Source organism: Herpailurus yagouaroundi, unplaced genomic scaffold (assembly GCF_014898765.1).
Source record: "Herpailurus yagouaroundi ecotype Mexico unplaced genomic scaffold, PumYag 28, whole genome shotgun sequence".
Taxonomy (NCBI): domain Eukaryota; kingdom Metazoa; phylum Chordata; class Mammalia; order Carnivora; family Felidae; genus Herpailurus; species Herpailurus yagouaroundi.
In genome coordinates this window covers 159,723,226-159,795,314 of record NW_024412376.1, presented here as the reverse complement: position 1 = coordinate 159,795,314, position 72,089 = coordinate 159,723,226, and the positions used below count along the sequence as shown (strand labels likewise).

The 72,089-nt window shown below is 40.6% G+C and overlaps 2 long non-coding RNA genes across 2 annotated transcripts; both read right to left on the bottom strand.

Moving 5' to 3' along the window:
* Positions 1-35,032: 35,032 nt before the first annotated feature.
* LOC121033973 (uncharacterized) lies at positions 35,033-43,409 on the bottom strand. Its single transcript, XR_005792240.1, has 2 exons — positions 43,231-43,409; positions 35,033-36,167 (listed from the first exon to the last, which is right to left on the bottom strand). It is a non-coding gene; the product is annotated as an uncharacterized LOC121033973 (long non-coding RNA).
* A 23,035-nt stretch (positions 43,410-66,444) lies between these two features.
* Positions 66,445-67,700, bottom strand: LOC121033929 (uncharacterized). The gene is made up of 2 exons (XR_005792218.1): positions 67,657-67,700; positions 66,445-66,790 (listed from the first exon to the last, which is right to left on the bottom strand). It is a non-coding gene; the product is annotated as an uncharacterized LOC121033929 (long non-coding RNA).
* Between the last annotated feature and the right edge of the window lie 4,389 nt (positions 67,701-72,089).

Genomic DNA, 72,089 nt, shown 5'->3' with positions numbered 1-72,089 from the left:
TAATTCCTCTGCATTTGGGGATTGGGTGGGATGAGGTGGGGAAAGAAGGCTTGGCATGTTCCCCGCTGGCAGCTGCGTTCACCAGAGTGATCGTGTCCTCAAATTTGCCACAGATAGAGACGGAAAATGAGAAGAAATAGAAATCGCAAAAATCCAGGCATTTCACTTTATTTTATTTTATTTTATTTTTCATTTCATTTTATTTCATTTTATTTTTGGCTAAAGAAAAAGAAAGGGGAGAGGAAGGAGATGAGGGAGAAAATCCCTGAAGTGTCAGGATTTTTCAGGAATACATGAAGATATTCTTACTTAAACGTGCTGTCTCCAAAATATCCCACCCAGCCTGGGAAGTGATGCTTTCGCTCACCATGCCGATGACTTTTACTAACCAGGAAGCAGAAGTTGCAAAGATCTCAGTGTGGCTATCAAGAGGGCAAAATAGGAAAAGCGACTTTGCTAGCTAAACTGATTTTAGGCTCAGAAAGAGGACACACACGGTTGACTCGTGATTCTATTGTAATTGCAAAACTGTCAGCACGGGCCGATGGGCCGATGGATCAATGGATTCGTTCTTCCATCCATTCGTTCACTGAAGAAGCGTGGAGCCCCAGCTTTTTGCCAGATGCCACGCTGCTTTCTTGGAGGCAATGCAGACAGGCTCTTGGTGCGGAAGTGTGGCTCACGGGACAGCACAACCAGTGTCACCTGCAAGTTTCTTAGAAGAGCACAGTTTCAAGCCTTTCTTCAGAACGAATGAATCCGAGGGTGCATTTTAGCAAAGTGCTCAGGTCTTTGTGTGCACGTTTGACTCTGCGAAACACTGACTTAGACAAGACCCTAGAATCCAGCAAGCTCACCATCTAACTGTTGTGATACCTGCCTTTTCCAGATGCTTCCATTCTGGGCCCCCAGGCCTGGCACCTGGGGGCCACTTCTCAATGCCTGAGACAAAGGTAGTACACCTCAAAGTTTCAACTTCTGGGGGCGCCTGGGTGGCGCAGTCGGTTAAGCGTCCGACTTCAGCCAGGTCACGATCTCGCGGTCCGTGAGTTCGAGCCCCGCGTCAGGCTCTGGGCTGATGGCTCGGAGCCTGGAGCCTGTTTCCGATTCTGTGTCTCCCTCTCTCTCTGCCCCTCCCCCGTTCATGCTCTGTCTCTGTCTGTCCCATAAATAAATAAAAACGTTGAAAAAAAAATTTTAAAAAAAGTTTCAACTTCTGGACCCTTGCATTTTGTTTATGCTCAAATCATGAGAAAAACGCTACTTCTCAATTTTCCTGCTGTTCGTCTGAAATGGTATTTGCCAACCTTGCATCAGCACGACCAGTTTCCATTAAGCTCTTCATCGTCGTGATGACTCCCTAAGTCTCTTTCCTGTATCCCGACACCCATCCACACCAGCACAGTTACTCTTGAGCAAACACAAACCCCCACTGCCTTTCATCTTTCTCGGCCACCTGCGACCTCACTGTTTCATCTCAGGATTTGGTGTCAAGGTCCTTACCAGCCGAGGGCAGAGCTGGGTTGATTTGCCCCAGAAGCCAGCTGGAACGTAGGTATTCGAGTTGGAAAACCTGCTGGGAGCTCACTTGAGTGAGATTTTAATCAAGGCGTTTAACCTCCTGTACCACTGTTCCCTTAATAGTACAACGGTGACAGTAAGAGTTTATTTTTCACTGTACTACACAAACTGTTAAGGTTCCTTGTAGCTATGCCAGTGTTTTGTTGTTTTTTTCTTTTTTTTTCTATTGCCTTAATCCTATACTCAATCCAAGTCTTTAATTGCTGGTGTTCTTTCCGTGTGTGAACTCCAAGTCATACATTCGTGTAATTTTACTAATCATCAACTATTGTGTGATGGGCATTGTGCTATGCTCTATAACCTTGTGAGTGAGTGCACGCACATCCTTACAGGTACTTACTTATGTATTAAGTAGTTATACTTATTGTGAAGTATTGTTCTTTGAAATAATTTGGTTACCACCAAGGGGACTAAAATGAAAGAAGGTATATACAAGGCATTTTAATGACCCAAGTGTATAAAAGCATTAAGAGCAACCAGCAGAGGGCAGAGCACCCTAACAAAAGAGTATCTCCTATAGTCCTGATACTTCCCTCTCTGGATGGCATTATCTGGGGGTCCTACTACTCAGGATCAGAGTACCCTAGAGCAGCTTCTTGGGATCTCAGGAATGCCCTTAGAGACCTCAGAAGCAGGTTCAATCTTTGGGGTCACCTAACTGATTGCCCATTCCTAGAAAGCCAGTATAATGTGTAGTAGCTCAGACTCAATAGAGACTTGAATTTGAACCCTACTGGTTCCCCTTACTGAAATGCAACCCAAGGAAGAGTTATTTAACACCTCAAGCTTCCATTGTCCCCTTTGTAAATGGGAATGGCACTCTTGGGCACTTTGTTCTGGTAATTAATCAGAGGCTAGGAAGAAGATTGAAATGCAAGGTACGTGGTAAGTACTCGATCAGATTGTTACTCTGCCCATATTGGACTATGGAAGTCGCTGTTGGGGTGGCCCCTGGCTGCCTTTGTCCTCATAAGGAAGAGTAGGGAAACAGATTCATGCTCTTCAGCAGGCATTGGGGTGAGTCAGTCTCAGAAGGAGAAGAGCTAAAGTACATGACTTTGAGAGAAGGTTCCCTGTGTTCCAGGCTCTGTATCAGTCCTTTACGGGTGTCGTATCTTTAAGCCTCCCCAAAAGCCATAAGGTGAAAGCAATTTTCATTTTATCAAAACGAGAAAAACAGGAGAAAACTGGGTCTAAGGAAAAAGGCCAGGTTTTCGGCCAAAGATACAAACCAAATAAGCAGTCTGAAATGTGATTCAAATGGAGGACCATCAGACTTGAGTATCCAGGGTCTTTCGGTTACACCACTACAATTACGGCAACGGCACGATGCTCTCCCAGAAGATTGACTCCAACCATTTACGTCTTCATGCCACCCCTTTATTGATTGATTAATTGATTGGGTCATTCGTCCATGTCATTCATCCATTCAATAATTATTTGCTGAACATCTACTTTATGTTCGGCTGGACGTTGGGATTTCAGAAATGCGTAACGATACATGGTCTTTGTACTCCGGCAGCTAAATTTAGTGGGACAAGAGATGCAAACCATTATCCTGCCAGCATGCAAAAAAGACAAAATACACGAATAATTAAAATAATTTGGCATCAAGTATCAAATATGAGTTACTGTTTTGGAAGCATGGGACAGCCAATGAGGTTGCCATTTAGATCTTTTAAGCTGCCGTGAGGAGCGAAGCTGGCTGACAGTCTCCAGCAACTGCACCTTTGGGATGGACGATGACCCGCCACGTTCAGAGCAAGGTCACACAATCCTCAGGCCGTGCTGGACCAGGCCACGCCTACCGAATTCAGGACTCCACTGGTGGGTAGTCCCCGCTCTAGACCCCCTTGGGCCTGACACATTCTTGGAGCTACGCTGGGGTCTGAAGTTCTTCCATCCCCAACACACTCTTCTCTCTCCTTGTACAGGTACTAGACCTTGCCCCATGGTCTGAAGAACCCCCTCACCTTTCTCCTGCTCACTTCCCACTTGTGCCTCATCAGCATTCCCTCCCGTAAACATCTTGCACCTTGAATTCCACCACAGTACCTGCCTCTCACAAGACCCAAACGCACACACAGGAGAATTGGCCAGCTTTCCTTGGGGAAAGGCAAAGACATAAAGACATTGTTACAGAGGGCACGTGAGCTTTGATGGTAGGACTCAGGAACTAATGCAGCTCCCCCTCTGGCTCATAGCAGTGAGAGGTATGTACATGGAAACTCTCCCTCCTGTCCTGACTAAACTGTCAGCTTCCAGAAGTCTGAAGTCTGAGTTCTGAGGTCATATATATATATATATATATATATATATATGTACACACACTCTCTTTGGGAATATAGTACTTGTTCAACATACATCTCTTGAGTGAGGAAGTGACTAATCACAATGTCTGTGACAGACTCTGAGCCTCATTCCAGCAGTCCCCTGTATCTCATTCACCATCCCTGTGGCCCCATCTCCAAAGCCCATGCCAAATGAGACCCCTTGAGATTTTCTTTGGTCTCACAGCACTGGGTCTGGACTGCCTTAGACCATGCATTTACTCCACCTCATAATATACTTTTCAAGGCACATGTGTGTATGTCATAGATCAATCACAGTATCCACTTCTAAGGGAAATAGCCATGCTCCAAGCTCCAGCTGGATGTACGGATAGGTAGGCAAGGAGAAAAGGAAGGAGGCTCACCCTGTATATCATATCATCATGACCAGCTTCGCTTGATAAGGGTGTTAGACCAAGAGGACACCCCTGACCCACCACGATACGGTGGTCAGTGGCCAACGAAGAGGCCTGGCATTTAAAGCTCTGCTCAAACAAGGTCAAATCAGGTCAATCATATTACCTCAGCCAGAAATCTGAAAGAGAAAAAAACAGGAAATGAGGAAGTTAGCAGCAGTGGCATTCCCACCAAACTATCAGAGGTTAGAAAGTAAGTCATGAGGGGCCACGATTGTACTGAAATTATGAGACAGCTGAATTTATAAGTAAGAAGAAACCATAAAAAACAAAAAGTATGTTTAATCAAAAATTTTAAGATAGCTAAGTGGTTAATAAAGTGAGTCCTGAAGTCAGGTGTGTAGGCTTAAATTCCAGGCTTCATTCTTACTAGCTTTATGACCTTGGCAAGCTATGACTCTCTCCTTCAATTTCCTCATCCATGGAAAGGAGAGAACAGCTTTCTCTCAATGGGCTCTTACTAGCCTAGCCTAATGAATATATCTCATCTCCCAGTCCACCTTAATTAGACAAGGAATCAACAAGGGGAATAACTTGGGTCACTCCTAACTAGAAGAAGACAGGTCGGTCCTTGGGGAGAGAAGTCGTCCTCCTCCCCACCAGACAGAAAGTCTCCAGGGTCAGCTACGGCATTTTAACACTATGGAGAACATCTGTCCCAGAAAGAAGCCAATAAAATGATAAAAGAACCAAGTCAAGAACGGAGAAAACCGGGTCCTGTGCCAAGAATGTCTGAAACAAGTCCTACAGACAAGCTTTTCTGTTATGTGAGCTAATGCAATTTTCCTTATATGTAAGTGGATTGGGGTTTCTATGTCTTACAAACAGCAGAGTTCTAATGGATGCCACCAGTTTGGAGAGCGTGCTGTGTCCCAAACAGCTTCCCATGATCAGTTTTAGGGAGTATCAGACTTCCTGCACTATACCTTCTATATCCCTCTCCTTTCAAGTACCTCTTAGACATTTTCTTTTTGTTTTAAGTTTATTTATTTATTTTGAGAGTGAGAGAGAGAGAGAGAGAGAGAAAGCACAAACAGGGGAGGGTCAGAGAGAGAGGGAGAGAGAGAGAGAGAGAGAGAGAGAATCCCAAGCGGGCTCAGCACCATCAGCTCAGAGCCTGACGAGGGGCTCAAACTCACGAATGTGAGACCATGACCTGAGCCAAAGTTGGACACTTAAGCAACTGGGCCACCCAGGTGCCCCGCCCCTTGAACCTTTTCAATAAAATCTTGAGTGAGTCTCTGATCTTTATATGCAAAAGTACCTGATTAACCCCTTAACTTCTTGGCCTGCTCTCCCCACTGCATTAGGATAAATACTATGGGTTATTTATTTCTTAATTCCCTACCACCGAGGTTTCCAAATCAAGTGGCCTCTCAAAATGACTTGAGGAATTTTTTAACAGCAAACTCCTGTGCACAGCTGTCTTCGTGAGCATGTAGACTGTGTAGTCATATGGGGCCCCAGGCTCAGAAGGTCCCTGCATTTGGCTCAATACTCTGCTGACCGTCTTGAAATTCTTAATAATTTTAACAAGGGATCTTCATGTCCATTTTTCATGGGGCCCCATGAATTCTAGACTTGGTTCTGCTCCTGTGCCTCAGATTGAAGATTCTGACTCAGAAGCACTGTGATGAGGCTGGGAAGTTAGCACATTTCCCACCATAACTGCCAGAGAGTCTAACACACAACACATCCCCAATCTGTACCTGTTTAAATAAGTTTGAAAGTTTCAGATAAATGGATTTCTTTACATTTGCTAAAGAGGAATCCCATTCTTGGCAGAGGAGTTAACCTTTGAAAAACTTCAGAGATTCAGAGATTCTAGGAGGTAGAAGGGACTCTGAGATTGTTCCTTCCAGGGGGTTTTCCACATGGGCTGCATGTTAGAGCCCTCTGGGCCAGGTAAAACAAAACAAAACAAAACAGAAACAAAAACAACAAAACACCAGTGCCAATACCCAAGCCCCCAGACATTTGAATTCCATTGATCTGAGATAAGGTCCAGGGGTTATCATTTTTACAAGACTCTCAGGAAATTTTAATGTGCAACCAGGATGGAAGACCTCTGATGTAGGCTAAGATTCTCATTTTACATCTCAGGAAATGAGAATCAGGGAAAGGAAGTGACTTACGCAGGGTGATATTAAGCACCATGACAGGTCAATAGCAATTGTGTACCATGGCCTGTGAGTGAAAGCTGAGTCAAAAGGAGACTTCAGCATCTTCTGTTCCTTCCCCTTCCAGATACCTGAGATGAGAACTAGCAGCTTGTCTGCTTTGATTGGCCCTGCTGTTCTCACCGAGTGAGTCTGGGAAATACTGGCAACAGCTTATGTTCTCTTGCCCACTCTCACCTACCGTGAGGTGATTGTTTGAATGGAGTCACATCCCATTCATCAGACACTAAGACATGTTTTAAAGGATGAATTCAAGCATAGGCAATAAATGCATTCATGCTTCCAAGCGCTGTAAAAATGCACAGAGAGAAGGTTGCATTGCAGGAAGACACCTCTCTGATCTGCTCTTGAAAAACACAGCTGAACTAGGGCTCTGTCCCCACCAGTGTCAGTTCCTCCGGCCGTAGATTTGGCCAGGAGGTAGGTCATGAAAGGTCAGGGCAAGTCAGTTCAGCTTCTCTAGAGGCCAATGTTAGTCATCTAGAACTCTGAGGTCACAGGTGCAGTATTGAAGAGAAATCAAAACAAATACCCAGGTCAGCTTCTTTGTCTTCTTTACGGTGTGAATGTACAGAAAGTCAGGAACAGACAGATGAAGAGAGAAGGCTCACTTTTATCATAGTCCTCATCAGGCTGTGTTACGGCTATTCATTTGTCAGTCTGCTTTTGTCACCGATATTTTGGCAGCTCTCAGACAGTATGGTCCTAGCGTGTGCAGCTGTGAATGGAACAGGATGGAATTGGTGAATGCTTGTTGAGCTAATGAAGTGTACCCGTGGATTTGTATATGTCTATCATCTCCGTGTGATAATGTCAAATATCCCTTTTGAATACTACGTAAATTCTTAATAGACTTTATTTTTTCCAACGGTTGTAGGTTCACAGCAAAATTGAGTAGAAAGCACTGAGAAATTCCCATATGCCCCCTGCTCCCCCCACATGCACAGGCTCCCCCATTATCAACATCCCGCACCAAAGTGGTACCTCTGTTACGATCCTAGAATGTATACTGACATGTTATTATCACCCAACGTCCACAGCTGACATTAGGGTTCACGCTTGATGATGTACATTCCATGGGTTTGGGCAAATGATATGTATCTGCCATTATAGCTTCACTGCTTTAAGAATCCTCTGTGCTCTGCCTATACATTCCTCTTTCCCCATGAAGTCCTGCCAAACACCTTATCTTTTTTTATTGTCTCTATAATTTTGCCTTTTCCAGAATGTCATACAGTTGAAATCATAGAGTATACGCTCTTCCTCAGATTAGCTTCTTTCACTTAGAAACCTGTGTTTAAGATTCCTCCACATTCTGATCACTTGACATTTCATTTAATATTCAAATAATATTCCATTAGGTGGACGTACCAGTTTTGTTTGTTTGTTTGTTTGTTCGTTTGTTTACCCATTCACCTACTGAAGGACATCATCTTGGTGCTCCCACGTTTTGGCGATTATGAATGAAGCTGCTAAAAACATCCTTGTGCAGATTTTTCTCTGGACGTAAACTCGCAATTCCTTCAGGTAAATGCACAGGTATATTATTACTAGGTCATAAAATAAGAGTACATTTTACTTCGTAAGAAACTGACAAAACAGATGGACCTAGAGAGTGCCATGCTAAGTGAAATAAGTCAGAGAAAGACAAATGCCGTACGATTTCATACGTGTGTGGAATCTAAAAGCCAAAACAGATATATAAGCAAACAAACAAAAAGCAGGAACAGATCCACGAATATAGAGAACACACTGATGCCAGAGGGAAGGAGATGGGGTGATATGGACAAGATGGGTGAAGGGGAGAGGGAGGTAGAGGCTTCCAGTTAGAGAACGAGTAAGTTACAGGGATGAAAGGCACAGCACGGGTAACATAGTCAGTGGTGTTGTAGTGGTGTTGTAGTGGTGACAGAGAGCTGCTACACTTGCGGTGAGCACAGCATAACGTACCAAGTTGTGGAATCACCATGTTGTACAGCTGAAACTAATGTAACATTATAGGTCAACCATGCATCAATTAAAAAAAAAAAAAGAAATGGTCAAACCATATTCCCGGGTGGCTGTACCATTTTGCATCCCGCCAACAACGAACAAAAGTTCCTGGGGCGCCTGGGGGGCTCAGTCGGTTGGGCGTCTGACTTTGGCTTGGGTCATGATCTCGCGGTCTGTGAGTTTGAGCCCCACGTCGGGCTCTGTGCGGACAGCTAGGAGCCTGGAGCCTGCCTCAGATTCTGTGTCTCCCTCTCTCTCTGCCCCTCCCCTGCTCACGTTCTGTCTCTCTCTCTCTCTCTCAAAAAGTAAATAAACATTTAAAAAAAAAAAAGTTCCTGCTCCTCCCCTTTTCTCTCCAGCATTTGACGTTGTCAGTGTCTTTTATTTTATCCATTCTGATGAGCTTATAGTGGCCTCTCTTGTCTTTCCATCTAACTTTTGAGTTAAACTAAAAGTCCTTTGTCTGAAAACTTTAAGGAAGCATAATTGACAATAAGAGAGTTGCCGATTTCGCCCCATTTATCTCAATGCAAGATTTTACAGATGAAGGCTTACATTTCCTTGGGAAAAATAAAGGAAATATTTCAAAGGTCCTATTGCTATAAATATCATCATGTCAAATTCACTTTTTAGAGGTGTCTTAGTCCATTTTGGCTGCTATACCAGAATTTCTACGGACTGGGTGACTTACAAACAACAGAAATCTATTCCTCACGGTTCTGAAGGCTGGAAGTCTGAGACCAAGAAGCCAACAGATTCACTGTCTGGTGAGGGCACACTTCCTGGTTCAGGGACCCTGGGGTTCTTCTGTGTCACATGCTGGAAAGGGCAAGGGAGCTGGTCTGGGCCACTTTTAAAAGGGCATTAATCCCATTCGCGAGAGTTCTGTCCCCCATGACCTAAACATTTCTCAAAGGTTATGCCTGCTGATACCATGGGGGTTAGGACTCAACGTATGAATTCTGGGGCAACATAAACATTCAGATCATAGTAGAGTAAATTAGTAAATATTGGTAGCTGGAAACAAAATTAATGTATACAATAGCAACCTTCCTATATAAAAATAACCACCAGTTAAAAATCTAATGAAGAAAATAATACATTACAGCAACAAGAAAAAAAGACATAATACCTACAGAGAAATCTGTCTTGAAAATTAGCAAGATCTATAGAAGGCAATCCTAAAAAGCTACTGAGAGAAACTCAGGAGGCTGGAATAAGTGGAAAAGCATATCTTGTGGCTGGAGAGGAAGATCCAGTATCATAAAGGTGTAGTTGTTTCCAAATTAGCCTAGGGGTACCTGGGTGGCTCTGTCAGGCGTCTGACTATGATCTCATGGTTCATGAGTTTGAGACCTGCCTTGGGCTCTGGGCTGCTGGCTCAGAGCCTGGAGCCTGCTTTGGATTCCATACCTCCCTCTCTCTTTGCCTCTACCCCAGCCGTGCTCTGTCTCTCTCTCAAAAATAAACAAACATTGAAAAACTATGTTAAACAAAAAAATTCTCTATAAACTTAGTAACACTACAAAAAATATCAATTTTTAAATATCTAGACAATATCACTTCTATGTGGAAAACCAAATAGGAATCATGATAGATGAACCAGGTGCTTTTTTTAAGCACTGTACCTATATTAGACGATATGTTTTCCTCAACATTCAGAGCAGAAAAGCGTTATTTTATTCCCACTTTTACAGATGGCAATTTTGAGAAACAGAGAAGTTAAGTAACTTGCCTAAAGCCACTCAGCGAGTACCTGGCGAAGACTGTGTTTGAACCCAGTCTGATTTCAGAGTCCACATGTTTATCCAGCAAACTCACTTGAAAAGAATGAGGGACAGTGCGTGCGGGGAGTGGTGATGAAGTGGATAATTCCCACAGGATATCAACTCATGTAACAAAAACTCATAGAGAAGAGTAAGGGCACATGTGTCTGTAGAGATGAGTCAAGAGAACAGACAGTCAAAGAGAAACCCACACATTTACGAGAATTTGGAATATGACAAATGTAACATTGTACATTAGCGGATTCCATAGATGACACTGGCACAACCCATTAGCTGTCTGGAACGAACATCAGTTGTACCCCGACCCCAACATCTGCCTCAACAAACTCCACATGGTTGATGATGTGACACCCACCCCCCCCCAAATCAAAATAACACTGGTAGAAAAATAAATACCTTTAAAAATGAGGGTGGGGAATGTCTTAGTATAACTAAAAGCCCAGCGCTTATAAAAGATCAGCAAATATGACACGTTTGAAGCTAAAAAATAAAATGCCGATAATACTGTGGACATGAAAACAGAGGTCAGTTAAAGAAGTCTCCAAATGTTTTGGTCTGAGCAACTGGGAGAAGATTGGTGACATTTTCTCAGACTGGAAGCCTCGGAAGGAGGAGTCTGGGGTTTTGTAGAATGTAATGCTCTGTTTTATAAATTTTGGGTGCCATCAAATAACCGCATGGAGAAGACTGGACAGAGGTGGAGACTGATTTTTGAGCTTCCTGGGTATATAGTGCAGTTATTAACGAATTTCATTGTATATCAAGTATTTTAAAATATAGTCTCAGAAATATTGTCCTTCACACAACATCTTGCCCACGGATGCCCTTTTTGGATGGTCACAGCAGCCCCCTGGGGCCGGCATTTTCACCTCTACAATGACGAAGAAAACTGAGTGTTGAAGACACAGGAGACTTCTCTCTTCCCCCCATCACTGACTACACCCGGCTCAACACTCACTGAGCCTGTGCCCAAAACTCTAGGGAAACACAACTGAATAAGACAAAACCCATGTCCTCCGGTGGCTTCAAGCCTGGAGAATGTGTTACATGATAAAAACCAATAATTGCATCCAATGCATTCTGACCAGTTGGACTTTAACTTCAACCTGTAGCATGCACGCAGCATTAAAAACAACAACAAAACAAATAAAAGACAAAGGAATGTCTTCTCTTGGTCTTCCTGACATTAGAGCTCTGTCTTCATAGCCCATTGTCCTTAGAGAAAGGCTGTCCCTTTGCCACATCTCAGTTAAGCAGTTCACGCCTCTCTTTGCCCTATGGAGCATTCAGTGTGCCCATTAGACGCTAAGGTTCTTCACCAGCCCGAAGCCTCTTCCTTTCCTTGGTGATGTGAACTCAACCCACTCCCTGACACCTTTTGTCTTTACCACTCTCAGGACATCATATGACAGCAAATGCATATGTGACTAACAGCTACAAGCAAGATAACATAGGCAGATCAAAAGGGTACAACTCTGGGGTGCCTGGGTGGCTCGGCTGGTTAAACATCCACTCTTGATTTCGGCTCAGGTCACAATCTTACGGTTCGTGAGTTCAAGCCCCGTGTCCGGTTCTGCACTGACAGTGCGGATTCTCTCTCTGCTTGGGATTCTCTCTCTGCAACTCCTCCACCCGTGCTCATTCTTGCTAAAGAGAGAAAGAAAGAAAGAAAGAAAGAAAGAAAGAAAGAAAGAAAGAAAGAAAGAAAGAAAGGGAGAGAGAAAGAAAGAAACTTTTTAATAAAAGGGTACAGTTCTTAAGCCATGCTTTACATGAATTGACCAGGACAATGCCTTGCTCCTGCGTCTTTTCTCTCCACTGAATGTGCAAGGCAGTGACCCCAATTTTTCTCCAGCACTTCCTGGTGACGTGAGTGTTAACATAGCAAAACGAAGGGAGGGGCGCCCGGATGGCTCAGTCAGTTAAGCCTGTGACATCTGTTCAGGTCATGATCTCGCAACTTGTGAGTTCGAGCCCCGCGTCGGGCTCTGTGCTGACGGCTCGGAGCCTGGAGCCTGCTTCGGATTCTGGGTCTCCTTCTCTTCCCCTCCCCCACTCACGCTCTGTCTCTCTGTGTCTCTCAGAAGTAAATAAGACGTTAAAAAAATTAGGGAAAAAAAAAAAAAACAAACCTAAGAGAAAGGCAGGCAAAGAGGCTTCAGAGGACAACAGCTCTTGGTTCAAATCCCGGCAGCTAAAAACTCTCAGGAGGAACCCTTTAGTATCGCGTCAGCTAGGTAAGGTAAATGAGTTAAATGAGAATAATTTAAGTGAGATTATGTATATAGAGCTCATGTAACCTGTCCCTTCCCCCCAATTTATCCAATAAAATAGCAGTGGAAGTCGTCTCTCCTGACAAGAAATCCAGCTCCCCAGGCCCTTCCGAACAGAACTCTTAGGTTTCATTTCAGAAACACAGACTGACCACTGAGCTGACCATGGGCAACCCCACTTCAGACCTGGCTGACAGAGAAAATAAACAGGGTGAGGAGCTGCCTCAAAGGCAGTTTTATAAAGCAGATCCTTGCTAACAGCCAGAGGAAAATATCAGATCTTTCCCCCCCCCCCCCCCCCGCCACCGCCCTCGACTTCCCAAACTATGCGGAATAGGGTCTATTTTCTGCAGGCCAAGGGCTCAGAGCTCTCTATTGCCTTAAGAAGCAGGAGGCTGGGAGGAAGGGGGCCTCGGACGATGCAGAAAGGGCAGATCTGTGACACATTGCTCTGCTAAGAAAGTGGAAGAGGGACAGAGGTGTGTGGTCCCTCAAAGTAGAGGCCGGGCCGGTGCCTCCCTCCCCCAGAAACTCATTTATCACCTTGATGGTTTCAGCTCATTTGCAGCCAAGTTATTGTCACCCTTAAACTAATGTGGCTTGACAGGGGAAAAAATGAAATCCTTGTGAAAAGTTACATAGTCATCACACTCTGCAATCAAAATATAGACTGCAGTATCCAAACACGGGCCCTGGGTACGGCGGGGGTGGTATTTCCTCTCACCCGCAGGCTTTGGTTTTAGAACAGGACGTTAACATTTATGTCATGTTAACGTGCACCTAGGCATGGCGTGCGGCCCCCTGCCATGGACACAAAGAAACACACGCTCTGGCATGACAGCCGAGACTCGCCGTATAAATGGAGACGCGTGTTTCCTTGCCCAGAGACTTAATCGCGGGCGAGGCCTTAAATGTTTAGTCGTCCCCTGGTGCACAGACTCCATTTCAGACGTCGGGAAAGTACTAAATCTTGTTGCGCCACCCACAGCAACGGGTTGTCACCCCCCAGAACCAATTAAGCCAAAGCATCCTCGGCGCGGAGCCCCCGAGGTTCCTGGCCACCCTGGGGAACCAGGTTTGTGACCTTGATCAACTCTTGTTAGCCTCGTGCCCTCCTCTGTGAAACGGACGCAGTTGCGGCCCTTCCTTCGTTGCTTGTCTGTTGCAAAGAAGAAATGAGACAACGTATGCAGAAGACTTTGTCCTGGTTTGTAGCCCGCAGCAGACATGCGGCACAGGGCATTTTCTTCCCTTCCAGCTTCTAGTTTTGTATTTCTTGACTTGCACACCCTTCCAGCTGGGTTCTCAGTAGAGGTGACCCTTGAACAGCTCAGGTTTCAACTGTGTGCGTCCATTTAAACGTGGATTCTTTTTTAAGATTTTATTTTTAAGTAATCTCTATGCCCCAAGGTGGGGCTTAAACTCACCACCCTGAGATCAAGAGTGCGTGCTCTACTGACTGAGCCAACAAGGTACCACTGAAGGTGGTTTTTTTTGTTTTGTTTTTTGTTTTTTTGTTTTTGTTTTTTGATAAAGAGAATACGTTATTGTTGGGGTGCCCGGGTGGTTCAGTCGGTTATGCGTCCGACTCTTGGTTTCGGCTCAGGTCAGGATCTCGTGGGTTCATGGGTTCGAGCACCACACTGGGCTCTGTGCTGGCAGCGTGCTGGGATTCTCTCTTTCCCTTTTTCTCTTCCCCTCCCCCGCTCATGCTGCCTCTGTCTCTCTCAGAAATAAATACATAAACTTTGGGGGAAAAAGGCAATACAATATTGTAAATGTACTTTCTCTTCCTTAGGATTTGTTAGTAACATTTTCTTTCCTCTAGCTTACTTTATTATAAGAATACAGTATATGATACAGATAACACACAAAATAGGTGTTAGTCGACTATACAGTTAAGCCTTGGATTGTGAGTAACTTGTTCTGTGAGTGTTCCACAAGACGAGCAAACATTTCCAATAAATTGTAACTTGAGAAACGAGCGATTGTCTCCCAATATGAGTAGTAAAACAGCACTTGATCATAATTGAGCCAATGGGTCTTCTCTCTCTCTCTCTCTCTATCCTTCTCTCTCTCTGCGGGATTGTGGGTGATCGTCTCCCATGTTCGGATACTCAGTCTCAGGCCACGGCGTTTGGCAGAAATCAGTGATTTTTCAGAACGTTGGAAGGTGCCCACAACTGGCACTGGTGGATTTTTTGGTCACTTCGAAGCACCTGTGGACAGTCCTTTGCTTTTCCAGACAAGAGGAAGCTTAAGAACCCTTTGTTTCATTCTAGGTCATTGGATAGACTCCTTGTTAAAGTTGCACCCAAGGAAAAGGATTGATTCCATTGAGTCAATAGAAACAGTGATTCCATTGGCAGGAGTGAAAGTCGTCCAGCACGATAACCCTCCTCTCTGTTGTCTCACTCACACCAGCCACGAAGGTTTGCAAAGGTAAGTGCAGGTGAATTTATTTTTCTTTATATTTTGTATCCTTTATTATTTTGTATTATATTACCGTATTGTAATCATTTTTATATGTATATTTGGGGGTTGTGGAGTGAATCATCTGAATTTCCATTATTTCTTATGGGGAAATGCCCTTCGATGTACAAGTGCTTTGGATTACAAGCATGTTTTGGGAACGAATTATGCTCGCAAACCAAGGTTTTACTGTAGGTTATCACTAAAGCTTCTGGTCCCCAGTAGGTTATTAGTAATTAAGTTTTGGGGGAGTCAAAAGTTGTATGTGGGTTTTCAGCTGTGCCCCGAACTTCACATTGTTCCAGGATCAGCGGTATTTCAATCTCACGGAGCAAGGCTAGCTTCTCGCCCTGGCATGCTCAGTGGAACCTGCCGGTACTATTCACTGCCTCGCTTCCTATTCCGCACGACCTGGAACCACACCAACCCTGCAAAGAAAGGTCAGCCTCGTTGGACAGCAAGACTGATGACAGGGACAGAGGGGAGCCCTTCTGGTGCCCGGAACTTGGCTACGGTCCCTGACCTCCTTCCCCATAGCCCCCCTCCTGCTTTTTGCACACTGCTCCCCAAACAGATCCGAAAGCATCACACACCCGGATTTCTGTGTTGGCTTCATCCATCTGAAATCCCTTGTTTTTCTTCTCTTACTGAATTCTTCACCTTTCTTGGACTGGTCAGAGTTCCCTGTCCTCCTAGGAAGTCTTCCAGCTCGCACCCTACCCACCAGGAGGCTCTGCTTCTGTACTCTCAGAACCTTCTCCGAGGCTCTGTCAGCACCACCCTGTGTAGCACTGCGTTGTCCCCGATTGTCAAGTTGTCTGCTCCTCCCTCATCCTTTCAAGGGCAGGGCTTCGTCTTTATCTCTGCCATACCCTTAGTACGTCTTCAGGCACAGTGCACGGGGGTTACTCAGGAAACATTTGGGAAAATGCAGTTAAGCACGCCCGATACAGATAATCCTACAAAATCATAGTTGACACAGTTGGGTCCATGCAGTGTGTGTGTGTGGAGTGACAGTCACCCTCAAAATATGACTATGAGGTCGTATATGTTGATCTGCAACATTGATAATTCAAGATATAACAGCCTTTTTTTTCAGTTTAGTTTTTTATTTTGAGCAAGATGGAGAACCCACAAGAAAGGGTGTGAAAGAGAATCCCAAGGAGGCTCCCCACTGCCAGCGCAGAACCCGACATGGGGCTCCAACTCACAAACTGGGAGATCATGATCTGAGCCAGAATCAAAAGTCGGACACTTAGCCAACTGAACCACCTAGGTGATCCCAAGATATCACAGTCTTTTAATGGGCTATGACCAGTACACATGTTGTATTCATACATTTGTAAATCTCTCCATCTATGTTTCAATTATAAGCAACAAAGAAAAAGCAATAAACAAAGCCTGGACTTCACTCAATGACAAGTATTTATTGAGAGGCAAATATAATACTTAATATTGAAAAATGAGTAGTAGCAATAAACATTTTATTTTAAAGCCTACACGTTAATGTCAAAATCATCAGCTTACAGGGGTTCCTGGGTGACTCAGTTTGAGCATCCAACCTGGGCTCAAGTCATGATCTCAAGGTTTGTGAGTTCAAGTTGCATATCAGGCTCACTGCTCTCGGTGCAGAGCCCGCTTTGATCCTCTCTACCCATCTTCTCTGCCCCTCTCCCACTCATGCTCTGTTTCTCAAAAATAAAGAAGGCATTAAAAAAATCATCAGCTTATAGAAGTCAAGTGGCTGCAAGGATGAGGCTGTAAGTGAAAGATCATGGGTGTCGTTTTGTTAAAAAAAATTATATATATATATATATGTGTGTGTGTGTGTGTGTGTGTGTGTGTATACATACCTACATAAATAAACTTACAAAATTTACTCATTGTTTAAACCATGCATGTGTATTTTTTAATATAGTATTTTGCTTTGATGATATCAAACACACAGAAAATTACCCAAAGTTGCTGCTATGACTTGATGAATTTTCACAAAGCAAATATGCCTGAGTTGCCACCAGTCAGAGGAAGAAACGGTACTGTCGCCCAGATGCCCCTTCGTTCTTTTACCCAGTAACTAATTCTTACTTCTAAAAGATAACCCCTTCTCCGACTTTCAGAGATCAGTTCACTTGCGACTGTACTGAATATAAACCAAATCATACACTATTTGCTTTCCTTTGTTCAATATTATAAATGCGGAGATTTGTTTTGCCTCCACTGGTATATAGTATTCGATTATATGAATGTGGAGAACCCGACACGGGGCTTGAACTCGTCAACCATGAGATCATGATCTGAGCTGAAGTTGGATGCTTAACCGACTCAGCCACCCAGGCAGCCCAGGTCTGTGGGTAATTATTCTGTTATCCCTTGTGCATCTAAACAGGATTTTATATCACCTCACTCTTGAAGGAGTTTAGAATCATAGCGCAGTAATTTACCCTGATTACTGGGATCACATTAGCCCACGTCTTCGGGCATCTCTCACTGTTCAAGGGAAGTCTGTTGTCAATCCGGATCAACTCCTCTGTAGACAATTTATGAGTGCATTCTCTTAGATTGTGTTTAGACCCTCCCCTTTTTGTTGTTCTACAAATATGATGCATTCAAATATGTGTTCTTAAAAATTATTTCTTTACATACTTGGAAAAGCTTTTCAATGTGTAGACTTAAAACTTTTCTCTCTTTCTAAACCATCTAGCAGATGTCTCAGAGTCTAAGTATATTGCACTTTCTTGAAGCGTCATCAATATTTTTTGTCTTCTTAAGAATCTGTATTACGTTTGGGTCTTCAGTTCTGGTGTCAGATACATTAATTCTGCCACAGCTGTGGTTTTCTCAGGTTTTGTCCAACCAATTCTTAGTATTTCATTATGTATATTTCCCATTTTCAAGGCTGTCAGTTGCTTCTTTCTCAAATGTACGAATATATATTGGTATATAGCATTCTATATAGCATTGGTATATATTGGTATATAGCATTCATAGCATTCTAAAAAAATGCTATCCTTCATCACATTATTTTTTACATGTTTAAACACACATTAAAATGAATATAAATGGTGTCTGGGTGGCTCAGTCAGTTGTCTGACTCTTGGTTTTGGCTCAGGTCATGATCTCACGGTCATGGAATTGAGCCCCATGTGGGGCTTTGCACTAGGCATGGAGCCTGCTTAAGACTGAATCTCTCTCCCTCTCCCTCCGCCCCTCCCCCACTATTGCTGCACTCTCTCTCTCTCTCTCTCTCTCGCAAAAAAAATTAATAAAATCTAAACGCAAATTTTGGGTAGAAATAATAAACTCTCATTTCACACACACCGTTGTCTAAAAAGTAAATAATTGATGCCCTACAAGTCTGTTCACATCCCTCCCCAGTTAGATTCCCCCAGACTGCTGTCTCCAGAGTTAATGTCTCATCTAAATTTGATTCTAATAATTTCCTTATTTTTCCTTCTTATATATATATGTATATATATGTATACATATATACATATGCATATACGTATACATATGTACATATATACATATACATATATATATAAATTGTGGAATAGATATATAGGGACTATATAGAGATAGATGGATGGATGGATGGATGGATAGATAAATAGATAGATAAAGGTATATGTACATATATTTTATACATATATATATATATCCTACCTATGTAATATATCATATCCTAAATATATTTTATCTAGTTATTGAACTTTATAAACTTCTTACTGTCTTATTCTTTGTTTCTAAATATATTTTGCCTGCTATTAATATGGCTAAATCAACTTTCTTTGTTTAGTGTTTATGTGGCAAATACTTTTCCATCTTTTGAATTCAAACTCTTTTATTTCTGTATATTTTGTATGTCTCCTCTAAATAACCTAAAGCTGGATTTTGATTTTAATGCACGCTGACAATTTTGCCCTTAACTACATAGTTGAGTCCCTGCACATTTTTTATGGTCACTATTTTATCTGAGTTTATGTAGACTATTTTATTATGTTACTTTCTTTCAAACAGTTTGTTTGAACAAAAACTCAGTTTGTTTTTTCTGACGACTATTCTTTATTCCCCTTTTCTGGGTTGATTAACACTTTTTTTTCTTTTTCTCCCTTCATTGCTCCCCTCTACTTGTTTGTAAATAATGTACTCTGCGCATGCTATTTTAGTGGTTAGAGGAATTATTTGATCAGGGATCCTTGACTTAACAAGTTTAAAATTGATCAGTATTCTCATTCCCTGCCAAATAACAGTAGCAATAACAACAATAAAACTTATATTTGTTTTATCCGCTAACCATTTCCAAATTGTATATATTTTTGCTCAGTATTTTGGTTCTAGTTTGTAGGTTTTCATAAGTTAGACATTATCATTATTTTATACGGCTAATAATTGTTTAAAGTCACCCACAAAATCACCGACATACTTTCTTTCCATTTCCTTCTGTATTTGAGATTGTCTACTCAGGATCATTGTCCTCCTGCCTGAAATACCGCATCTTTCAGGATTTCCTTCAGTGGCTGGTGAATGGCCATTTTTATGTCTGTAACAAGTTCATTTCACTCCCATTCATAAAAGAGCATTTACATATGTAAACACTTGCAGCTGGACAAGCATTATTTTTCTCTGAATAGGCAAAAATTATTCTAGTGTCCTGTCTCTAATTACTGCTGTTAACAAGCCCATTCTTTATTTTCCAGTCATCCCTTCTCGGTGTTTGATCTCTTTGCCCCTGGCTGTTTTAAAGATCTTGTTTAAATGTTTCTAGGGGAGTATTTCATGCAGATTTCCCTGCTTGGTGTTTGTGATTTGGGGATCTGAAGATTGGTATTTGCCAACAATTCTGCAACGTTTTCACCTCTCCCATTTTGATTGTTCCTTCTTTCCTATTCACTTTATGATGTCCTTCTGTAACCCCCATCAGGACATGTTAAAACTTCTCATATTGTCCTCTGTGTCTCTCACCTTCTCTTCACAATTCTCAAATCTCTCCCTTTCTCTGGTTCTCTGAGCTATATTGCAGGCAATTTCTTAACTCCGTACTTCAGTTTAATATTTCTCTCTTTAGTTATTGTATTTTCTGTTGTTTGAAGACATTTTTTAGTTGTGGTATAGTACGTATAATATACGTAAAACTTACCGTTGCAACCATTTTTAAGCGTGCCGTTAGGTGCATTCACACTGTTGCACAACGAAATCTCCAGAACTGTTTCCATCCCGCAAAACTGACATGGTCCCTGTTATAGAACATCTCCCCTCTCCTCTCTCAGCCATCATCCTACTTTCTGTCTCTATGAATTTGGCTAGGCGAGGTACCTCACACGGGAGGAATCATACAGCATCTGTCTTCCTGTGCCCGGCTTACTTCACTTAGCTAGTGTTTACCAGGTTCACCATGTTACAGCACACGCCACGATTGCCTTCCTTTTAAAAGCTGAAGAATATTCCATTGTATGTATTTATGACATTTTGTTTCTCTATCCCTCTGTTGATGGACACTGGGTTGCTTCCACCTTGTAGCAATTGTGAATAACGCTGTTATGGGCACGAGTGTGCAAATATTTAATCTGTTCTTAGTCCATCCATTGAGCTTTTAGTTTCAATTACTACCTTTTGATTTAGAGATGAATTTCATTCAACTTTAAAGTTTCTTTATTATTTAGATAGTCTCTGCCTTGTTCATATTTCCAAGCTTCTCTTTTATTTCTTTAAACATATTATGCATGGTTAATTTATATCACTTTTTAATAATTCAAATATCTAAAGTGGTTGCAAGTGAAATTCTGTGGTCTGAATCCTCCCACACCTACCCCCTGGCTCTCATTGTTTTTTGTTTATGTATTTATGTATGTTTGTACGTATTTATTTATTTATTATCTTAATGTTTATTCATTTTTGAGAGAGAGAGACAGAGAGAGAGAGACAGAGAGAGAGAAACAGAGCATGAGCAGGGGAGGGGCAGAAAGAGAGGGAGACACAGAATCCGAAGCAGGCTCCAGGCTCCAAGCTGTAAGGACAGAGCTCGACGCAGGGCTCGAACCCACGAACTGTGAGATTGTGACCTGAGCTGAAGTTGACACTTAACCGACTGAGTCTCACCCACATGCCTCCAGCTTGCTTATTTGTATGTTTTGTGATTTCTTTTTCTTTTTTTGGAAGTTGCCAGTTTTCTTCGGATCTTTATCCAGGGTACGATTTGTGCCCTGAATTGAAATTATATGTCTCCAGACACAAACTGTGTTTGCTTCTCCCAGGGACTTCTGAACATTATCATTTCATCACACTTTAAGTTAAATTATCCATCTGAGGTTTGGATACATAGGTGGCATGAGTTCACTGCCCCCACCCAACATTGTTCTGTCTTGTAGTCATCAATTTACATAGTACTGAGTAAGGCAGATTTTCTCATTCACATTTTTACATGGCCTATTAGTTAGCATGTACCCTTATATTGCATGCACTGTTGTTTTGGGTCCCAGTTTTACACACGGATCTGTTACGGTCCCCACATTTGTCTCTACCCAGTACATCTGGTGCAGCCATTACCAAAGACCCCCAGGACCCACGTAGAAACTGGTAGAAATCCTCAGGGAGAAAGGCAAGTCCTTTACCTCCAGAGTTCTGGCTTTTGCTTATTTTATGGCCCTTGTAGATTTCTTCCTTTCATACTAGCTCAGCAAGGGATTTAAACCTTTAAATATGTATATAATGATATATATAAAACTATAGCTTTATATGTATATAGCTTCATTTTCAGTGGGGAGAAATGTTCAAAGGATACAGTGCGCTGCACAGCCATAAGTAGAAGGCTTTGCTCTTATCGAACTGAAAACGTTAAGGATGTTTAAAGATTATTCATGTAGTTATTTTTACAACTCTTACTTTACATGGAGTGTTGAATGTGACCATGTACTTTCTGATTTAAGTTGAAGACTCAGCTTCTATAAGTGAATTTCTAGGCTTAAGCTGCCATTGTTAACTGGAAAGCAACATTCTCAACCTTCAAACAGTACTGATCTCTCTATCCATGTGACTTCAAGTTCAAGGGCCGAACTTCTTCACTCTTACCACCCAAATGCATGAATATTATTGTTTCATATCTTTTATGAACAAACTTGTTTTGAAATTTAATTTTTCTTGATTTGATATAGATCATTAAATCCACAGCACTCATCACCTCGTATATGGTAGAACTATTTTTTCAGGAATAAAATTCGCTCTAGGAAGGTTCTCTACTGTTTTACAAATGCTGTGGGATGTATTTCACTTCAGTTATACAGAAGCATGATATTTTTTTCATGTTCATTTGTTCACATTAATAATTTATCAGAACAAATTAATAATTAATAATCACCCTTAATTATCTTACATTTTAGGGATATATTTGATTAATGGTACCTTTACATTTAGCTTAGAATAAACTTTCTGGGAAGACAGTCTCAGAATGTATATCAAGGTTTCTTAAGAAGTTTATATTGGGGCACCTGGGTGGCTCAGTTGGTTGAGCATCCGACTTCAACTCAGGTCCTGATCTCACAGTTTGTGAATTCGAGCCCCGCGTCGGGCTCTGTGCTGACAGCTCGGAGCCTGGAGCCTGCTTCGGATTCTGTGTCTCCCTCTCTCTCTGCCCCTCCCCTGCTCATGCTCTGTCTCTCTCTCAAAAATAAATAAACATTAAAAAATTTTTTAAAAAAAAGAAGTTTATATCATCCAACCTTATACATCTGCTTATATTAAATTATCTTCCAGAACATCAATTATGCATTTAATGTTTGTTTATGTAAGATATGAAAACTATTCATGATAACATTTTTATATATTTGAAAGAATCAAACAACCTTATTAGTTGAAGGACAGAATTCATTCAATATATTATGGTATACCTATACGATAAAACATTCAGCCTTTAAAGATAACGATTTCTGTACATCTGCAAATGTATGTTGACTAACTGGAATTAAAATAAAAACTTAACATACAGCTTTAAGGGCTCGTACGGTGGCCCAGTTGGTTGGGCGTCCAACTCTTGTTTCCAGCTTGGGTCATGATCTCACAGCGGTGAAAGTAATTCCCATGTCAGGCTCCACACTGAGCACAGAGCCTCCTTGGGATTCTCTTTTTTCCTCTCTCTCTCTCTCTACCCCTTCCTCCCCCAAAATAAACAAATAAATACACGTTTTGAAAATTAATTAATTACAAAAATTTTTAAAGATAATGATTTACAAGGTATATTTAACTTTGAAAAATATTCTCATGGTATGTGAAGCAATAAACACAGCAAACAAGATGTATATATAATATTATACCAGTTCTTTTTCTGTGTCTCTCTTTTGTCTGTCTATCTGTCATCTATCTGTCTATCAATTTATCTGCGTATTTGAGAAAAAAAAATTGAGAAGAAAAAGATAAGCCAAAAAGTTCATTTTAATTGTCCAGTGTGTTAGAATCCTGGTATTTTTCTTTATAGTCCCTTTATTTTTAAATTTTTCTATAATGAACAAAACATTGAAACCATGGTGAAAAGATAAATATTTTTAGGATTGTCACACAGCTCTGTTTAAAACTGAGAGATGGTAGAGCAGAGGCACAACGAAAGGGAAGGAGAAAAGGAAGAAAGAAGAAACGAAGGGAGGAAGGAAACAAGGAAGGAAGAGACACGGGATGGTCTCTCTCTTGGCATTTTTCATTTTGCAATATATAAATACAAAACTTAAAGTCACTACTCAAGAAGGACTTGGTGTTGATCACTGCAGGCACTTAAAACTCATCAGCTCAGAGTCTGCTAACATTTAGGAAAGCAAACAGCCAACCAGGGGTTCCAAATAAAAGCACAGACCAGAAGTCAGCAAAGATCATTATGGCAATCTTCAAAGGCGGGCTCAGACCACACATTTGGATGGCAGCTCACATGGTCGCCGTTCAAGGATTCAGAGAAGGAACAAGAAGGGGCCGGCACTGGCAGGGGAGGGCAGGAGAGCGGTCTCCCGGGCCAAAACCCTGTACGCTATAAAACAAGATACGTGATGTCACATTTGAAAGAGACTGAAGTAAACGTTTCTGAATCACCGTGAACACTGCCAGTAAATTTCTGGTATTTGGAATGAGTCATGTCTCTTCCCCGTTAGCCATTGAAAAATTATCTGTGCCACTCACACACGGTTCTAGGCGTGGGGTTTTCACTGCCAGCAGGAGGATGTGCTGAGGCTAGCATAGGTGAAGCGTGCTCTGCTGTGAGGACACTACTGAACCAGCTCACGGGTCCGAAGCCAATGCCAGTTTTCCAGGGGCTGCATCATTATTTCTCTTGCATTTTTCCTTCTAGTCCTCCGCTCTTCTGCTTTCTCTGCAACTGGCTCTCTCTGTTGCCTCCACGGCTTCTCTTCTCCCAAAGCCCTCTCTGAGGCTTTACCTTGACCTATTGCCAACACCGGACCCTCTACATGACTTCTGTGTGCAAGCCACCCCCATCAACTCATTCTCCGAGTGTCATTGGTCTTAATAGTCGAGGGAAAATCCCACCGATGCCATTGACCAGGTTGGGCTAGTGTCACTCATAATACAATCAGCAGCAGTATAAGTTACACGTGTATTTCTGGGTGGTCCCTCCTAAGGATCATAACCGTCCTGTAGGGTTGACAATCGACCCACCTGCAGGCAAAGAGGCAAAGAGCCATACTTGCTTGACAAAATGCTAGTGTTTAACCATAAGGTATCAAGCCATAAGAAAGGATCAGAGAGGGAAACGTTTATGGAATACCAGAAACCATATAGATGGCAGGTCACTTCATTATGTGAGGTATTAGCCTTTTAATAGCAGTTAATAATTACTGAGCATTTGCTATGGAGAAACATGTTTTCCATTACGTCGTGCCATTTCTTCCTCTTACAAATGTTGCAGAGTTGGCAATATCGCCTTAAGTTACAAATCTGAGAGTCCGTGATGGACTGGTCACCAATTCTGATTCATGGGGCTGGGGGAGGTTTTCCCCACACCACAGGGCAATTATCGGACACCAGCTGGGTGTCCTCCGATTCACCTCAATTCTGATACCCCCCCCCCCCCAGAGATAGCATCACGTCCCACAGATTAAGGGCTCGATCCCACAAGACCGCCACCACCTCCCCTGCCGGTTCAGATTCAGTCGCGGGCTCAGGTTGTCACCTGTGCTTCTAACAGACATGCTATAGATGGACCCCCTCCTTGGGTTCAGTTACTTTGTTTCAGGAGATCACAGCCCTAAGAGAAACGTGTTACCTGCTAGATCACTGGTTTATTACAAAAGGTATAGCCAAGGAACGGCCTGAGGGCAGAGTTACAAAGGGCACACCCCTCCCTCCACCCACTTCCCCTCCAGCAAAGCTCAGTTTGTTCTCTGTATTTAAGAGTCTCCTATGGGGGCCCCTGGGTGGCTCAGCCGGTTAAGCGTCCAACTTCAGCTCAGGTCATGATCTCAGGGTCTGTGAGTTCGAGCCCCACGCCGGGCTCTGTGCCGACAACTCAGAGCCTGGAGCCCGTTGCAGATTCTGTATCTCCCTCTCTCTCTGCTCCTCCCCTGTTCATGCCCTCTCTCTCTGTCTCAAAAATAAATAAACGTTAAAAAAAATTAAAAAAAAAAAAAGTCTCCTATGGTTTGCCTCCCTCTCTGTTTTTATCGTATTTTGCTTCCCTTCCCCTATGTTCATCTGTTGAGTTTCTCAACAGAATCTCCCTAAATTATCTTGTGTTTCCCAACCTGGAAGCTCTCTAAGGGGTTTTATATGGAGGCTTCATTCCATAGGCAGGATTGATTGAATCCTTGGTCATTAGCAAGCAAGTCAACCCCCGCCCCTCCCCCCTTCCTGGTTGTAGGGGCTAGGGGGAGACTGAAAGTTCCAATCTTCTAATCACAGGGTTGGCTCCCCTGGGAACCGGCCCCCATCCTTAGGGACTTTCCTAAAGTGACCTCATTAACATAACAATAGAGACTTTTATTGCTCTTACGCTGTCGGAAATTCCAAGGGATTTAGGAGCTCTCTGCCAGAAAGGAAAAGGAAGACCAAATATATATTTCTGATTATAAATCACAACATCACAGTTAATCTTTGGGATTTTGAGTAATTTGCTCAGGTTACACAATTGGAATGAAGTTTCAGGAAAATCCACACCTGTCTGAGCGCATTAGGTAATGCTTCTCTTAAAACCTGTTTAGCCTAGAGTCGATCACTGATTCACTGCGATCTGATCTGGCATAACTCAAGCAACTCAAGCCTCATGTGTCTCAACTATGACGTAAGAAGATTCTACGTGATATCTTTAGGGTCTCAGTTTTAACTTTTGTGAAACTTACGTTTTGCTTACTGTTGGGTTTTAATCTATTTCCGATCTAAGTTGCCCTCTTGATTTCTGTTGTCATTCCAAGTATGAGCCGTACAAATAAATATTGATAAGAAAAGAAAAGGTGGGGCGCCTGGGTGGCTCAGTCGGTTAAGCGTCCGACTTCAGCTCAGGTCAGGATCTCACAGTCCGTGAGTTCGAGCCCCGAGTCGGGCTCTGTGCTGGCAGCTCAGGGCCTGGAGCCTGCTTCGGATTCTGTGTCTCCCTCTCTCTCTCCCCCTCCCCTGCTCATGCTCTGTCTCTCTCTGTCTCAAAAATAAATAAAAACCATTGAAATAAATTTTTAAGGCAATTTTAATTAAAATAATAAAAAGGTAGGTATTTGATATTAATAATTCAATGATTTTAGATATCTAGTATAAAATTCTGAAGGTATCACAGCTTCTTAACATTGAGCCAGTATAAATTGATTACCTTATTTCTTCATGACTGGCCACTGAAAAGCACACTAAGAATTAGATGCAGAATGTTCTATGGCGCAAGCGCTTCTTGCCTTAGGAGCAAATGCAGATGAAGGGATGGAACTCTAGAAAGTGCAAACAATGAGATCACTTAGGAGTTGGGGGATTTGGAGAATGCTTCCTGCAAGGAGTACGTACGGTCTGAGATAAGCATTGAGCATACTAGCCAAGAATAATTATTAACCTGAATCAATAATCACCAAACTTTTTAAACAAAACTAGCTGAACCTTTTCACTTGAGTTGAAATAACTTGTACACTGTTTCCATTAGTCCAAGTTCTTTAAGACAGCAGAGTACATATAAACATCGGCACCGAGAGACAAGACGTATAGAATTCTGACTCCCAGAGCCAAAACTAAGCCAGCTCCTTGGGGGACAGCACATTCGGAATCCGAGTGCAGCTGTAAGGCTTTTCCCCTTGACTTGTGTGGCATAGAGCTCAGTGTAAAGGATGGGAAGTGATGTGGAACCGGAATTCAGAATGATGCGGGTCCCACTGCAGTAAAAGCCTGCCTGAGAAGCAGCTGAGTACATAAAAGCTCATAAAGAAAACCAAAACAGTGATAGCTCCCATTGTGACTGTTTAGTCTTTCTGTAGAGACTCATGGGGTCCTGGCTATTATCTATTTTTAATATCACTTGACCCGAAAATTTATGCTACCATCTGGAAAAAGAGAGAAGTTTTTCCCTCATGTGAAGATGGGTGAAGGAAAAAGATGAGGGAAAGAGCCACAGACTGTTTAAGTCTCTCAGTGAGATGTCATTCATTTCTTGACATTTCGCAGATAACTCAGCACATTAGACATTCCAACCAATCGATCATTCTGTATGTATCCACGGTACTCTTAATTCAGTGCCTCTAAATTCTCCAGTGGGGAAGTGTGAAATCTAAGATTTCATCGCATAGATATGATCTTCCCCCACCCCCTTTAAAATAAGAAATGCAGCTGCTCTTTGAAGAAGGTATTTGTAATCGCTTCCTTGGTTTCCTTAGAATTTATCACCATTCTCTCATCTATAGTCTGCAAGACTCAGACAATTATGTGTTTCCTCTGGGACTGAACTAAAGACCTCGTTGAATTCAACACAATCTTTACAATTCAATCCTCTAATCAAAAGTCCAATGTAGGGGTCTAATATATGCTGGCAACGTTGCAAGATGGCTGACAGACAGACATAAATAAGCTCTTATTTCTTACCGATGCCATCAGGGGTCTCAGAGCCAGAAAATCAAAGGAAGAATTCGGAATGCAGCGTTGTGTGCATATTCAGGTTACAGAGCACACACCTGGTTCAGGGGTAATTTAGAGCAGTGGGAGTTGAAGTGTAATGGGGTCCAAGAAGGACTGAGGGTGAACAGCATACAGTGATCAGGGTTCTCTTGGAGGAAACGATATTTGTGCAGGAATTTCAAGTATGGACAGTAATTTGCCGAGTGAACCAGGGAGAAAGGTCATGACACCTCAAATTACCAAAATTGGCATTTCCTTCTTATGTTTCGGTTAAATTGACCATTTAAACTCCACTATAGAAGTTAGGATGGAGGGGCTCCTGGGTGACGTAGTCGGTTAAACATCCGACTTCAGCTCAGGTCACGATCTCGCAGTTTGTGGCTCAAGCCCTGTGTCCGACTCCATACTGTCAACTCCGAGCCTGGAACCTGCTTCAGATTCTGTGTCTCCCTCTCTCTCTGCTCTTCCCCGCCTCTCTCTGTCTCTCTCCCTGTGTCTGTCTCTCAAAAATAAATAAACTTCAGAACAAAGAAGTTAGGACGTAATGTAAAAGACTTGATTATCCAATTTGCCAGACAACAATGATTAAAATACTGCAAAAGCCAACTTTCACTGAGGACTGTTTTGCTCTGTTCTTCGCCCCGTGTTGGGTTGGAAGAAGTCTATCGCTCTTCTGGTATTCCCTTCAGGTCGAAGGGGTTATCTAACACAAGCCTCTTGTTCTCTCTAAACATCGAAGAAGAGGGGGTGACTACCTAGTTGGTGATTTCAGAATAAGAAACTGGGTGTATGTGGCCCACTCCTTTCCTCCTACCCGCTGCTTTGGAGATCTCTGTCCACCATCCATCCTCAAAGCATGAGTTCCTATCAGCCCTTCTGCTGGTGGGTGATGAAACTGCCTAAAGCTGGAGTTCAGAATTGGAGCCTCCTTTGCCCCTCTCGAGAGGCCATTTTCTCTTAAAGGAGCTTTATTATTTATAGAAGTGATATTTTAGGGGGTGCATGCTGGATCAGTCGGTGAAGCGTCCCACCTTTGGCTCAGGTCATGATCTCGCGGTTTGTGAGTTCCAGCCCCATGTCGGGCTCTGTGCTGCCAGCTCAGAGCCTGGCACCTGCTTCAGATTCTGTGTTTCCCTCTCTCTCTCTCTCTGTCCCTCCCCGGCTCATGCTCTGTCTCTGTCTCTCTCTCAAAAATAAATAAACATTTTTTTAAAATGTCTCTAATTGATATTTTGGCAAATGTCTGCCTGACTCCTTTGTATTACTTTCCAACAGACTCAGAATATACATTTTCTGTCTTTAACTGGCATAGTTCTGGCCATCTCACAGTAAAGATGAATGAAGTGTAGTTACGTGCTTGAATCTTGAGTCCAACAACGCTGGCATGAGTTTCTCCCCCACCAGCTCCGGCTCAGTACATTTGGAAAGTTGCCAAATGTCTTTGACCCTCAGCCTCCTTATGTACAATATGGAGATTTATAAAATGCTAATTGGTCCCACTTTTAACCAAGAGGACTTCTAACACGATTTTTCAGCCTTCCTTAAAAATTCCTTGATTCCCTCGTGCTGACTTTCGTTGGCGTGGTTATGAGCGTGAACTTCAGAGGTTCATAACTTCAGGTTATGAGCCCAACTTCAGTTGGCTCTGCCATTTACTTAGAGCTACAACTTTGATCGGTGTTACCATTTCTCTCTGCACTTCGGTCACCTCATCTGTAACTTTGAGATAATAACAACATGTGTAAGTGAGAAGTGTTGTAAGGAAGAAGTAGGCTAATGATTTTAAAGGGCTGAGAACTATGCCTAATAAACCATGTATACCAGGTGTATTCTAAATTAGATAAAGAAGTTGTTTATGAAGCATCAAGAAAGGAAACCAACATCGGTCAAGGCTACCAAAGGCACAATGAAGAAACTTGGTATAAACTCTGCACTTACTGAATTCAGTAAGTGTGTGTCAAAATGACGACGTGTGCAATACTTGGTAAGTATTCAGACTTCTTGCCTGAGAAAGCAATTTCTTGCAGACATTCTTGCTTAGCCTTGTTCCCTCCTTTTCATTGACTACAGCTTTGAGAGCTCTGTTCCAACTCTGTTGCTTGGTCAAAGTCCTTCCTTGGGTAATTTATTCGATGGTTTGAATAGGTAGCAATCTCTGACTCTTTTAATAGAGACAAATATCCTTCCTCTACCAGTGAGGTATGGATATATGATTAACAGGTATTAGCTCTTCTTTTATCAATATTCTACCATCTTCTGTTTGTCACTCTTTCACTTAAGTTATCCATGTATCAAACGGTCTTGTTCTCCTTTGTAGCTAAATTTTATGCCTGGAGATGTATATTCATTCTTATCTTTATTCTTAAAATTTATGAGTTTTACTAGACCATATCTAGGTATGGCATCTTTTTCCATTAAATATGTCTTTCATTCTGAAGACTCAGTTATGTTTCCAGCTCAAGAAAATTTTCTCAAACAATGCATGTGATTATTCCATGGTCTCCGTATGTTTATTTGATGTCATCGAGGAATCCTGCTCTTTGCATCTTAAGTCCTTCGTATCTCTTATAATTTCCTTTATGACTTCCATATCTTTGGGATTTTTCTGTGTTCTTACAGAGAGTTCTTTCACTGGATTATCTAGGTCCCATATTCAGATTTTGATGCCGATTGTCCTCTCCTTCTATTTGCCTATTCATGATTTTTGTGCAAAACCAGTCCTTTCACCATACAAAAATCGTGAAATGCTCTTATTGGTTTGTTCAAGTTCCTGACTGTCTGCAGAAATTCCATTTCCCTCTGCTCCTGAACTGCTGGAGCAAAGGTTCCTCTCTCTGGCAGGTGGACTCCCCTAAAGGTGGAACTTTCCTTTGTAGAGCTTATTGGGGTTTGCTATTTATTCTGAGCAGTAGTAATGAAACATCCCCATGGCTGGATTGGATAGCACAAATATGCAAAAAATCTCCTATTAGGACCCCAAAAGGAAGTCTCCCTGCTCCCTGGTATTCTTGAACACCCCCAGCCTCAGGAGCAACAGTTCTCAGCCCACCTAAATGAGCCTCTTCTCCACCTCACGAAAGACAAAGTACACTAACATGAGGCAGATGTTTATTTTGTTCATAACATTTCTTGGATCTCTGTGGAGCAGGCTCTTCCCAGGTTCTTGCTCTCAGGCTTTCCACTGCTCCTTGGGCTTTATCTGCTCTAAGTGTAAAATGTTTTGCTCCAGTTCTCCCCATCATGTTGTCAGCAAACCAAAGAATTACTCATTCTTAGTTGCCCCTAGACAACCTGACTCAGGACAGGCATATGGGCAGGTTGCCAAGTGGAGAAGGTGAAAATGCATTCAGTTCATCATCTTCCAAGAGTCCTCCAGAACGTTGCATTATACGGAAAATAATGCCAGAAACGACTTCTTTCACACTCTTCCTTTCATCAACCCAGGGTCTAGAAATAGGCACACATTTATGATTATCACCTGATTTCCAACTCAAAAATGTAAATCCCATGAAGGCAGAAGCTTGATTGGGTTTTCTGCTGTACTCCATTCCCAAACTTGTTCTGCCTATAGCTTTCCACATCTCAATTGATAGCAACACCTTATTTTCAGTTGCTCAGGTAAAACAACAAACAAAAACAGAAACGAAACAAAACAAAACAGAAAAGCACACAACCGTGGAGTCATTCTCAACCATTCTTTCTCTTTTATCTTTCAACCAAATTTCTATCAGGAAATCTATAATGTCTATCAAAAACAAACAAACAAACAAATATATATATATATATATATATATATATATATATATATTTAATCTTGCCAGTCACGTCCTCCTATATTTATTACTACCCTCAAGTGCTAGACATTATCATCACTCTTCTAAATTATTAAATGTATCTTCTTAATGGTCCCTGAGCTTCAATTCTTGCCCCTGTACACTCTATTTTCAGAACAGCAGCTAGATCTGTCCTTGTATAATGTAAGATTTCAAAAGAAAGAAAGAAAGAAAGAAAGAAAGAAAGAAAGAAAGAAGAAAGTAAAAGAAAGAAAGAAAGCAAGAAAGAAAGAAAAAAGAAAGAAAGAAAAAGGAAAGAAAGAAAAAGAAAGAAAGAAGAAAAGAAAAAAGAAAGAAAGATAGAAATAAAGAAGGAAAGAAAGAAGATAGAAAGAAATAAAGAAGGAAAGAAAGAAAAAAGAAACAAAGAAGGAAGAAAGAAAAAGAAGAAAAGAAAAAGAAAAAAGAGAAAGAAAAAGAAAGAGAAAGAAAGAAAGAGAAAGAAAGAAATAAAAAGAAAGAAAGAAAGAAAAAGAAAGAAAGAAAGAAAGAAAGAAAGAAAGAGAGAAAGAAATCTATTCACACATCTATTGTCTATCCTTGCTCACTCTGCTTAGATTCTTTTCCAGTCTTCAAGTACCCAACCTAGTGTTTTGCTTTTACTATTCTCTTTGCCTGGAATGCTCTTCCCTCCAATATTCAAGTAATGAGTTCCTTCATTCCAAGCAAGAATTTGCTCAAATGGCATCTTCTCAATGAAATCTCACATGACCAGTTTTTTTTTTCCTGAAATTTTCATAAAGATCTAATTGGCATGGAATAAACTGCATGTATTTAAGTGTACAATTAGATGTTGTGTCATACAAATAGAACTGGTAAATCACCACCAGAAACAGAATAGAGAGTATATCTACCACCTCCAATGTTTGCCCATGGTCCTTTCTAATCTCATCTTTTAGCTCCTCCACTCCTCCCTGATCTTCCTTTCCACTCACAGGCAAGCACTACTTTGCTTTAACAATAAATTAATTTGCATTTTCTGGAATTTTCTATAAATGAAACATACATTATTTACTTTTTTTGTCTAACTGCTTTTACCAAGCTTAATTATTCTGAGATTCGTCCATGTTATTGTGTATCAATTTCCTTATATTGCTGTGTAGTATTCCACTGTGTTAACATATCATACCTTGTTTATCCATGAACCTGTTGATAGACATATGAGTTCTTTCTGAAATTTGGGTATTACAAAAACAAGAACAGAAAAAAAAAAACACTGCTATAATCATTTGTGTGTGAGTCATCTTGTGGACATAGGCTTACTCTCCTTTTAGGAAAATACCTGCGAGTGGAATCGCAGAATCATATTGTATATGGATGTTTACCTTTTTAAGAAACTGCTATACTGTTCTCCGAAGTGGTTTACCATTTTACATTTCAACATTCCCAGAAGCGTATGAGTTCCAACTTCTCTACATCTTTGACAGCATTCGGTCTCCTTAGTCATTTTAATTTTAGCCCTTTTAATATGTGTATACTGTTATTGTGGGTTCAACGTACATTTCCCTAACGACTAATGACGCTGAGTATTTTTGCTTATACGGTAGCCACATGTCTTCGTTGATGAAATAGTTGGATTATTTGATTTCTTATTTTTCAGTTTTAAGAGTTATTTATATGTTCTGGTCACTAGGTACTTAATTTGCAAAATTTTCTCCCGGTCTATAGCTTGGCTTTTCATTCTTTTTGCAGTGTCTTTTGAAATATACATTTAAAAAAAATAATAAAATCTAATATATCATTTTTTTTTCTTTTGTGGATTATGATTTTGTTATCATATCTAAGAAATGTTTAGTAGCTCCGAAGTTACAATAGTTTCCTCTCGTTATATAATGTTTTTTTAGTTTTAAATTTTAGATTTAAGCATATTATACATTTTGAAGTTTATTTTCCTTAATATGGTACAAGTATGGATTTTATTTTCTTGCACACAGATAATGAAATGTTTCATCACTGTCGAAAAGACAATCTTTTCTCCATTCAGTTGCTTTTGCATCTATGTCAAGAACCAGTTGTCCATTTATGTGTGGGTTTATTTCTGGACTCCATTCCACTATGTATTTTCTGTCTTTGTGTCAATACCACATTGACCTGATTACAGTAGCCGTGTAAGTCTTAAAATCAGGCTGGATTGGTTCATCTTATTTTTCATGGCCACCATTTTCAAATTAGGATCTGCACCATTCTCCCTCTTGCTCTATTTTTCTTTTGTATGATGCACCTACTACTTTTTTTGCATACTATATGATTTATATTATGTGTATTTAATATGTAAAGTCCCCACCAGAATATCAGCTCATTGAAAAAAAGGACTTGATAAATCTTATTATAATCACTGATAGATCCCAAGTGTTTAGAACTGTGCTTAGTACATAAATTTCCAATATCTATTTGTTGAATGAGTGAATATAGAATCAGGCCATTTCATTCAATCTCCATGTAATTATAAGTGCATAGAAACAGAGGACCAGAGACTTGAAGTCAGTGCTCACCCAGCTATGTGATCCAGGGAGTCCCTAACTGATCCCTAAACCTTACTTTCCAACCCTTACCACCTCCATTCTTGACCTTGTCAATGTGACCTCCTTCTCATGCCTCTGCATTTTCTCACATGTTGGCAATTTATTTCAAATGTTCTTTCTTTTCTCCCTGTTTTGTCAACCCAAGCATCACCTCTACTGGGGACTTCCCACATCCCCAAATCTGCTCTAGATTCTCCACATCTCAGCCTCTGTGTTCCCCAGTACAGAGTGCGACCCATAAGTTTACTTATTTTCTCTACAAGGTAAGGCTCTCGGTGAAGGCAGAAAATCATGCTTTACATAACTGATTAGTCACAATGCCTGGCATAATTCTTAGCATGAAGTAATTCAGTTGAATTAATATATTTCTGCAAGTCTATCATCTGACTTCCAGAGAATGATTGAAATCTATCCCTTGATTGAAATCTATCCCTTGATTGAAATGTATCCCGTGCCATATTTAGAAGCTGGTCTGATTATTTTGTTTATTTGTGTGAATCCATATGTGCATTTGTCATTGTTATTGCATTATTTCAAGTTTTACCTGAGCCATTAGGTAGATCCAACAAATATAAGACTGATTTTTCAATATATTTTGTTCATTTTCTTTGCCTAACAAATAGACAACACAAGTAAATGATGTTAAGCATGCTCATAGGGTTCACATAGATACTCATAAAGGTCACCTTTACTTTCTAAAAAATATTTTGAAATACTTTTGTTATAGGAATTAAAACACAAAATAGCCAAATTCAATGTCTAATTTTTCAAAGTTATATTACACAGGTTGACACAGGATATTTGAAAAGATGTTAATTTTTTTTTTTACATTGAAACTGACTTTTAGAATAACATAAAAGTGCTTTGAGCCCTAACAGTGCACAGGCTGCAGGCAAAACCATCTATCAATTCAGACATCCAGCCCCAGGCAGGTAGTTCATCAGTCAACCAGAATAATAACAGGGCAAGTCCTTGACAAATTCATTAAGAAAGCTATAAAATGCCTAGTATTGTACCTAGTCAACCTGATTTTGCATATCAGAGTTCTTAGTCCAAAAATAATTTGTTATCAGTTTGTCACTGCAAAGCTTCCCAATTTTTCTATGAAGTAGAAAAGGCATGGACTGATCACTAGGAGCAGTTAAATCCCAACACCACTGCCTGCCTGTGAGAACTCAGCCAAACTACCTTCTCTGTTCTTGCCTGATTCACTGGACTGGGATGAGATAACAAATGACTTTGTAGGTGAATATCTAGTACAGGTTCCGATTCGTAGAAGACTTGGAATAAGTGTTCTCTTCTTGCCTCTTGGTTTCAACAAAGGCTGACAATACACAGCAAATATTCATTCTGACCCCCATCGGTTTCCCTTGCTTAGAATTCTTTTCCGCTGAAACCTGGGTGCGGCCCTTCTTAGAGCTTCCTTGGAGAGCACCATGACCCACTGATCAGCGTTGGCATAAGGGGTCAAGTATATCTAACGCCCAGGTCTAAATTAAGAAAGTGCAGCCCATAGATCACCACGTTGGTGGAACCTAGAGACCTTACTAAAATTGCAATCCTTCCATCCCAGAAAAATCCTGGTGAATCCAAGTTTCTGGATATAAGGCTCAGGATGATGGATCTTGACAGTGTTCCAAGGTGTTTCTTATGCACATCATAGTTGAACCACCACACAATCACTGTTACTTCGGTTCACTTTGACAAGTAGTTTTCCTGACAAGATGAATACAGATTTTCACTGAGTTATGGTGAGGTTACATCCTGATAAACCCATCAACAGTTGACAATATGCTTAGTTGAAAATGCGTTAAATACACCCAACCTACCAAAGATCATCGTTTAGCCTAGGCTACATTAAAAGTGCTCAGAACTCTTACATTAGCCAAATGTTGGGCAAAATTATCTACCACAAAGCCTATTTTGTAATAAAGTATTGCATATCTCATGCAATTTATTGAATACTGTGCCATAAGTGATAAACAGAATGGTTGTAACCATGTCAGTTGCTTATCCTTATGATCACATGGCCGGCTGATTGGGGGCTGCAGCTCTCTGAAGTTGCCCGAAATCATGAGAGAGGATCATACCGTATATTTTTGGAAAAGATCAGAATATTAAATTTCAAGTATACTTTCTAATGAATGGTTTCACACCATCATAAAGTTGAAAAATCATAAATCAAACCATCATAAGTTGGAGACTAACTGTAAGTCACAGACCCTGCTATATTGACGTTCAGAGGGTATTGAAGGGGTGTTTAAGAATCGGCATCATTAAATATGATAATAAAATTTATAAAAGATAAATTAATCAGGATCTCTCAAAAATCTACAGGAGCCCAAGTTCACATCTGTGTGAGTCTTTGGGTTCTCAGTACATTAAAAATTGAAGAAGCTCAATCAAAATCACACAAAAAAGTAAAGTCACATAATTGTACTATTTACAAAATAAATTCAGGATATATTAAGAATACAAAACATAAAGGTAATAATAAACAATTTGGACTAGAATTGAAATATGGTGAAAATCTAAATGTGTGATTAGTGTTATCTTTTCAATCTTGTTGGTGTATTTCTGTGACAAAACAAAGTAATTCATTTGGAGATCATGTCACAGTTTAAATTTAAGCCCAAGGACAAATGACCCTTTAGTCAACACTTCAACTCCCACATGTGTTAGCTTCTGGGATGAACAAATTACTATGGAGTTGGGGAACGTTGGGAAAGTCTTTGCAGAGAAAGGGCGCTATATCTGGGTATTGAAGTTTGAACAGAAGTTCATTGGGTGTCCTCATCATGTTCGACTTACTGCTACATGCTCTGATCCAGAGCTACCATACACATGGCTTACCTCTTTGTGTTGATAAATTTCTCAAGTTTAGCATATAACTTCATATAGAATGATTCAAGAAATCTTTCAGATCTATTATGCCCTCACTATAGCTCTCAAAACAATTACCCTTTGCTGTCATTGAACCTGGGGTAGTGCTTCCCAATAGATAGAGGAATATTGGCTGCGATAGGAGTGTTTTTCAAGAACAGCTACAATAAGGAAAGTTTTGGAATCACTGCTGTGCTCCCCCGCCTACTCTCTTCCTCTCTCCGACCCCTTTACCATAAGACAAAAAGAAGGTACAGGGATTCCTGTTCAAATGTGGGGGCTTTAGCTGTAGATCTCTATGCCAGTGGTCCTTGTGACATCATCTTCAATTCCCTTGACTCTTTCGCCTCAGATAGTTTGCCAGGAACAGAATAGTGTCCCTCAAAGCAACCCTCTGCTACCTATATATTTTTTTGCTTTTGAATTTTCAATCACTATATTCCATTTGCACATAGCAATTGTATTAGAGTCTTGTCTAGCTCAAATGACATTTTCGCAGCAAATAATAAATACTGATATAAATAGGCACCCATCGTAAAATTATAGTACAAGTTTCTACCCAGAATGAGGTAGTTATTAGTCATGTGATTCCATTTTACAACGATGACAGAATGATAAAGGGTTCTATGAGACAACCTAAATAATTTGAAAGGAAATTTTTCCATGAAATAGTTTTATGGGTTTCTTTTATTTGTTTTTTCTCTCAGCTGAATATAGTAATAAATCCAGTGATAGTCAAAAACATTGTTATTATATGATAATATTTTCATATAATGAATATATATCCTACCTCACTTCAAAAATGGTATTAAGTGGGTTACAAAAATATAAAGTATTTAGTAGAAGAAAAAATAGTGTAAAATAAATGAAAGTAAGGAAAAAAAAGAGTTAAATGGAAAAATGAAGCAATAGACAGCCATGACAGAAATACCTTCCCAAAGCTCTTTAAGTTCTTCCTAAAAATTAAATGCTAACTGAAATTATATCTCAGAGCTTCCTCACATCCCCAAAAAAAGGCAGCACCTGAACATTATAATATGCCCATTTTCCATAATATAGAAATAATCTGGTTTTACTTAGAAGTATCGCACTTCTAGTTACCAAAGCTGAGAGTTTTAATTTAGAAATTCTGGGTTATGTGGCAGGTAAAACTGTTGCATGACATTGTCCCAAAAAACGTAGACTTAGATATATTTCTTGTTGTCACAGGTCTCCATGCAAGCAGATGATATGATCCTGGTTTTCCAGCACACTCCCTGGAAAGTTCTCCACAGTTTCTTGCCATGTCTCTTTCCCTGTCTAACCCTTGAAAATGGAGAGTCTTCTGTATTTGTCTTCTTTCCTTGGATTTTCACCCCCCCTTCTCTGGAGGATCACAGGCTTTCCAAAGGCTTCCTTTTTACCTTTAGGGTAAAAAGGAAGCCTTTGGAAACTTCTTGCCTGAGCTCCAAAACTCTCCCACCAACAGTTTCTAGTGGCATTTCTGTATGGATTTCTCCCCATCCCAATGGAGCCATTATTTCAAAACTCAACCACTGATGTCCCTTCTAAAGGACTTTTCTATCCCATGAACCAAAGCTCAGTAAGGAATAATCCCTCCTGAAAAAAAATCACCCAATTGCTCTACATAGACTCTTGAGGGGCAGTTTTGTCTTTTTTCCCCTCTTTCTCGCTCCTATAGCTAATCATTGCCAAGTCCTACCAACTTGACCTCCTGAAAAGAATCCAAGTGCATGTCTCCAGCTTTTCAACAGCCCTCTGAGTGTCAGGCAGAGACACCCTTTGCCCAGATTATGATGACAGCCCTTGCCTGGTTTTCCCACTGATACGTTGACTTGACCTGGCCACAATCTATATTTACCCAGTAATAGCAGAGCTCACTTTAGGATGTAAATCTGATCATGTACCCTCCCACCCCATCCCCCCCTCCACCGCCCTGCTTCCTACTGTATGTGAATGTAAGATGTGTATTTTCCATTGTCATTGCTTAGGAGACTTTGGAGGCCTTGGACTCCACCTCTTTCCCCCAGCACCATCACAAAATCCTACTACTTCTCTGGCCTCCAGTCTTGCTTCTTAGTTCTCTATAGGGTCAAGTGCTCTCTTCACAGAGATGCCTTCTGTGACTAGGGTTTTTTTTTCCCCCAACCAGTCCTCCCCACCCTTATACCATCTGCTTATCATGCCAGTTTTGACTCTCACCCATCAAGAAGGAAGCTCCACAGGAGAAGGTTAATTCCCCCAGATTGTGCTCCCATAACACCATGCTCTCTCTCAGTGTGGATCTTTCCAAGTAGACTTTAAACTCCATGTGTGCAGAGACATAGAGAATTTCCCTCACCCCTGTAACTCCCATGCCTGCCACATTGCCTGGCATCTTTTGAGGGCTCAAATCCTTGTTTGTGAAACGATGAATGAATAAGAGATTGAATGAACAAATGTCTACATGTCTTATTTCAAGAGCCATAAACTCTGTAGTGATGAGGGTGTAAACCTTTCGTTAAAGGAGCGCTGAGGAAGGACGCTAAGACCTTCTCTTGCTGGCATTCCCTTCATGTTTCTTCCTTGGTGGTCCACCTGGACTGCAGCCATTGGAGTCCCCAGTGCCAATTTGTCTCACGTTATGAACTGATGTGCTCCATAAACTACCCATAATGTGCTAGAATGTGGTTCCCGGGCTTTCATGTTCGCTGTGAGAACCGCCTGCCCTGCTTACATAGCATCTTTTATTATTTACTTGCAGTCATGGTGCCCCACAGCAGCCAAACTTAGAGGTTTGGTCTTCAGAGCCAAATATTTGACTCTGTCTCTGCTCATACATGCCCTTTCTACTTGAGGTATCAGAGTTTGATGGCGTATTTCTAATCTGAAACCACCACGAGAGAATTTCCCATAAATCAATCCAGCAAATATTTATTGAGTGATTCATATAGATGCAGACTTCAATGGGTCTACGGGGACTGTCTAGTCAAACTTCCTTATTTTACCAAGAAAATAGCAGAACCTGGTGGACTCCTGCTCTCAAATCCATTAAACAATTATCTACTCATGAGATCTGTATCTATTACACATTAAAAATGTGTAAGAAGCTCTCCTTGTCCTCAAGAGGTTGACATTTTTAGGGGGTAACGAGATCAAACAATACATTTGACCATTTAACATAGTGCTTGATATACAGTAAGCATGCAGCAACGTCCTTTGACATAAATTAATAGTTAGATGAATAAATCAACCGATCAATCTATTAAGGAATGCAATACAATATGGTACTAATAAGAATTTTTCTTTATATTTATGTGCCTATTCATTACAACCACTTCCCTCTTCTAGATATTGTATCGTCAGTGAGGAGAAGGGACAGTTTCTGTTACTTGCTTACTACTTACCGGATTCCCTTGGAACAGAGCCCTGCTGATTCTCATTATTTGTGGATTCTGTGTTTGCAAGTTTGCCTATTCACTAAAATTAAATCAATAGCCACGCCCCTTTCATGGTCCGTAATGGACATGCGCAAAGCAGCAAAAAAAAAATTGAGCACGTGACACACATGGTCCCCCTGAAGTCAAACAAGGTGACCCGTTGCCTTCTTCCTATATTGTAGCTCTTGGACTGTTCCAGCTCTCACACTGTAAGCAAGTGTCATTTTCACCTGTAACTCATGCTGCCTGTTTCCCCATTTTGCATGTGTGATGATGAATTTTACTGTTTAAGTGGCCTCCAAATATACTGCTAAAATGTGGTCGAAAGTTTCTAAGCGCAGGAAGGCTGTGACGTGCTTTACAGAGAAAATGCATGTATTAGATCTTTTGGGGAAACTAGCCAGACCTCTCCTCACCCCCTACCACGTAAAATAGGAATTATTAGAGCGCTTATCTCACATAAGAGAGAAGTTTAAATAATGAAATAATAAACATAAACCATGCCAAGGCTGGGCAGAAAATCAGCATGTAATAAATATTAGCTTTTTTTTTTTTTAATTTTGCTTTATTTCAGTTGATAAAAAAAGATCAGTGGTTTTATATTGTAGCTAAAAAATGTTTTCACTAAGAGACATTTCCAACTTGCCCAATTAACTCTCTATACTAATCCACTTTACGTTGGCAGTGTTCCAGGAAGCTTTTTTCAAATGTCAGCACCTTCATGCAAACACACGCGTCAGCTTGCGATTTGCCATTTTAAAAATTACATCTCCCAAGGTTTCACAACCATATATAATCTGGGCCTCAAATTATTGATCCTCTCTTGATCCCTCCAATTCTTGGAAGATAAGGCCAGTTTTAATGACTCCTTGTCCTCTTGTGAAAGCAAATCGTTTTGCACAGCCGACAGGCATCCCAAAACCTCTTGCCATTTCACTCCAGGCACAGAATAACACCTCCACCCTTTTCTTATTTGCTTGACGTTACAGGAGCTGTATCCAAGGTCGTCTTGAGCTTTTCAGTTCTTTGCAGTCCTGTAGAAACTGAACCAAGCAAATAAACCAGATTCTTCTCCGGGGTCAGGAAAATGTGGTCACTGCCACTTTCCCCCCCTTAAAGCTAATTTTGATTTCCCACCTAGTCCTGTTCACAAACCATACGCCAGAGTCAGGATAACTGGACATCTGTGACAAAAAGGATCCCATGGTGGGAGGCTCTGGAAGTATCTTGGCCAGAGCAGATTTTTGTCTCTTCATATGAGTCACATCCCTTTTATGACTCTGCACATAATGTAGTTTTTGGTAATGCCTTGCTTCTGATTGAAGTGAAAATGACTGAGCTTTTTTTTGTTTGTTTGTTTCGGTTTTGCTTTGTTTTGTTTTGTGTTCAACAAACTCCAGTAAAGAGTAAGTCAGCCGCCATTGTTTGCGGGGATATGAATGTATCAAACCCTGAGAACAGAGCTGTATCGCTGAAGTTTTAGTTTGGCTGCAGGTAAGAGTATTGGAAGTCAAAGTTATTTATTTATTTTTTTTTCTGCTCAGGCAAAGCAAGTCTGGCAACAGACCAGGCGGGTGTTGATGGCCCATCAAAGGTAGCATTAAAGACCTAAGCAACTTCTATCTTTCTTCTCCACCATCCTTAGAAAGTGACCTCCCTTCTCAACGGTGCTTCATGGTCGCAGAATGACCACTGCACCTCCATCTGGTATGTCTGCATTCCAGGCACCAGAAAGGAGAAAGCATCCACTGGACGGAGGTCAGTTCTTAGCTAATTCAGTCCTCCTGAAACGGCTTTGTGAGAAGTCTTCGGTTTGCCTCATATATTATCTAAGAAGCCTGGGCATTGTACGTAAGTAAACACAATCTGCTGGCATCACTGGAGGTCAAGCTTCCCTATCACCAATTCCACCTACACTACCGTGGGGCAGCGCACGGCAGCACAGGCAGATGGGACCTTCCTCTGGAGTCCAGAAGCCTCCATTTTTAATACGTTAAAAAGGAGTGCAGCACGTACCTGCTGTGTTCCGTCTCACATCCTCTTCCCTCTTTTGCCCACCTGTTTGCACTGGACCCTGCCCCAGCAGTCAGCTGTGGACAGGTGCGGCCCACTGCACCTTGCTTCTGCTGCATTGTGTAAAAACCCAGGGCAAGGTCAGGGCCTAGAGGAACACGATCATTACATTTTCGAGAAAATAACCTGGCTGAAAATGCTGGTTTTCTGCATCCTTTCACTTTTAGTGAAAAAAATTAGATTATTGTCTCATTGTTTCTCTTAGCATCTCTTTTATAACAAACATTCATCCTGTGAAAGGCAGTGTGGCACACAGTTAAGAGCACGGACCCAACGTCGAGGCAATGTGTTCCAGTCCTGGCTCTACCTTAAGTTTATTTAACCCCTGCAAGCTTCCATTTCTCCATGTGTGAAATGATCAAACGAACAGCATATATGATATTCCGATCAGTGCTAAGACTCACCTTCTCACTGAGGCAGAGGAAATGGAAGTAAATTGCTGAGGGTCCCACATGATTTCAGATGTCCTGCCTCCCAATCCCATCATGTTTCTGCTCCAGCCTCGCAGACGTGAAAGAGAAGAGTTGAAGAGTCTTCTGTGAGCCCTTTAGGGAGACTCCCCCAAAGAATATAGTAAAGTGAAGACCCTAGGGTAACAATGGCGATATGATGCAGTTCGTTGCAAGCCAGGCATACAATTACTTACTCCGTAGTGGTGTTTACCAGGCATTTTTTAAAATATTTTTCAATGTTTGTATTTATTTTTAAGACAGAGAGAGGCAGAGCATGAGCAGGGGAGGGGCAGAGAGAGAGGGAGACACAGAATCTGAAGCAGGCTCCAGGCGCTGAGCTGTCAGCACAGAGCCTGATGCGGGGCTCGAACTCAGACTGTGAGGTCATGACCTGAGCTGAAGTCGGACATTCAACCGACTGAGCCACCCAGGAACCTGATTACCAGGCATTTTTGAACCCGATTACCCATCATCTCATGTCATCAACCCATAAACCCTTTGAGGAACATAGAATGAGGGTTTCTACTTCTGTTTAGTAGATCCATCCACTCATCCACTGATTTATTTATTCACTTACTCCTCTTTTAACTCAGCGCATGCCCACTGTGTGTCTGTCTAACTTTATGAAGGGTGATGGGAATATATGGATGGGTGGGCCATTGCTCCTGTCTTGAACATCTGCACAGTATAACGGGAAACATGGGCATGCAAACAAAGTGAAACATTTCTGGTCAGAGACAACTATGAAAGGTCCCCAAGACACAAAGAATGGGGTAGTCCTGCATGAGGCCGTGGGGTGAGAAGGAAAACCTTCATAAAAGAACGATGCTTGCTCAGTCATGAGAGGCAAGAACTTTTCACTATGTGGCTGCTGATGAGGGGCATTCTTGAACCAAGGCATAGAGAGATGGGAACCAAAAATACGAGTGTACGTCTGAATCACCATGTGCGAGGCAAGGAGGGAATGAAAGAGATGATGGAGAAAAACTCGAAGAGGCAACTAAGAGAAGGTCTTAGTGGTTGTTCCGTAATTGGTTAAGGGGAGAGTGTAATATGAATAAAGCAGGAAAATGCCATGATCTGATTTTAATTTTACAGAGTTCACTGTGACTATCTCAAGAAAGATGGGCTTCTGAGAGAGATAGGAGGTGAGCAGGACAGGGGGGAGGCTATCCTGGTTGTGTAGCACAAAGATGATGATCTCATGAATTAAGGCAGTGAAAGCAGAGCCGGGAGAACAGATGCCACAAAGAGTAAAGGGATGGAACTCTTGTCCTCAGTCGCTGATTACATGTGAAAGAGGAGCCAGAGGGTGACCCTGGGGTGACTCTATGCTTGAATCTTGAATGACTGAGTGCATGGCATTTGCTTTCTATTGGGACTTTAAGATAAGTAACAATAGAACAAAGATAATAATAAACACAGACATCTTGCGGTTGGATTATCCGTGAAAATACACATTCACTATTTGTTGAGTTGGTCTATAGTTTGGAACAGCCAAAAAGTTGGGTTAGAAATCCAGATTGGTGGTTCGTCAGATGAGACTTTGGATTTTTGACCAGGGTTGATGTTGGAACAAATTAAGACTTTAGGGTTGTTGGGATGGAATGAATGTATTTTGCATGGGAACAAGACATTCATTTTGGGAGACCAGGGAAGAATGCTATAGACTAAATATTTGTCTTCTTCTCCAAAAAAAAAATCATACGTTGAAACTGTAACTTCCAATGTGATAGTATTAGGAGGTGGGGCCTCTGGGAAGTTATCAGGTCAACAGGATATAGTTGTCATGAATGAGATTAAGAGTCTTCTGACAGAGACCCTCAGAGAGATCTCTAGCCCCATCCATCATGTGAGCAAAAGGATGCCCATGAACAAGGAAGCAGTCACCTAACCGCCAGTGCTTTGATCTTGGACTTCAACCTCCAGAACCGTGAAAATACATTACTGTTGTTTATAAGCCACTCTGTGTACAGTATTCTAAGACAAATAGTTTCTGTACAAAAATTGTATCATACTTCTTTTTTTATCATTGAGAAAGTGAGTGGTCATTCTGTATAAAACGTATCAGCATACAACTTGTTGGTACTGAGGTAGCAGTAATTTATTATACTCATATTAACAGCAGCTAATATTACTGAACATTTTGTATGTGGTAGGCTTTGGCTAAGCACTTACATCCACTTTCTCATTTATGCATTACAGCAACCCTATTTGGGAAATACTATTATTATCCCCATATTTCAATAAGAAAATCATGACATGGAAACGTAAATGGTACCACATTAATAAGCTGGTAAGTTAAGTAGCAAAGTTGAGATTTGAACTCAGGGTTAGTTCCCCTCTTAATCTAAGCTTTTAACTTCATTAGAGCAACCCAAAGGCAAGACTGACCACTCCTAAAGGGTAAAGAGTTATTGATGTACTTTGTCACTGCAAGGTTCATTATCTCAGAAACTCTTTGAATGACACTGACAAGCTGGTATTATTATTACTCCCATTGTATGGATGATGCCACTGATGATCATAGGGAAAGCAACTTATCCAAAATTTATACTGGATAAAGAAAACAGTAAAATAGATTTGCTCTATTTTGGTCTTCAGCTAACCCCTCCACCCCACCAAACTGAAATCCATGTGTGCAGATTCTGCAAAGATAATGCCGCTAAACAAGTCTTGCCATTGGTCTATTACCTACCTCCAGGACATTAGGGCAATGTAAAGAGGAGGAATTCAAGATGATGATGGTGAACAAGGAGAAGGAAAAAAAGGAGAAGGAGGAGGTGGTGGAGGAGAAGGAGAAGGAGTGTGTGTGTGTGTGTGTGTGTGATAGAGAGAGAGAGAAGACAGAGACAGAGACAGAGAGAGACAGAGAGAGAGAGACAGAGAGAGAAGAAAAGGAAGGAAGGAAGGAAGGAAGGAAGGAAGGAAGGAAGGAAGGAAGGAAGGAAGGAGAGAAGAAAGAAAGAAAGAAAGAAAGAAAGAAAGAAAGAAAGAAAGAAAAATATTCCATTAATAACAGGAAGATAAAGATTCCATTAATAACAAGAACCTCTAAGAAAGTTCTATTCCTGGAGTGTAATGCTTTTCCTTTCCTTTTTCTACAGGTAGAGTGTGTACCCCTACTCCCATGACCAGCCTAAAACTTAAATCAAGTAAGGAAAACTTCAGAAAGCCATTTGGACAACTCAACATATGTCTTGAGTGACAAAGAGACTGGTATCATAATCAAGCCTAAAGAAAAACAAAATAGCACTCTGAAATAGAAGCTGGCTAGCTATGCCTCATAAAAGCAGAACAAAGAGCGAGGGCTCCATTGAGAATGTCTGCACATCCAGATTTTGGATCCTCTTCCAGGTGTGTCATTGTTTGTTTTTTTTTTTTATTTTTTTTAAATGTTTTTATTTGTTTTGAGACAGAGAGAGACAGAGCATGAGCAGGGGAGGGGCGAGAGAGAGGGAGACACAGAATCCAAAGTAAGCTCCAGGCGCTGAGCTGTCAGCACAGAGCCCGATGTGGGGCTCGAACTCACAAACCACGAGATCATGACCTGAGCTGAAGTCGGATGCTTAACCGACAAGGCACCCCCCCCCCACCCCAGGTGTGTCATTCTTTTGGGCAGAATTGTTGGCAGAATTCATTTGCATGCAAGTAGACGACTGAGGGACCCAGCCGGTTGTGGGCTGTCAGCTGTAAAACAGCCCTATTTTCTTGTGACATAGGACTCCTGATTTTGCTATTTATTTCTTGAAAGTCACCTAGAGAGAAAGTCTCAAGAGCAGGTCTACTAACAACAAAGGTCTCGTATAGTGTAATAATCACAGAATTGACATTCCATCACCTTCACTGTGTTCTATTCATTTATAAACAAATCAGACCCTGCTCACTCTCAAGGGGAGGGGTTGATACAAAGGTGTAAAAACCTGAACAGCCAGGAGTCCAGCAGATGCTGGTGTCTTTCCCCTTCACCTCTTGTCTCTCTCTGTTCCAGGGTGATCAGGCTGTCTGAAGAATTCCTGAAGGTTCCGCTGGTGGGTAAGATGTCTTAAGTCAATGTTAATAAGGTAGAAAGAGAGAGGAAGGAAAGCGAGGGAGGGAGGAAAGAAGGAAGGAAGGAAGGAAAGAAGGAAGGAAGGAGGGAGGGAGGGAGAGAGAGGGAAAATGATTATAGGGAGACGAGAATATCTCTCAATTAATTTGTCCTGCTTGCATTTCAGGGAAGCACATTCTACTTGCTGCGGACAATGGAGAGCCCATCCTGCTGCCTTTAAACAAAAGCTTCTGGGGGAGCCCTAAAGTGTCAACCAGCAGTGAGTTGTTTATCTGAGAGCTTAGGTTGGGGCTGAGAAAATAAACACTTTGAATGTGTTTGGTATGAGGGGGGAAGGTGCCGGGTCCCTCTCTTTCGACTTGTGGAGTCCCTGCCACCACCTTGCAGCCGCTGGTATCTTAGAAGGCCTGAACTTAGACCCTGAGTGGATGGGGAAAGTGTGTGGTGTTTGTACAGCTGAAAACAAGATGAAAAACCCCAGGCCCCCTCTCACACCCCATTAGGCCCCGAAGTCCACGGAGTGTTGCACTCAACACATAAACACTCTGCTTGGGGAAGCGGTGGTCAGGGTGTGAGAGGGAGGGACACCGTCTCAGGGAAGAACAATGACATCTCTGTGAGGAGGCAGGCATCCCCACTCCTGCAGCAGCTTGGCCTAGGCTGCATTAATCACGGCTTCCACTTTGTGCATTTCATTAAGCCCCAAGGCCTTTTGGGATTGATAACGGGACACTAGGTAAGAGGATGCACAATCAGAACAGAAGCGCTGCTGGACCAAGGACACAACATCTGTCTTTCCTTTTCCAGGGTGGCAGAGTGGGAGAAAAAGGGGATTTCAAGGAAGAAACACGGAGCTGCAATGTAGAGTCCCTCTGACAGCTGGCCGTGACACTGAGGGTAATTGATAAAGTTCTCTGGCCTTTCTGCAGCCTTACATCTTTGCCCGTGTTGTTCTTTCTATCTGTCTGGAATGTTCTCCAACCACACGTGCTTGCCCTGGGGCCTTTTCCTACTCATCCTGCAGAGAGGTCCCATGCCCTGTCCTCCAAAAGCCTTTTTTATCTCCTAGCCTATGCCTATTCACCCACTCCCCCCTTGCAGTGCCCTCACAACATGCCATCGTCAGAGTAAAGTGTTTTTCAAGGGGCATTGGAATTTATAGGGCAGCATTTCTTTCTGCTTCTCAGATGACAATGTATTTCAATTTTCTGAAGTAATAGGGACGGTGAGGCATGAACCCCCGAGTATCCTGCCTTGATCTCCTCAGTTCTGACTCTACACATGCACCCACTGTGTTTGTTGCTGTGGTATAAGTTACTGTCCCCAGAGAATTACACTGCAGTCTTAACTCCCGAATGTGAGTTTGGATCAGGGGTCTTTGCAGATATGGTCAAGTTGAGATGAGGTGATCCTGGCTTAGGGCCCCCTAAATCCCATGACTGTTATCCTTTTATGGAAAGAGAGATTTGGAGACTGCTGTGGACTGAATTGTTCTCCTCCCCCCTAGGATGAAGCTCTAATTTCCAATGTGATAGTCTTTGGAGATGGGGCCTTTCAAAAACAATTAGACCATGAGAATAGGGCTCTAATGATGAGGTTAGTACCCTTATAAGAAGAGGTAGCACAGAGCTTGCTCTTTCTCTCTTCCCATCACACAAAGAACAGGACATATGAACACACAGCCCAGCCCTCTTCATGAAACCTCCCTTGTTGGCATCTTGATCTTAGACTTCCCAGACTCCGACCTGAGAGAATTTCTGTGGCTTAAGCCACTCATTCTGCAGTATTTTGTTATGGCAGCCTGAGATAACTAGGACAGAGACCCAGAGACATACACAGAGGCAAGAAGGCCAGGTGAAGACTGTGGCAGAAATTGGAGTCATGCAGCCCAAGCAATTACGAGCATTGCCAGCACCATCAGAAGCTGGAAAGAGACAAGGATGGATTATTCTCTAGAACCTTCAGAAGGAGTATGGTTTTGCCAATACCTTGATGCCAGTCTTCTAGACTCCAGAACTCTGAGACAATAACTTCCTGTTGTTTTAAACAATGCAGTTTATGGCAATTGTACGAACCTAATACAAAAATGAATTCTCTCTTCCTGTTGATTAGGCCAGCCTTTCCAACCTTCCTATCTTCCCTGGGATGTAGGACTGGAACCTGACTTCACATTTCTCTTGCTACTAGCTCCTTCCTGTGGCCAATATAAACACTAGGGTCCCCCATATTTGAAACAACAGCCGCAATATCCTTTGGGACTCTACATCCCTGTCTAGATTAAGTAATAGCTCCCTCTTTTCCTTCACAGCTCAAGTCCACAGTTTAAGAGCTTGCTCTTGCCATCCCCAGTCCTCAATGCCTATTTACTCTTCATCCTGATAAAATTGGGGTTTCTTCCCATTTCTACATTGAAGTCACTCTGCAAAAGCCTTGGATTGCCAAATTCTATAGTCTCTTTTTAGCTTTTACCTTACTTGCCTCACTAAGTAGACTCCTACTTATCTGTATCTTTGTCTTAGTCTGTTTGGGCTGCTATAATGAAATGACACAGCCTGGATGGCTTATAAAAAAACAGAAATTTATTTCTCACATTTCTGGAGGCTGGGATTCTGAGGTCAGAATACCACCATGGTCAGGCGAGGATCCTCTTCCAGGTCACAGACTTTCTCTGGGTCCTCCCATGGGGGGAAAGGAGTTAGAATATTTTGTGGGATAAGGGCGCTGATCCCATTCATGACCTAAGTACCTCCCCAAGTCCCCATCTGTTAATACCATCACCATTGGAGATTACAATTCAAAGTATGAATTGGGGGGTGGGGAGACACAAACATTCAAATAATAGCACTTTTCTTTGGCTTCTGTACCACTATTTTCACCCCACTTCCTTCTGTGCTCCTGTCTTCCTAGTCCCTTTGTGCATTCTATTTCTTCTACTCTACCCACGTTTATTCATATGGCAGAACATTCTGACATTAGTCCTCCACACTTTTTACTCTATATACTTTTCTTAACCAATTTCATCTATCCCATGTCTTCAACGACCATCTACCTGTTGACTAGTCTCCTTAAGAAATGGTCAGTTGGCCATTCCTGAACAGGCTTTCTGATTCTTTTCAATATGGAGAAGCTGAGAATATCTCAAATATTTAAGTTTTATTGCCCTATTGATTAAAAACTCCATGTTTAAATCATTTCTCTTTTCTTACACTCCTGTAAACAGGAGAAACCATGCTGTTCCTTCAATGCATCGTCTAGATATTTCCTCAGCCAAATATCCAACTTCAGATCTCTCTAGTTTTACTTCCCACCAACCACCAGGACGACAACACAATTTATCCATATTCTTTGCCACTTTATAACAAAGACTGTCTTTCCCTTGTCGTCTAACAACATTTTCCTTATTTCTCTCTGAGAGCCCATCAGAATGACTTTTTTGTCCATATTTCTACAACAGTTTGTTCAGGATGAGTTAGGGATTCTCTGAAAAGTTTGAGACTTTTGCTATAGACCTCTTCTTTTCCTGATTCACTAGAATCATCCTTAATGGTGCAGTGTCAGCAATGTAGGCTTTCCTAGCATGCATCCCAAAACTCTTACAGTCTCTACTTGTGACCCAGTTACAAAGCCACCTGCACATTTTTAGGTATTTGTGACAGCAGCAGCCCACCGCTGAATGTCAATTTTTATCTCAGTGCTTAGATACTTATCTGGTAACAGTAATGTGGATCTCAGTGTTAGCAAGACTGACACCTAGAGGTGTCAAGTGACAAGGAGAACCATTCGCCCTTGTCAAAAACAATCACCATCTGAGCTCAAGGGAACTTCCTCCTCTTTGATCATGCCCATGGGAAGATGTCTGTCCTTGTTATCTCTAAACCCAAACTCCTAGATCACAGCATTTCAAGAAGCCACTTTGGATCATACAAACGTGCAGAGGTATTATCTTCAGTTCATCGACACAGTCCATCGGCTGTGATCAGCTTACTGCCCACAGTCGCTTTCAGTCCAAAAGACAAAAGGCAAACCACTCTACACACAGACCAACCAACTGGGAGGCCACAATACCAGGACAGAACTTTTGAATGGTACATTCATCGGACATACCAAGTCCTCAAATTGTACTTGAGAATTCTTGGAGAGCTCCCTATATCTTCCTAGGTATGATGGCACTTTAATCGACTCAAATATTAACTCATAGTTTGAAGACTGAGCTTTCCAACAACCTACAAACACTATTACTGCCAACCATATTCTTGATTTCATAAATGGCCAAAATTCAGACAGGAAAAATTGATGCAGTTTGGTAAAATGGTTTTGAAACAGTGTATTTAAAAATATGTAACCTTTTTATTCCCTGAGGAACAACTGAGAACTGACAAACGACATTGTGTAGAATATGTCTCTTAATTTTGAACTCATGTGAATTCCCGAGGAAATGTAATCCCTGTGTTTCAGAATCATTTTCTTTTCAGTATTGCACATATTTTGTGAGTATTGTTTTATGTCCATAAAGTTTTCTCATTTACAAAAAAACCTATCAAAATATATTCCAATTGATCACCGTTGAAATGGAACCCAATCTGGTAAGTTCCCCAGGGGCCAATGCTCAAGTGTGTTATAACCTTGAAAAAACACATCGTCATCTCTGTTGACAAAAAACATCTAAAGTGCAAGAGTGTATTCAAAAATGATTTGAAGGTATGTGAAATAAGTCATTTAAAAATATTATGTAGGTTGCCGAAAAATAAGGCTGTCAGAAAATGCACACTTCAATTTATCTGATATAAACAAAAAGAAAGATCGTATATTATACAGCCTATGCGGCAGCCTATATTCAGTTTTTGCAATATTTGCAAGCAGTTTTTCCTTTCAAACAAAGACTCAAAGAAATACCCATTTTTAGTTTTTGTCTCTAGAACGTCAAGTTTAGCACCCGGCAGTGGTGGGTATAGATAATCCAGCAACACAAATTGCTGGGGGTCCTGAGCTAAACATTGCTGCTGTCAGGCAGAAGCCATACCTACCTGAATCGAGCAAATAGGCTTCAGGTTTTAGAAGGAAGTCTAATGTAGCAAAGTGCTGTTTCCCAAATATCAGTTCCCCTCTAGCTGATTAGTCTAAGCCCTCTTACTCATAATTCACTTAGGGATAAGCAAGCCTAAGCCATTTCCGGTAGATGAGCAGAGAAGTTTGCTTGGGGCTCCGAGAGAGATGCTTTCTGGCTTTTATCAACATAAGTCAGGTTTACTTTCTCCTCCAAGTCATGAATGAGAAAAATGTATCCTGAGCTATTGACAGGTGTTTCATAACCGTGGCTGAACTTGCCTTAGGACAGAAGAAAGGCTGACCTGACGATATTATTAACTGCTGGACTGATCAGTCTTGAAGACCACTCACCTCTGATTTCTTTCTCATGTGAACGTACATGTTTCCATAATGTTCACATCCATTTGAGTTTAAACTCCTATTACTTTCTGCCAAAACCATCCTAACAGATATTCTTTCTTTTCCTCTTTATTTTTTATATCAAACCATACAATGGGAAAAGCTGATAAGATTTCAGCCCTCTCAGGAAAATATGGACAAGAATTCTATGCTATTCTCTCCCCTCTATTGGTCCTCTGCATAAGAAGAGTGAATACTGTTTAGGTGGCTAGTGAGCACGAGGGAGGGTCAGGTCTAGAGAGCTCTAGCTCGCTCCTGCACCAAGGGAGAAAGGGAGAACTCCACCCACCATGTTGTTGTACCATACTGCTGGGCAGGTGTCTGTTCTTCCCACAGGTGGCTCCCAGGTGCCTGACTGAAGAGTAGGGAGAAGAAAGTAGAGCTTTCCTGCTCAAAGTTCTCACACTTGCTGATCAAGCTTCACCAGTAATAAGGCTAACACTATGCATTATAATGTACTCTATGTATATGAGTCCAGTCACAATTGGCTCAGAATCAAGGGAGATTAATTAACACCTTCAAAGCATGGCAGAAGTGTTTGTATCCGAGTACTGGGAGAGGGGGAGGGGGGCCTTCATTGGGTAACTTTTATACAACTGACTATTCTAAGTATTTTATGCACGTTATCTCTAACCTTCACAAAATACCAAAACATTATTCCTAATCTTAGATGAGCTAAGATTTAAAAAGGAAGCAATTTGTTGACACGTATCAAAGTTGAGATTAGAGCCAAAGTCTATCAAACTCCAAGACCACATTCTTCTCACTCTGATGCAAAAGGGGATTTGTTCGTCACAAATTTGCACCCCTTACTTTGTATAGCAAAAACAAAATGAAATCCATCTTTTGAGCGTTGGATCTTCATTTATAACAACTTATTCAAAGTCCATATTTTAAAATGTCGTAGTGTCTTTGGAACAAGGGCCGTGCAGCTGCTTCATGTACGTTAGTCATTTCCTTCCAGTAATACTTCAGTTTTCCCAGTACTAAGTAAGTGGACACAAGAGCGGGAAAATGCCCCGGCAAAGGTTCTAGAAGTTTTGTCACAAGGAGCATGATAAAGGCTGTGGGCTGCAGGCCTAAGCAAAAGGTCTTTTACTACCCAGCAGCCAAGAGTAATCCTTGTAGGCTCAGCACTATTGGAATATGCTTCTGGGGATTTCCACATTTTTCATGCAGCCAGCCCGTGAACTCATCCCTGATGTGGCTCAGGATTTGTAGTCAAAAGATTTGTGCTTGACCCTCTAATCCACCAGCCGCTACATTATGTGACTAGGCGCAGCCACGTATCTTTTTAAATTTCTTCCCCTAAAATACTGATTATGTGAGGTCACAGTCCTAGTTGAAAAGATTGTGGTGAGGATTCTTTAAAATAATATATGTATAAAATCAATCGCAATTCTTGACATATAGTAAGATGCATTAAGATTTTCCCTCTGCCTGTGAAAGGTCCATGTGGTGTCTATTTACGACAGAGCATAATGAAAAGTTTTCATTGATTGCTATCTTCCGCATCTTATGAAAAATAGATTCAAAGAGCTTCTAATCCAACTCGATTCAATTAAGAATGTATCTCATTTATTTAACAAGCTGTGAGGAAATACACAAGAATAAGCCAAGTAGACAGTCGCTTAAGTAATTCTAGTGCAATCTATCAGGTGTCAATCAAAATCATAAACAATCATAAAATGAGATAGTTACCATCTCTTTGAATTGTTCATAATCCTATAACATTTGAAATAATGGAAGCTATTAGGATGGAACAGAATGATGTGATTGCTTATGTAAAAAATAATATATTCATAGCAAGCAAATAATAAGAGTAAAACGAAAAGTCATAAAAGAGATTTAGGAAAATGTTTCTATCAAAAATACAAAAAGGTTACTATTTATAGCCTTAACATGTTTGGCGTCTTTAAAAATAAATATTAAGGTACTTGAATAGAGATTTCACAGTAAAAGACATACGAGTAGAATGTGTGCTTAGTTATAATTCTGGTATTACAGGAGGAGAGAGTGAATTTTGACAATTGGTCATCTCCACTCATAATCTTAAAGACACGACAAATGTAAAAAAAAGCATTTTTTAACATATATAACATTTTTGTATATATAAAATACTTTGTGTGTATATATATATAAAATATGTATATCTGTATATATAACGTGTGCATGTATATATAGATTAAATGTATATGATCCATTATACACAAATGTTATATATAGAAAGATATATATATATATATATACATACAATATATACACAAATATCTATATCTATAGATCTATATCTATATCTATATCTATAGATAGTATCTAAGAAGACAAAACAACCAGCAGAATCTTGTATTTTGGGACACTTTACAAGTTCACCAAAGATTTTCATATGTTGCCGTATTTGATTATCATATGAATCCCATGAGTAGAATTTAGCTGAGATGACATTTGTTGAGAAGTCTTTAATTGTTGACTTGAAAGGATCGCTAATGTGCCAGCAACCCAGGACTCCATCAATGCCCCGTGTGATTTGTTTGCGTTCCTGCTGTTGTGCTCTCCCGTGAAAATATGATCAGTACATTTTCAAGCTGTCTTTTCAGAGTTTACAAAAAAAACAAAGAAAGACCTTAAAACAGTCTCTTCCACAGAACCAGTTTTATTTTGGTTTCACAAAAAGATTCCTGTCCTATACCGCAGGAACCCTTGCTTTCTGTTTTTCATCCCTGAACTTCTTGGAGCAGCAAGAAATATGTATTCAGGAACATAACACCTCTAAGCCAACAGAATCTGGTCTAGTTTCCATCCCCAAACCCTATCACCAAGGCTTTAAGTGGTTACCAAACTTGTTCTTTAGTGTGAAAGTTTGCATCAAATCATCGTGAAGGAATTTATCTTTAATTAAGTACACATCAACACAACACATACCCACTAAGCACCTGCTCTGGGTAAGGCCTGGGACAAAGAGCAAGCTGGATCAGAACTAAGGATTACTTTGGCAATTTCTTTCTGTAACAAACATGGAAATCACAGACACAAAACTAGGTTTTACTTCTTCCATTTCTCCCCTATTATAATAGCTCTACTGAGATATAATTCACACACTATAGAATTCGCCTGTGTAAGGTGTACTATTCCGGGCCTTCTAGTATATGTGCTGAGAGGTATCACCATCGGCACAATCTGATTTTAGAATATTTTCACCAGCACCCAAACGAACCCCTTACCTGTTAGCAGGCACTCCCCGGTCTCTGTCTACTCTCCCCTACCCAGCTCAGGGCAAACCCCAGTGTATTTTGCATCTCATAGATTTGATAGATTTTCTTTTTTCTTGGATGTGTACTTAGGAGTGGAATGGGCGGGGTCGTATAGTAACATTTTAAAGAATTGACAAACCATTTAGCAAAAAAGTTACACCATTTTTACATCCCCATCAAGCATGCGTGACTTTTTTTTAACTGAATATCCTAAGTTAGATTATAAAGTTTGTTTTTCCTTATTTCACACTGAAAATAAATTTATGAACTGGTCTTCAGTTACTCTGATATTGATTTCCAAATATAATGTCCTATTTTTTTTTTTTAATTTTCAATTAGTTTTTCAGGTCTTTAGTTACCCCCATGGCCCAGCTGACTTTTTTAAGAGTAATCATTTTTCTAAGTGTTTTTTGTTTGGGAATTAAGCGTGTTAGTCAGTAGTCAAAACAACGCGTATCTTCTATACTTTGAATACACTGATGTTTTGCTGGGGTCAACTTTTGCAAATAATCCAAGCTGTGTAGTTTGGAAAAGTGAATGTGATTCCTCGTAATGAGCTACAGTTTCTTAGAAAAGTATTAGTTCCATATTATTCATAGGATGATTTCTTCTCCCATTGTTCGTGGTTAGTATTAAACTCATAGTTTATTGGGAAGACATATGCACTAAATCATAAAGGGCTGGGGGAAAAAAGACTGGCATATAGAAACAATTCAGTATCATTAGCTTTTCATATTCAGTCATGTTTAGACAGAAATGTCCTTTTACAATTTGTACCCTTATCTATTTCTTCTTGGGTTCTTCATTGTTTGCTCATGTATCCAGATGTTGTGCTATTTAACTTGTATATAATGATGTCAAAACTTCATAATTGAGTGTCTTTCATTATAATTTAATGACTCTATTTACTAATAATGTTAAATCAATTCTAACTTGTCTGACTCTCCTATTGGCACATTTACTTTCGCTTTGTTTTAAGCTGGAGTGAAAATAGAGCTTTGTTCATTAATTTTAGATTTTTCAGAATCACGTTGATCATCTGTGTTTTTCTAAACAAATATTGTTTGATGTAATTTGTTGATCCATTCTAGAAATTAAGGTCTGCTGACAGGATAATTTAGGTCAATAGTGTTTATTATTGTGACTTTTCCTTGTGCTCTACAATGTCATTCTATGGTATGTTGTTTTCTCCTCGATAATCCTTTGTACCATGTATGTTATAAATGAAAGTTAAATTTGTCATGTGACTTGGAATTTTATTTTATGTGTAAGTTGAAACAAATTCAGAAAAGGCAAACAAACAAACAAAAAAAGACTATTTCATTTTTTAAAATTTATAATCTCCTAAAAATTTACTGGCTTTGGAAGCAGCTACTGGAGACATGCATCAAATATATTTATTGCAAATTGCTAGCCAGTTGGGAATGAAGGAAAAATAACCAGAATTTCCCATGAAAATGCTGACAGACACTCTTAAAAGAGTCATTTTCATAGAACTTTCATATGATGGCTGTCTCATAATAATTTGTTGTCATATTGACTATTTTATGATAGTTTTCACAGACATCTAGGGTGGTCAACTCACTGGCTCCCAGTAACACTTCAGTTCTTCGTTCACAGAAAGAATTATCTATGAGTTTAGACTTTTAGAACTCAGCTTTCCTGTTAACGAAAATGAAAATGACAAAAATAAATTAGATGATTCAACTAGAGTTGAACAGTTGGTGTCCTCGTGTTCTTAGAACAATGGTTGTTGTCCCCTCTAGAACACAAGGGAAATAATGTCTTTCCCAAGTAGACTTACTAAAGACAATTTGGAGTCATTTAATAAATATGTACAACCTTTATAAAAAAAAAACCAATATGGAGGTTCCTCAAAAAATTAAAAATAGAACTACCCTATGACCCATCAATTGCTCTACTAGGAATATAGCCAAGGCTAAAAAAATGCTGATTCAAAGGGGCACATGCACCCTGCTGTTTATAGCAGTGCTATCAACAATAGTCAAATTATGGAAAGATTCCAAATGTCCACTGACTGATGAATGGATAAAGAAGATGTGGTATATATATATACAACGGAATACTACTCAGCAATCATAAAGAATGAAGTCTTGCCATCCGCAACAACATAAATAGAACTAGAGTGTATTATGCTGAGTGAAATAAGTCAGAGAGACATAAATACCATATGATTTCACTCATAGGTGGAATTTGAGAAACACAACAGATGAACATAGGGGAAGGGAAGGCAGAATAAGATAAAAACAGAAGGGAGGCAAACCATACGAGACTCTTAAACACAGAGAACAAACTGAGGGTTGCTGGAGGGGAGGTGGGTGGGGGATGGGCTACATGGGCAATGGGCCTTAAGGACAGCACTTGTTGGGATGAGCACTGGGTTTCATCTCATGTAAGAGATGAATCACTGGGTTCTACTCCTGAAGCCAAGACTATACTATATGTTAACTAACTTGAATTTATTTTATTTTTTTTTTTAATTTTTTTTTTTCAACGTTTATTTATTTTTGGGACAGAGAGAGACAGAGCATGAACGGGGGAGGGGCAGAGAGAGAGGGAGACACAGAATCTGAAACAGGCTCCAGGCTCTGAGCCATCAGCCCAGAGCCTGACGCGGGGCTCGAACTCACGGACCGCGAGATCGTGACCCGGCTGAAGTCGGACGCTCAACCGACTGCGCCACCCAGGCGCCCCGACTAACTTGAATTTAAATACAGAAATAGTTCTGAATAAATAAATAAAACGATAAAAAGAGACCTGTGAGTAGGAACTGTCAGTTGTCACCAATATTCCTTCTTTCCATGGACATGGGGCAGTTTTAGCCTGGACACAGGGGCCTGGAATGGAGGCCATGTTTGCAGGCTACCCTACAGTTGGATGTGGCCATGTGAAAGAGCCATGTCAGCAGACGTTACCAGGTAAATGGAAGTCATTTATAAGCCCATCACTTGTCACACCCTCTTCTTCACCTCTGGCTCTATACTGCTGTGTGGAATGTGGAGACCACACCGCACCATGAAAATAGGAACTACTCTAAAAGGAACAGGTGATGTTCTATCTTCACCCATGATGGTTTGCCTCAGGGCATTGAGTAGGGGCAAGAAGGGCTCGGGCTCTGGAGCTGGATAGCCTGTGTTCAATCGTGGGACAGTTAATTTCTCCGTCTCAGCTTCCCCATTTGTAAAATGGAGATAATAAGACCTGTAGGGTTTTGCGAGAATTAAAAGAATCAGCAAATGGGAAACACTCAGGACAGTGTCTGATACACGACAAATGCTAAAAATGATCAGCCATTCTTGCCCACTTGAGAGAATAAACCTCTATCTTATTAAACACATTGCCTTTCTATTTTCTTTGCTGCTAATCACAGCCAAACTTACTTATTTTTTTTAATTTTTACTTATTTATTTTGAGAGAGAGAGAGAGATAAAGAGAGCATGAGTGGGGGGGGGCAGAGAAATATGGAGAGAGAGAATCCCAAACAGTCTTCCCACAGTCAGCACAGAGCCCAGTGTGGGGCTCAGTCTCATGAACTGAGAGATTATGACCAGAGCTGAAGTCAAGAGTTGGACGCTTAATCGACTGAGCTACCTACCTAGGCACCCCCAAACTTAACCCTTCATTAAAACAACATGCAGACATCAATTGCAAAGATAATGTAGGTCTTCATAAACGCATTTTTAAACCAATTGAAGAGTCTATCCAGCTTCTCCAAGGATACCACAAAGGCAATACTGGGAAAGAAAAAGAGAGAGAGAGAGAGAGAGAGAGAGAGAGAGAGAGAGAGAGAAAGCATGTTTAGTATTTACATACTTGTGTTGCTATGAAGATAGATAATAACTTTTCCAAGTCAGATTTTCCTTCTCCATTCAACCTGAGAGCGAAAGCCATTGTGGGCCTTTCTCTAAGCATTCTAGCCTGGTTATTTATGCTATGCACACACACACGCATGTGTGTATACACACAAACACGCACTTATATGCGTGCAAATATACACATATATGTGTGATCCCATTGTGGCTATTGGTGAGACACTGTTCTGCCTTTTACATTCATAGTTAAAAAAAGAGGGAAAAGACCGAAATCATAGATTCTGGCAAAAGCATGATCGAAAGTGTGAAGTTCCGGTGAAAACTTTTGGTTCTACTCTCTTAGAATGTAAAAGATTGTATTTAAAAATAAATTATTGAATTGAAATTCCAATAACATATTGTTTTAAGTTTTTGGTAACTGTATTGTTTTTGTAATGACAACAGCAACAAACAATGAGCACTAAATACATTTTTCTGTGACCATTTCCCAGACTGGGAACTCATGGAGGGATTTTGTCTAGTTTCTCTGTCTACATGAATCGTGTTGTACCTGTCGCATAGCTAGTTTGCAATAACTAAGTATTGATAGAATGAGTACATGAATGGGTTTCATAGGCTCCCAGGGCTGGTAGTGACTCCATTAAACATAAAAGAAAATTAAGGCTCCAAGAAATATGTGGAGTCTTGCTTAACAACTTGTAGACACTTCAGGGTAGAAACAAGACAAGAGCTCTGGTCCCCTGTTCCTTAATCCCACAGAATCTGTTTAACCCCCTACCATATGTCTGAAATTTTAGGAGTGAGACCTTTAATTTTTTTCTCCCATTTTTTAAGTGGTGCTGAATGATGGGGGGAAAGAAGGATACAATTCAAACCAATGGTGATGAAAATAAATTAGTAGGAGGCATCTTGAAGGCCCAGGAACTAATAACCATGCATGGCAGCAGGCGTATGTTTTTCCTGGCACACTTGACTCCAAATGTAAGCAAGAACAGAAGTTGGTATTTCGTTACTTTAAGCATTTGTATTATGGCGTTTGTATATGTCAGTGGTGTGTAGGAAGAAAGATTAAAAAGAAATTTATTGTTATAACATATTTTGAAATGTTCTATAATTCTACAGTACAGTTTATTTTTCACTCCCTTTGTCAGCATGCAATTCTGACAATTTGGAGATAGAAAAATCCCTTAACAGACAAATCCTTTGACACAAATTCTTATGTACATAGAATATCTGACATGGGCTGCCCACATTTGAGTCCTGGCTTCATTCCATAGCTGTGTGACTTTGGCATGCGAAATAACATTCGGGACCCAATTTTTTTTCTCATCTGAAAATGCACTGTTGAAATTTTCAAAAACAATTGTCGTACCTACCTCATCAGGATGTTTTGAGTGTTGAACACGACAATATAGATAAAGCATCGAGCACGGTGCCTGATGCTTTTGAATAGTCTATCAGGAAATTATTTCAAACCACTTGAACACCCAGTGGCTTAAAACAATAGGCATTTATTAATACAGTTTATTGATCCATGGAATGGAAGTATTGACTGACTTGGGCTCAGCTGGGCAATTCTGCTGGATCCTAGCTGGCCTCATGCATGCATCTGAAGATTGAATGGGACCCTCTGTTCTAGCTTAGAGTTGGCTGGAGCACTTAACTGGGGCAACTTAACTGAGGAGACAGTTCTGTTCTCATGTTCCTCATCCTTCTCCTGGTACTTAGCCAGCTAACCCCAGCATGACCTTCTCAAAGAAATGGTGACAGCAGAAGAGCAAGAAGCCCAACATGCAAACACTTTTCACAATTTTGCTTGCTTAATTTCTGAAAATGTCTGCTCGGCCCAAAGCACATCTCATGCCAAGATTAGGCTTAGAAATGTATCTCTCCAAACCATGTCCCTTGGTATGAATGAACTGCAGAGTTAAAGGAATGAAGGGGAAAAACGACAAGTTGGTGCCAATAACACAATCTATTACAATCACTCAATTGTACAACACTGAATAATACGAGTTCTATAATTTACTTCCTGAATCTTCACACGTAAAATGCCTTATTTTTTCTGAATCTATTGGTTGTCACAGAGTATTTGATCAAACTCTTTCTAATATAATGAGGCTGAGGCTTAATGAGTGGTATAGATAGTCCCCACAGCTCAGAGCAGCCTATGTCCTTCCCAACCATCAGAAATGGGAAACTCAACAGTGAAGCTCTCATTCTCTCATTTTCAGGTGCCTTTCTTTAAGGTCACTCTTTTTTCAAACATAACAGTTGGCATTGTTTTCATGGGTAGAACTTTGAGTACACTCGATTTCTTAGCCTTTCTTTTTCCTGTCTGTTCTTTGGATGGAGTAATTTCTACTGATCTATCTTTAACGGAACTTTCTTCTGTTGAGTCTCTTTAGTAAAGTTTTCATTCTGTTCTTGTATTTTTTAGCTAAAGAGTTTCCATTTATTTATTTACATAGGTTCTGCTTTTCTGTTGAGATTCTTTCATTCATTCATTAAGATCATTCTTTCCTTTAATTCTTTGAGCATATTTTTAACCTTGTTTTTTGAATGTATTCATAATAAACACTTTGAAGTCCCTATCTGCCACATATAACAAATGGACACACTTAATGTCATTTCTACCGATGGTCTTTTTTTCCTGAGTATGGATCACATTTTATGATTTCTATGTATGTCTTCTAATTTTGTATTTAAAACTAGATAGCTCAGGGGTGCCTGGATGTCTCAGTCAGTTGAGCATCCAACCCTTGATTTGGGCTCAGGTCATGATCCCAGAGTTGTGGTACGGAACTCTGCATCAGGCTCTGTGCTGGGTATGAAGCCTGCTTAAAATTCTCTCTCTCTCTCCCTCTGCTCCTCTCTCCCACTTGCTCTCGCTCTCTCTTTCTGTCTCAAATAAATGTAAAATAAAATAAAATAAAATAAAATAAAATAAAATAAAAATAGTTCAGATGCAGATACAGCCACTTTGTATTCTGTTATATTGTTTTGATTATTTTAATCTTTGTTCTAATAAGTCAGCAGTTAACTAGCTTGAACCCAAACCACAATGCCACTTCCATGGTGCATATCAGCTGAAATCACTGCATACTTCATACAGCTTCAAGCTGCCACTATTTCAGTCCCGTCTCCTTGGGGTGTCCCTTTTATGTTTACAATTTTGTCGTCAGTGAAGATTTGGGCGCTGCTCCCAGTCAGATTTTCGGACTCATCTTCTCTCAGTTCTCTTGATTTTGCAAATTCTTCCCCTAATTGCTCTGCTCACCTCCGTCTCTGTCCTTTGATGTCTCAAGCTAGTAAGGCTCAGCTTTTTGCTATGTGAGTTATGTATTTGGAAAATGCTTTCAATAATAATACTTACAAAAACAGCACACTCATGGATCTCCTTTAGTGAAATTCTGTTTTTTAAGGATAGGTTCTCACAGCTCTCTGCTTGCATTTTCATTAAGTCCCTTCAGTCTAACCGCCAGCGTGCATGATCAGCCAAGGCTTTTCACATAGGAATGGTCAGATCCTGGGCCCAGTTCTCTTCCAGAACAAAATTCTGTTTTTTGACACCTTGAGCTAATAAGTTTTTGAGTTTCTGCTGCCAACTCATGGGGAGTGCCCTACAGCAACTAAGCCACAAACTTGCAGTCATTACCATTTACTGTTGGAGGTTTCTTAAGAATAAACTCTCCTCTGGCTTCTGTCTGATTTTGGATACATTCCAGTGCTTTTAAATGGTTGTTTTGTGCCTTTTTTTTTTTTAATACTATGTCTAGACTACACAAGGGATTTGCAGGAGGATTCTTACGAGCACTTTACTTCACTACCATACCGCAAATTCTCTGCCTTTTGGACAATGGTAACAGTGCTGACCCACCTCCTCCCTAGGGTGTTTTTAAAAAAGACAGCAGCAGGGCCTGAAGAGAAGAACATGGAACCATATGCCAAAGTATCAGTCAATCGAGGGAAGTTCTCAGGAGGTTCATAGATGAAAACCACCATGCTGTTAAATGGCAAAAACCTCCAAGTGGCTGACATTTTAAAAAGAAGACCAGGGAATAATGCCGAGGAACAGCTGTGGGAATCAGGAAGGACACAAAACCAAGCTCTAAATCATGAGAAAAGCTGAGCATCCGTAGGGGGCTGTAGCTGAAAAGCCGTCTTCATAATTGAATTCAGGAAAATGCAGTAAGTATAACAAACATTCTAGGAAGAGAATGGGAAAGCAGCGGAATGGCTAACCCTAAAAACTGTTGAAGACAGTGGAGAAGCTGTACTTAGCAATGGGTTCTGGCACCTGCAACCCTCCTCTATCCAGACTCTGTCACTAACTGCGTAACTGTGTACAAGGTATTAAACTTGCTGATACTCATTTACGAGCACCCAGTAGAAACTCAGTGACCAGTGGTTGCTCTTATACTGCGGGAGCAAGAACTCGGAGGCCAGAGGGCAAGATTTTTGGGAGAGAGGCAAAATGAGGGGATGTGGCAACAGGCACTCTTGCAAGGATGCAGGGATTAGGAAGAGTGGATAATCTGCATTGTAAATTTGTAATGGAGCAACCCTAAAGAAGAGAAGGGTGAGCTGGATTCAATTCTGGCACATATTTATGAAGAAATTATATAAAAGTTATGGAGGACTCCCAGGTCTCGTGGAGCAATAGACATTTAGTGAGTAAGCAATAGCCACATTCTTTCATCCCCGCTTCCGTTCCCCAAGCTCACAGAGAGTCTAAATTAGTCAAGTACACCCATCCATAGGGGACATGGAGAGGGGCACAGTGATCAACATCTACTCTTGGAGTCTCTCTTCTAATTCTTCTCACTTGAGTGAGGACCAATGCCACTCGTCTGGCATCATCAGCTTAAGGGAACTGCTATAGGTAGGACCACAGAAACAAACAAACAAAAAAACAACAACAAGGAATTACACATTAGTGAGGTCTAACTAGAGTCTTGAATGCTGGGAGAGGAATAATGGTATCCCTAGGATTTCTACGTTGTCCATCCCAGATCTTCAAAGAAAGAGGCAGGAAGGTATTTGCAGATTCAAAATCTAAGAAGTAACCAATTTGAGTTATTTTGGACGGAGCAGATTACTATATAAACTAAGAGTGTTACAGCACATTAAGGTCTCCCTGCAGCTTTAGTATTCTAGAACAGGAAGAGAGCATGAGCGGAGAGAAGAAAGAGAAGGGTATTCTTTAAAGGGAGCAAGATGTCTTTAGGCCTGAAACTGGCATTAAGATGTTAAGAAGACTGTATGTTGAAATTGCTAAGAGCACGGACCCCAGAGTCCAACACCCTGGGTTTAAATCTCAGCTGTGTCCTTTAGTAATTGCTTTAACTTGTTCATATTATTCAAACTCTTTATGCCTCAGTGTCTTCATTCATAAAAGTTAGATGATAGTAACTATAATTTTTGGTGAGAATTAAATCAATGTGTGTGTGTGTGTGTGTGTGTAGAACATTAAGTGTCATATTACTTTATATATACTAACTGCTTTTATTTAAAAACAGTGAATAAATTACAAAATCTAGTTCCATTTGGAAAGTTTACTAGAATCAGCATCATAAAGCACAGGTTTGAGGATCAGCCCTTCTGCATGCCAGCTCCATGATCCAGGCCATATCACATCCTCTCCGTAAACCTGTTTGTTCGCAAGATGAATAACTTACTTCCCACCCATCTCGTGAGGTTGTTGTGGAGATCAGATCACATGCTGGGTTTTGCAAGGTCTCTGGAGGCTGCAAAGTGCTGGACGAAATATAGGTGTATCGATAGGGAAAATATTTGGCTTAAGAAATGAATCTCTACTTTTCTACAAGAATTGACTGCGCTGGGTCACACCACATTTTCTTCTCAACTGAAAATTTGCTTGTAGATTTGCTTTATTACTGGAAACACTTGCTCTGTTTTTCTGTGCTGGTTCCAAGATGCCACACAGTAGTTGCCTGCCTTGTGCTCCTGGATTATGTGAATCCTTAAAATAAACCATGTTAGGTCTGATGCTTTAACTGAGTATTTGAAAACATAGAATGGTTTAAGTTTATGTGAAATATACCCAAAAAATGAGAGGAGGGAAAATGAATTCATAAAAATTCAGTAAAAACATTTTTGTCTTAACAGATGACCACATCCTGGTACAGAAGTGCATTCCTAATATTCCGGCACCAGGGGTCCTTTACAGGAATGTTGAAGTGTTTCTTGAAAATCCCTGCACAGGGTAGATACAGTACAGGCATAAAACAGTGGGTTCTTAAGATTCAGTTTTTATAAAGTGCTCAGAATGCCCACAACATTTTAAAGCAGAGATGGAAGTAGACAAAATGCCTTTCTGTTTTCGTGCAAATTCTAACCAATCCTTGCGGTTACGAACCCACATATTAATAAGCAAACTGATCCTTTTCTACGGAAATCCAACATAATGTTTATGTGATGCTACCCTAAGCTATGCTTTTCTGGAGGGATGGTTCCCATCGTGCCACCAATTCCTTTGTGGAAGTCAATGTGGGTTGTTGCTACTGTTTGGGTCCGCTAGGAACGCCTCCAGCTTCGGGTTAACGATATCCGAACACACATAGCCTCCATTCAGCTGTTTATTGTTCTGCAATAACAAGAAGTCTGCAAATACATAATGGCTACTAATGTTGATTTAGTGGCCAGTGATATTAGCGCTCAGCATTAGCATTTCAAAGATTCGTGTGATCTCATGACTGCCCCGTGGCCTGCAACCGTCCCAAGTATCACATACTTGAAGCAGGTACATTCAGAGGCAAGACTGCAGTGGGAGAGGGGGGTCCAAGGGCAAGCAAATCATGGGACTGCGCATTTTTTCTTCACAAAGGTTCTTGTTTTCATGGAGGAGATTTCCCCAAAAGCTTTCCAGTATATTTTATATTTCATTAGCCAGACTGGGCCACATATTACTAGAAGGAGAGAAAGTAGTTGAGTTCACTTTTTCCAACATCTGAACAAAACCATAACTGAAGTCAGTTTGGAGTCAGGCAAACACCAGACTATGCCATTTGGGCTTTTATTTTATGCTTATTTTTTTGTAAATATATCATATGTAACAAAGAATTCAAAGCAAAATGATAGTTTCGGTTCCAATACAAGGGATTATCTAGATTCTCCAACAGTTAATATTTTAGTACATTTACTTTTTTATTCTCACTCTTTCTTCCATCTTAAATGTACACGTATTGATCTTTTTATGAAGTAATTGAAATTAACTTGTAGACACGATCCCTTATAAGTTTAAATACTTTTAAGTATGTATGTCCTAAAAAACAAAGAAAAAAAAAAACCCTCCTACATAACCACATTATATCTTTAAAATCAGAAACTTGACATTGATACTCTCCTCCTAATAATTAGATTCAGATTATGCACTTGGGGCAGCAATATCACAGAAATTATGGTATCTTCTCAGTGTTCTGTTAGGAAATATGTAACACTGATTTGTCCCAGTATTGGCGAGGTAAACTATGACTACACAGTTAAACTGGTAGCTGCTAGCTTCTCCACTCCAAAGTAACTATGTCGTCCTTTGTAATTACAAGGATAGTAAAACCCTGGTTCGCGAGCAAAATTCGTTCCAGAAACATGCCTGTAATCCAAAGCACTTGTATATCTAAGCGAATTTCCCCATAAGAAACCATGGAAAGTCAGATGATTCGTTCCACAACCCCAAAATATTCATATAAAAATGATTACAATATTGTAATACGATACAAAATAATAAAGAAAATGCAAAATATAAAGAAAAATAAACAAATCAACCAGCACTTACCTTTGAAAACCTTCGTGGCTGGTGTGAGGGAGGCAAGAGAGAGGAGGGTTATTGTGCGGGACAACTTTCACTTTCACTAACGGAATCACTGCTATCTATTGGCTCAGTGGAATCTTTCTTTTCATGCAACTTTAACAAGGAATCTATCCAGTGGCACTTGCTTTGGCCTCCTTTTGAGGATTTCGCAGACATGTGACATCGCATTGTCATTAAACAGATTCATCGCTCACACTGCTACAGCCTCATTTGGGTGGTGTTTTCTACAAAATTTTGCACTGTTTCCCACATTTTACACACGTCCCTAATCTCCTCTGAAGTGAGGGCTTTCTCTGTCTTTTTCTCTTCCTCCTCTGCAGACGAGATGCAGAAGTAGGCTTCTTACAAGATCTTGCAATTTCTGCCACTTGCATACCTCGTTCGTACGTACTTCTCGATGATTTCCTTCTTAATTTCCACCGTAATCATCTCCTTCTTTCTTTTTCTTTTTTTTTTCTTTTTTTTTCTGTTTTTTTGAGAGAGAGACAGAGTGTGAGCAGGGAGGGGCAAAGAGAGATGGAAACACAGAACGTGAAGCAGGTTGCAGGCTCCCAGTTGTCCGCACAGAGCCCGACGCAGGGCTGGAACTCATGAACCACGAGATCATGACCTGAGCCAAAGTCGGCCAGGCAGCTCAACCGAGTAACCCAGGTTCCCCTCCTTCTTACTGCCTTTCTTTTCAAACTTTTTGTTCATGGGGGCCGTTGAATACCCTCGCACGATGTTGAGTACAGTACAGCATTAATTAACTCTTGTCATATACTGTATTGGATGTAACTGGCAATAAGGCAGCAGAGGAAAGGGTCTATACCTGCAGGCAGCCTGACCTAGAAGGAAGCAAAGCATTCCTAAGCTTCCTCTTACATGGAAAAGCAGAGGACTGTCCAGAGGTGCTTTGCAGTGACAAAAAAATACACTAGTGCCCGCTGTGGGCACCTTCCACGGTTCTGAAAAATCATTGATTTCTGCGAAACACCTCACCTGAGACCAAGCATCCGAGCATGGGAGATGACCACCCACAGTCCCACAGCGAGAGGGAGAAAAAAGGAACATGGGCTGAGTTGTGATCGTGTGATGTTTGGCATCGAATACTACTCATATTGCAAGACATCGTTCCTTTAACAAGTTAATAATTATTAGAAATGTTTGCTTGTGCTGCAGAACACTCAATCCAAGGTTTTGCAGAACACTCAATCCAAGTTACTCTCAATCCAAGGTTTTCCTGTACTTTGTTAACAAATACTCTGAGACTATGAAAATATCCTACCTCTCATTACACTTTCACTGACTGGTTTTAATATCCATTGATTCTTACTCTAATAAGTTAGTATTATGATGGTTATTAGATGGTTATTTTATAATTCTATAACTCCATCTACATTGAGTAGTTTACATGCCACTATTAGGAAGAACGTTCTTTTCTCCCCATTAATTCATTTATATCAATATAGATTTATAGATTCCTTCTTTGTTCAATGGATTAATATCCAATGATATTATTTCGGATGATAAAATTATCCCCTATTTGGCCAGTGGTAGCCCTTCCAAATTGACCTCTGTATCCTTGTAGTGAGGTATTATTATTATTCCTCGAACACTTTTTTTCCTTTCTGTCAAAATAAATTGTTCCATGTTCAACATGTATTTTTGTAGCCCCAGGCCCCAAAGCACCCATTTCTACAAGAAGTCCTCTTTCCTTTTAATGGAGAATGTTATTTGTAAATGTTATTTGTAAACCAGCATCTGGGGTCCACATGTATTCATTACTACTTAGATCTCATTGCTTTCAGTCTTCTTAGTAAAAAGAACTAAGAAATATGTATGCATATACCTATATATTATATGTGCGCATTTACTTTTATATTTTTTATATATCTATCTATTGAAAACAACGGGCTTACTCCAGAACTTCCCATTCTAATCTAAACTTAAGAATGGTCTAGCATTCCCCCCGTCCAATTTCCAACTCCCCTTCTCCAACAGTGAGAAACACGACTTCATTATCCTTGTTGTGTTACTTTATTTGTTCAAGTCTCCTCCATGTAACCAATGTCCGAGCAAGACTGGTTCTTGGCCATAGGACCACCTCTGTCTCTGGTTCAATGACGACTATACCATAGACTTCCTGTTTACCTTTCACGGCATATTATAGTCAGTGTTTTAGAACTACTTTGGCACAAATCCACAGAAATAAATCGATTGACCCATTCAGTTGGAACAGTCACAGGCTCCTGTGAACAATGAGGAACACTTAAATTAATGAGCAGAAAACTAAAAGCAATCACGAATAACCAAAATAGTTGCTCAAATCTTACTATTTCTTTCCCCAATAGAATGTGGTTCAACATTATACCACAGACATTTTCCCAAACTTTCCATATTTATTTATTTTATTTTTTCCCAAATGTTTATTTAAATTCTAGTTAGTTAACGTATAGTGTAATATTGGTTTCAGAAATAGAATTTTATTTTATTTTATTTTATTTTATTTTATTTTATTTTATTTTATTTTTTAAGGTTACTTATTTCTTTTGAGACAAAGGGTGTGTGGGAGGGCAGAGAGAGAGGGAGAGTTAGAGAGAATCCCAAGCAGGCTCCACACTGTCGGCACAGAGCCCAACACAGTGGTCGAACCCACAAACTGTGAAATCTTGACCTGGGTCAAAATCAAGAGTTGGATCCTTAACTGACTGAGCCACTCAGGTGCCCCTCAGAAGCAGAATTTAGTGGTTCATCACTTACGTATAACACCCAGTGCTCATCATAACAAGTGCCCTTCTTAATACCCATCAAAGCTTCCATATTTAAAACCTGCATCATTTTTTATGCTGCTATAACTCATTATGCCTACTTTTGTCCAGGCAACATGATACCTTCCATGAAACTGTCTGTTTGCCAGTCTCTAGCCAATGTTGGAGCTCTTGGAAGACAAGAACTGTCATTTCGTTCCATATCAGGGTGTATCCCAGTGGCTAGCACCCTGGTTTTTGATAAACATTTGCCAAATCACTGAGTTACTCAATAACTAAATAATGCCACCATTAGTTAAAATGAATACACACGACCATTAAGTGAATGATCTAATATCTTTCTGGGTTTTTTTTTTCTTTTTGAGACTATTTTGATTGTTTTCCTCTTTCTTATGGATCTTCAATACATTTTGATAAAAGCCTATTAAACATTTATGCACCAGGCCCTGTGTTTGAAACTGCTACTTGAACCCGCTTTCCTATAGCAATCGTTCTGTAAATACCCAGTCTCAACACACTTGACTCAAAAATGAGTCAAGAGAGTCCCAATCAGGCTCCACATTGTCAGCAAAGAGCTTGATATGAGGCTCGGGCCCATGATCCGCGAGGTCATGACCTGAGCCAACATCAAGAGTCAGCCGCTTAAGCGACTGAGCCACCCAGGCACTCCAAATTATCTCATTGATTTTTAAAGTTCATTGCATGTTATGATGCATATGATGATATTTTGATGGGTTTCTGTTGCTGTTTCTTTTCTCTGTTCTTCTTTACAAGAAAAAGTCTTAAAAGCATTGCCTGTTGTTACCGTCTCCACTTACCTTACACTCTTTCCTATACAAGCCCCAGTGAGTTTCCTTGGCAGAAATACACCAAGACCTGAGAATCACTGTTTCCAAAATGACCTTTATGTTTCAAAATTGTGTAGTCATGAGTCTGTTTTCACTGGTTTTGATCTTGGCATTACTGGACATAGTTGATGCCTCCATCCTTTCTGAAATTCTCTCTTCTCCTGGCTTGAATGACACATATGCTTCTGGTTTCTTCCTTAACCTCACTGGAGCTCTTCTTTGCTGTTTCCTTTCCCTCTCTTTGCCCTCTAAATATTGCAGGACCTTAGGTTCAGTCCAGGGACTTCACTTCTCCTCAACATTTGCTCTGTCATTCACCCAGTATTTTAGTTTTAAGCACCATTGGCATTTCAAAAACTCCAAAATGTTTCTTCAAGCCCTGAATTATTTCTCAAATTCATGTATACAACTGCTACTTAGTATCTTTATCTGGTTGCCTCATGTGCATCTCAGACTTTATTCTCTCTTTCTCTCTTGATCGCCCCTTGGATCCTTCCCATTAATCTTCCTATTTGTAGTAGATGGCCCCACCATCTGCTCAGCCTCAACATCTAGGATCTATTCTTTCTCTTATACCCAGTCCATCAGTGTATCTGACTGATCCTACTTCTAAATCATATCCCAAAACTGACTTCTCTCCATCTTTTCTGGCTGCTGCCTGGTCCGTGTGACCATTTTTTAATCACCTAAGCAGCTATAATTGTCTACCAACTAGTTTTCCTGTCTTCACTCTCACGCCACTAAAATATATTCTCCCTATCTAAGGCAGGGCCATTCCTTACATTATAAATCCGATTAT